At 47.7% G+C, this 60,948-nt stretch overlaps 2 protein-coding genes across 2 annotated transcripts; both read left to right on the top strand.

Annotated features, from left to right (window-relative positions):
* Positions 1-795: 795 nt before the first annotated feature.
* On the top strand, positions 796-32,672 carry mgat5b (alpha-1,6-mannosylglycoprotein 6-beta-N-acetylglucosaminyltransferase B). The gene is made up of 17 exons (XM_078083987.1): positions 796-1,259; positions 2,823-2,935; positions 9,835-9,979; positions 12,279-12,388; positions 13,446-13,519; positions 14,089-14,256; positions 15,201-15,365; positions 17,685-17,854; positions 23,654-23,785; positions 24,976-25,109; positions 25,444-25,580; positions 27,899-28,054; positions 28,154-28,300; positions 28,418-28,534; positions 30,029-30,103; positions 31,043-31,308; positions 32,030-32,672. Exons 1-17 carry the CDS (start codon positions 1,192-1,194, stop codon positions 32,226-32,228), a joined length of 2,376 nt encoding a protein of 791 aa, XP_077940113.1. The 5' UTR covers positions 796-1,191; the 3' UTR covers positions 32,229-32,672.
* Positions 32,673-43,736: 11,064 nt separating this feature from the next.
* On the top strand, positions 43,737-51,042 carry sec14l1 (SEC14-like lipid binding 1). The gene is made up of 15 exons (XM_040191153.2): positions 43,737-44,038; positions 44,259-44,356; positions 46,468-46,617; positions 46,705-46,836; positions 47,070-47,198; positions 47,319-47,532; positions 47,795-47,904; positions 48,028-48,217; positions 48,480-48,568; positions 48,644-48,886; positions 49,161-49,295; positions 49,440-49,574; positions 49,754-50,005; positions 50,125-50,303; positions 50,422-51,042. Exons 2-15 carry the CDS (start codon positions 44,294-44,296, stop codon positions 50,525-50,527), a joined length of 2,127 nt encoding a protein of 708 aa, XP_040047087.2. The 5' UTR covers positions 43,737-44,038; positions 44,259-44,293; the 3' UTR covers positions 50,528-51,042.
* The last annotated feature ends 9,906 nt before the right edge of the window (positions 51,043-60,948 follow it).

The raw sequence follows: 60,948 nt of genomic DNA, 5'->3' as shown, positions 1-60,948 counted from the left end.
CGGTTTCCATGGCAACAGAGGATGCCGTTGTTTTTATAGCCGAGGCTGGCTGTGTCCTTGGACGACTCAATGATGGTCCCTCTTTCCTTGACGGCTTTATGATGGTACTCCGCTCTACTGAGGTTGGGTCAAACTTGGAGTTTGTTTGGTTTCCATCTGTTTTTTTCCTATGCGGACAGGAACAAAACAAACAAAAAGGACAATAGCAACAAAAACAAAACATTATATGTCCCTTTGTGAAAAGCCAACGTTATCGCATTATGAAAAAGGGTATCACAGTCTGTCTTTTCAATTCAAAGACGTTCACCTGGAAATAAAATGTCCACTGTTTTACAAAGTAAGTAGAGCCGTAAGTAAAGACTAAAGAGGAATGGTTTGTTACCTGTAATTCAACACTGCGCTGTCGGTGTGTTCTGTATTCCGCCCGCTGGGTGTCGCTGTCGAGCTGCCTTCTCCCGGAGCTGTCCACGGTGCTGAAACCTGGAAAACGGGTCTCAACACCTTTAACAACGGTGATGTATTATTGTGTATATTATTATTGGGGACAATTGTGTCATCCTTCTGGAAAGGGTTCGGTTTTGCTCACTCAATCCATTAAGTCTGACCAGCATAGAGCTTTATGATTAGCTCTCTTAATTGACCCGCCCTGTTTCCATGTCCCACGTGGCCTGCAGGCTACTAGAAGCGCGCGTAATTAAGCCTATTTAAAAACTAAAACTAAAGCACAGAAAATCAATATTTTGTTTTTCCAGTGTGAGTCGTTAGATGGCGCTGTCGGGGAACGAGCCGCAGCCAGAGAGAGAGCCTCTGGCCCCACGACAAGAGTACGCGGGGGCTCCGTCGACTCCACCGAGGAACTCCACCGCGTTGCTGCACCCGGTGCCGCGCGGTCTGCGGCGCGCTGCTCAATCACAGCGAGATTTACGCAGTTCTGCTCATAGTCACACCCGGAAAGGAGGACCATCGACGCACCGGATTGCCGCTGAAGTTGTTCACGCACACGGACACGCACGCACGCACGCGCGCGCGCACACACATCGGTCAGCTGTCGGAGCGGGGAAGTTGCCCGCGGCGCCGCGCGCTGCGTCGATCGCCGGGACTCTGGTTTTTAAAAGTTATGGTTTCCTCGCCGGTTGTCACGCGGGCTCGGAGAATGTTGAGAGGACCCGCAGCTTTCTACGTGTGTGGGGGATGATCGCGACCTGCAGCGACCTTTTCATTATGGTGAGAAGATGTCTTCTCACTTTCAAACCCTTCAGGTAAGCACGTGTCTCTTTCTACCGTTGATTTGATTTCTATCTGGAATAAAAGCAGTCCACTACACTGGCTGGTTTTATACAGTGGCTGTTGTATATAATCTGCACTGTAACAAAACAAAACATTGTATGATGAAATTGAAATGCTATAATAAGTTGTTATGTAAATACCATTTCATGCATCTTATGTCTGCTGTCTGGTTTTCTGCAGTAGAGCAGATCTTATAAATTCAAACCATTGGCCTTGTTGTTTTTTTGTGGGGAGCCATTGCCATTAATGGGCCCCCGGAATGCCTGCTGTGCCATAATTAACGTTTGCTTACACAGCTAAAACTACCAACAGCAGCAGCGGCAGCTGGAGATGAGTGAAAGCAACTCAAGCAGATATAAACTCATTTAAACGTCCACGTCTGACTGGCTGTGCACAAGCTTCAGGGCTCCAGAGCAGCTTCAGAGCATCAATATGGAAGTGATGGTGTTCCCATCCAGTGTCTGTTTCTCAAGTGAAGTTCCCTGATGTAGTACAGCTGTCTTTGTGTTCACGTTCTACTCTCACACTCACTGCAAAGTCATATTGTTTAGTTTTTTTTTCTTCCACACGCAGCGTGCACGCCTGCCTGAGCATCAAATCCCATTTCTCCACCCGAAACCTCACACACTCTCGCCTCTCTGTTGCTCTCTGCCTCGACGTTCCAGCGAGGCGGCTGAGGTGCGCCGGGTAGAAGTGCGACGATCCGTCCCGCAGTGGCCCAATTTAAAAAAAAAAAGAATAGTTTCCAAACGTTTTTCTCAGCACGACCAGTGGGAGAATGAGACGAGCCAGTTTTCAGTTAATCGCTCCATAGCTTTTTGTTCCAGAGCCAGGGAGACTTCACACACACACACACACACACACACGTTTGATGTGTGTTTGCTGTTTCCTCCCAAATGAGACCATTCGCCCTTAAGTTAATGCTTTTATTTTGGATGTTAGCCCACTGAGCGTAGTGCGATGCCGAAAAAACCATCCGTGCAACGGTTCATTTGAGACGACACACTCGAGCAAGTACACGGCGCTTTACTTTGGGTTGATTGGTGAGAACAGAAATATGTCCACGCTCCATGAAGCCGAACTAAGGGCTTAAAAGGATGTTTTCTCAAAGAGCTCATGTGGATGTGATCTGGACAAAATCCTCTCTCACTATACAGCTCGTTTCATTTCCCCCTGAATACCACGATAAAGCAGGTTTTCTGCTTGTTCAGTAAAAAGATTGCAGAACAAACGGTATTTTCTCATTTACTTAAGAGCGGTATTATGAAATCAGGTGAAATAGAGAAGACATCTACACACTGACCGTATTTGCATGCAAACAAAATCCATAGTATTTAGATCGAGTTTGGCTGCAGTTTTATCAGACTTTCTGAAATGTGAGTTTATGTGCTGGTTGTCTTCCATTTAAATGGCAATTTTTAATCAATAGCTCAAATCTTCTCTTTTCTTGCCACTTTTTGAGATGTAACCATGTCATGTTCTTGTGTCACTGCCCCCCCCCCCACCCCCCACACATCCCTCTGTGTCTCCTGCAGGATCTTCGTGGTGGGGATCGGCTTCTTCAGCCTGTGCTTCCTAATGACGTCCCTCGGGGGCCAGTTCTCGGCCAAGAGGCCCGTGGACTCCCCCTTCACGGTGCGGGCCGAAGGTAAGCCGTCGGTGCTGCTCGGCTGGTAATGAACAGGCTCAAGGCTTCCCAGGCCCGCTCACTTTGCTCATTGTGTATGCGTCAGGGACTGGGGGAGGAGGGCGGGGGTTCTCTTTTTGAACATCTGCTTTCATCTGTGCTCGGTGCCCACATGACCTCGTTCTGACCCACATTTACTCGCTCTAGTGCCACTAGTTGTACAAGCTGAACAGTGTTGGAGGCTGAGGTGGGATTTGTGTTACTCTTTTATGAATCTTTGTGTTATGTTACCTTGGACGTGTTCCCGTAGTACAATAATACACCACGTTTATTATCCTTTTTAGCTTGTAAGCTCACTGAAGCAAAAGAGAATTATTGCAAACATGGATCACTCTCGCAGTGCAGCTTTAAAAGGGAACTGATACGATTTAATAGTATGGAGGTGTTGAATGTGATGTAATCATGAGACAGTGGTGCATCATGCACAACAAACACTAGTCATCATGTTTTGGGTCGTACAACTGTAATTTCAAAAGGACCATGTAAACCCTCTAACGAAACAACATTTACTTTGCAGAACCCAAATACAAATATCACACTTATTTCCTGGTGCCATCCCTGAGGCGCGGCTGCTTGTTGTCGAGAGATTGAAAGGATTTGACAGATTGACTTTAACGAGGGCGCCGCTGAAATAGCGGCTCCTGGTTGGACGGCTTCCTCTGGCTAATCGGCGGGATTCAGAAAGTGGACGGAGGGGAGCATCAGGTGTCACTACCGCGCACGATATCAAGGCAATGAAGCGTTTCAGAAACAACACGAGCCGAGCTGATTTAGGAAAAAGAGAGAGGGGGGGGGGGGGACAACAGAGCTGTCTGATTTACTAACCACTCACGGGCCGCAGGCCTCGACTGCCTCGAAAGCATTCGGCCTCCAACTCATTAAACACAAAGCAGGTGGAGACGAGCTTTGCGGCTCCTCCCCCCTCTGCGTGTTTGTGTACGAGCAAATGTCTTGGGTTTGGGGTTTTGGGTAATGAACGAGCCGGGATGAATTGTTCAGTGGCGCACCAGGCAGCCAATGCTCACAGCCATCCAGTCGCTGCCGCCGAGCACTGTAGAGAGCGACGGGACATAAACACACCTGTGTGTGTGTGTGTGTGTGTGTGAGAGAGACACCACCTGTATTCATGCAAGTGTCATCTCTCCAGCTCAGTCGAGCCCACTAGTTTTTTGTAAAAAAAAATCTTCCCTGTAAGCTGCACAAAGAATCCTACACCTGCACAGACACAAACTTGTGCTACTTCCTTTATTTATATCATTTAATGCATTAAGTAGTGTCTCAATCTCCAGAGACGAGTTTTCCCATTCTAAAAATGCGTGTTTTCCTTCATCGCTTTGCTTTTGAAGGTGCAGAAAACTAATGATGTGGAGAAAATGTAAAAAAAAAAGAAAAAAGGGGGGCAGAGGTGGGTGGTTCTGCGAGGGATTTGTACCGGAGTGGGAAGCATGAAAGTCTGAAGCGTTTGATCCCAGATATCTTAAAGGCTGCAGAGGTCTACCGCAGCGTTCTAATGAGCTCTTTGAAGACCACCTTCACGGTGGGTCCTTTCTTCACGGGGGGCTTTGCCACAAAGGGAGAAATCGGGCGAGGACGCTTTCAGGCGCCCCCCCCCCCCTCCCTCTCTGGTCCAAGCGAGGCTAAATGGTTCAGGTTCTAATGCGTTTTAGTTATTCCTACCCGCATGCTGCATCACCTGAGCCGGCTCCATCCTCGCCCTCTGCAGTGATGAAAACACAAGCTTCATTCAACACGACAGGAGGCCTTGCATTCTTCCCTTTCATTTATTATGCTGTATGGATATTGCCACTCCCCCCCCCCCCAAAAAAAACCCAGATGGGCATATTTTGAATATATTCTGATTCTCCCTTTTCCACGGTGCTTTAATCCATCACCGAGCCGAGCAGCGGAGCATCAGGTGTGGAAGCGGCGTCGTGTTCAGTGTCCTGTTCTCTCTCGCATCCTTTCACACACTGTGACAGGACCCTCTCTTTTTATCTCATGGCTCGGCGGTCCTTCTCCGCGGCGCGTTGGAAACGAGTCCTTCCCGACACGGCACCTTGCGAGGGCGCGGCGTCCGGGTCTAATGAAGCTGCGGGGAGCTTCGACGCCCGATTCGGATGGGAGAACGGGAGAAGTGGCACTGAATATCCTGCTGACAAAGAAGAGGTGTGAATAAAAGATGGCCGCCCGTTGCTCACTGTCAGCAGGTGGAGAGGCCAGTGATTGCCCCTCTGATTGGGAGGAAGGTTCCCCGAATGTCTCTGCCGCGATGGCCGCTTACCAGATTTAGCCTTCTTTATTGTTGCGTGCTGTTCGAAGCGTCATCTCAACTCTTAGTGCCACAATCGGAAACGGACACATTTGAGTCCGATTATTCTAATGTATAGAATGCTCATTAGTTTAAGGTGGAATTGCCTTTTAGGAAGAACAATCCATTTTAATTTGTTTACAGAGGTGTTGGTGATTACCTCATTTAATTACACTGTCTCCTGGGGGAAATGAAGTGCAACAGTTTTGATTGTTTCTGTCAATTAGACGCTGCCACGTTATTACCTTTATCCGAGGGCAGTCACGAAGTGCGTGCACGCCGCGTGGACACGCCGTACACACAGACACACGCGCACAGTCATTGTCAAAGTAATTAATGCGCAAAACAAAAGAGCAACTCATTTAAAACCCCCTGACAAGACCCAGTGCTCCAGTACTGTTTAATATTATCTGGAGTGGAATTTGCTATGCAGGTTCATGTCAGCCTCTTTCGGAGCTTCCCGCATGTGTTGTTGCCTCTGTCAGCCATGTAGCTGGAGATGCAATGTGGGTCAGGAGGTTCGCTCACAGACTGCGACGAGGTGGCGGCGTTCTCTACTCTTCTTTTGCATGCAAGCAAGAATTGTCAGTGTGAAAACAGAAAATATGTTTATGCAAATGTTCATCGTATTTTTACGGCTGCGCGCGACGTGAGCAGCGAGAGCATAAAAGAGAATAAAACCGACCTCTCGTCCCGGGAAAATAATTGCATGCGGTGACACTTGTGTCTTTCTGGGTTGAATCTACGAGTGTGCGTCTCTTAATAAGGGAATATTACATCCTCACAGCTCTGTGTCTGAATCCGCTTGTCCTCGCCCAGGTGTGCTTGTGCCGAACCCTAAATGACAGCTCCAAGCTGTGGAAAATCCATCACTGTGAGGCTGCAGGGGTTTATTAAGACACCACCCGTGCTTCTAGCTGCACTTGTTAGTCCACGGCTGCATACCGGGCCGACTGTGAGGGTCAGGGGACGCAACCGAAGGAAGAGCCGTTTTAATTGAAGCGACGGAGAAGCAGGTTGAAGAAAAAAAAAAAAAGAGGAAAAGTTCAGGTGTTTTTCCTGTTTCCAGGCTGTCGGTTGCAATGAGAGGAGGCTGCAGCTGCCCTGAGGATAAGTGACAGGTTTTTTGCTCCAATAGCGTCTGCGTGTCAGTCGCCCCGATTCCACAAAGAATAGAAAAAACTCAATCTCAATCAGCCCAACCCCCCCCCTGTAATGAATACTTTTATTGGGGGGGGAGATGACATCTGTGCTGGAATGAGGGTGCAGATCAGGAGGGAATAGATGAATCCCCCCTCAGCGGGGATGACAGGATTTATCTATCTGGCTCTCAATTATGCTGACGGGGAGGAGAAATATTCATCTGATATGAATCGAACATGACACATCGCTATAATCAATTGTTGACGGATAAGTTAAGAGCTGCAGAAATGCTTTATTTAAATTTGAATTGGCTCTCGAATTTAAATGATACACGAGATGTTATGAAGCTGTATGTATTTCACTGGCTCCCCTTGATGTCTCTTCTATTCGCCATTACAAAAATAAAATAACGATGGCTTTTTGTTTCTCTTTTCATCTTCCTGCAGAAAACAAGTCACACTTTTTTAATTGCAGCCACTCTCTCGCTCCTTCCTCGCTACGATTTCTGCAGGAGGGAAAGCTTCCAAAACAATCACAACTCTGTGCATGTGTTAGTGTGTGTGTGTGTGTGTGTGTGTGTGTGTGTGCCAACACTTCTGTCCCAATTGACTTATACTTAACATGTAAAGTGAACCACACTCTGCCAGTCTGCAGGTATTTCACCTCCCGTGCAAGTGATCAGACGCCGCGCAGCGCCCGAACCCTCTGGCTGCACAAGGGCCGAGGCCCCCCCCCGAGAGGCTTTTATCCTCTTTCTCGTAATTTCACCCGTTGTTGTCTAGAAATCTATTGAGTGTCGCAGCTGAAATGGCCGCCAGCTATAAGGGCTTCTGGCGTGCGGTTGCAGCGAGGCCGAACCACAGAATCTGAACAACGTGTTTGTTTAAAGAGATCTGTGAATTCTGAATGAACCATAAAGGGCCTGATCAATAAAAGCACTGGCCCCGTCTCCCTGTTCGACCTGGGCCTGAACCACTGCGAGCAGGAGCTTCTCTGGGGAGTTTTTTAAAGCTCCTTTTGAAAAGACTAATCCGTCAGTCTGGTAAAAGGCTTCGGCTGCGATGGCGCAGTAATAAACGCTGAGGACTTCAATGCGTGACCCTCAGACAGAGCGGGTAATTCTCCAGGGTGACGAGAGCCCGAGGAGCATTCCGGCGCTCGAGCGGATCGGACTGATCAGTTATCACTCGATACCACCGACGTTTCATGGTGGAGTGAATCGCCTGCCTGTTCATAGGACAAGAATACACGTCCACCAAAGGTCTGAACAACGAAAAAGGCCACAAACAACTTCCTTTGTGCGTTAGTGAGATTTATCTTTTCGTGATCTGCTATTTTCCCTCAGTGGCTTTTATTACGCAATAATTCTACAATTAAAGTCAGCGAGAGCAGGAGACGCAGCTTCTACATCATTTATCGACATTTCCATTCAGTTGCTTGAGGCGGATGTTTCCGGAGCATCGGGTTGGATGAGAATTTAATCATCCCAGAAACATTTAGCCTAATCAATAGTGTTCAAATAACAACATAATGGCTTTGCGGGTTACTTAATGCGAATTTCATTAAATACATATTGAAATAATGAGTTAAGCGGTTAGAGGAGCGCGCAGGTCCTGACGGCGGTCGTACTCAACATCAACGCACATCCTTGTCAGGTGGTTTTTGTTCGGCCTACGGTACAAACGGCGGTCCAATTGGGATTTGTTCAGGCACTTCCGCCCGGAATTGAGTCGTTAAAGGCGATTAGCCGCCGTTGAAGCGGCCCTTCGTTAAGCAGCCGGCGAGGGAACGAGGCAGAGGAGGCTCTGCGCCGGCGCGTCAGATGCCGTCGCTTCCTCCGACTGCGCGCTGCCAGATAAAACACATTAGCTCGGGTTTCCCAAGAGGCACGAGGTGGGGGGGGGGGGGGAGCCGTCTGATGAACAGTTGATTGCGAACCTATAAAAGGCTTGTTCTAAAAAAGCACTTGCGTAGGGAGGCTGTTGGGCCTCAGTAATGGTGATTTACGGGCGCGCGGCGAGCAGGGAGTATTACTGCGAAAAAAAATTGGAGTTCTTCCCACACTTTTAGCCCGGGGGCTTTGTTTAGATTTAGTGCCGCGGGCGGGTACAGGATCATCTCAAGCCTGAGTACAACTAAACGCACAAGAAGAATGGAAGCGGTGGTTGTCGTGGTGATTTTGGTGCTGGTGGTTCTGTTCCTGCAGCTCTCTGCACCAGATAGTGTCGCCCTGCAGTGCTTTACTGAATCTCATCCCCCCTCCACCTGTCATTCTCCTCTTAAAGTCTATTGTTCTGCCTGTGGAGTGAAAAGAGAAGTTGTCAAACTGCGGAATTATACAAAGCGAGAGACGTCTTTGGGGCAGTTTGTGTGGCGGTGTTCTGGAAATGACTGAAAAGACGAGTTAGACAATAAAGTAAATTCTTGTTTGCGATGCGAGTGCTCCTCTTCCTCGGCAGACCCGCATGCACACACACACACACACACACCAATAAGACGCGGGTGGTTTCCTCTTGCTCCTTTATTATATTTACTGGTGATGGAATACAATTTCTTTTGGGAGAAAGGTGCCTTTGACTCGGCCGGTGATAAATGAACTGTGACAGGAGGAGTGAGTGTGCACACATTGCAGTTTCTGGAGCCTAATGCAATTGATGAGGGAACATTGAGAGGTGAGGCCTTATTTCCACTCGCGGGCCGCGAGAAACAAAAAGAGCCTGTTGTCGGTTGCAAAATACAAATAATTCACACCAGAACAGTGCCAGTATTTATTTTGATTTTCTAAAATAGCTTTGATGCTACCACTAGAGCGCACAGGGGCCCTTCGGTGCTTCTTAAACTGCGATAATAAGCACTCGCTATTGAGCGAGGAGCTTAAATGTGATCACAGCGAACGGTGGAGGAACTGGAGTCAGGAGTCCTGCTTTGACCTCATTGCGAGGGGCTGCAGGCACACTGATCGACCGGGTGTCCGCTAACGCCATCGTTCTCTTTTACCGCCTGTCGGCCTCGCTGCTAATTCCAGGCGAGCAGGAAGACAGAGCGGATTCTGTCGGACTAATCTGCCCGTCGCGTGTGTCTCTGCTGCTTTGGCAAACACGAAGACAAAGGACGGAAGAGACTCCGGGGCGCTTTAAAGTAATCAGGGAGATGGAACATGAAATGGATAGACTTTAGATTCATTTGCGTTGAATTGATGGATGTAAACTTAATCAATTCAGTGAAGATAAATACCTGAAACGTTCAAGCGGTTTGTTTTCTTCCTGTGACCTTTTACTTACTTTACATAGAGACGCGCCGTAGCCTCCCATGACTTCCCTCCATCTTCATCAATCACCATCCCATTTCTCCACGATGCTCTTTCCACGTGTCTCTCGTGACAGCCGTCTCACGCCTGTGTGTGTTCCAGTGCTCAGCGGACACGAGTCTCGTGGGGTTCTGAGGAAGATCAGCGACATGCTGGAGGTCATAATGAAGCGGATGGACGCTCTGTCTAAACTGGGCAACACCACGGAGGCCCACAGGCTGGACGAGCTCAGCTCGGCGCTGGACAGGTACGACGCGGCAACGGGCGACGACTGAGACCTCTGAGAACACATCGAGGGAGAATGCTTGTTTTTCGACGACAACAAACAAATGAATGAATAGGATTTAATGTAATTAGTCACTATCAATGTCATTAGCAATCCATGGTTTAATCCATCTGTTACAAAGGCATCGGCTGATTTATCGCCCCCTCTGAGCAGCGGTGTTGTGCATTAATAATGCAAACCCAACTAAATGATGACCAACCATTATTAGAACCTATTTTAATCAATAACATATTGGAAAACTGGTCTTAAAGAAGATACGTGTAAGAACAAACCTCTTCACCTCCAGCTATATATATATATATTTATATATATATATATATACAGTATATATATGTAGTGCAGAGGTCTTGCTGGTCAAGTTGAAGCTGCCAACGGCGAGTTGCTGCCTCTGCAGTTGCCTTGGCAACTGACCTTTCTTTAGACCCGCACCTGCTCGGAGTTTGAGCGGAGGAAGCTCCGCCCTGTTCTCCGTCTCTCTGCCGTTTGTTTCTCTCCTCCGGATATCAGCTACCTGCGTCTCCACCGCCTCACGCAATAATGAAACCACCCTCTGATGATAAATAGCACGACATTGTAATAAACTCGGAAGTTTCAAAAAAAATAATTCAGGGAGTCACACAAGAAATGATGAGCAATGACACAAGAGGACGCCTCACCGCACCTGCTTTTCAAGCCTAAAGGGAAATGTGCATTGTGCTGCGGCCAAAACGCTGCAGTTATCTTTATTACAGAATGTAATTTTCTCTACCAAATCCTCTGTGGATCAGACGTATAGTTTTTACTATCATTTAATTGGCCTCTCGGGGACTAAAATGAAAATCGTTACAGTGACAAAGGCCAAATAGTTTAAAAACTGCTCATGCGGGTTCTTTGTTTCTATCTCACTGGGTGACTGATTAAAGAACTCCGCATGGCTTGAGGTCAGGGGGGGTCGACCCCGGAGATTAATATGAGAGTTTAAGGCAGAAAAACAATTTGTTCACCTGGTATGTCGTTAAAAAAAGGCATTGGGTTGTCCTCTTGTATTTGCAGGCAATCGGAAATAAGATCAGCTCTGTACTTTCTGTCTAAACATTTAATAACTACCGCAACTGTAAAAAGGTGTTTTTTTAAACCAGTGAACCAAAAGTCTCTTCTTAGTCACTGCTCTGCACTGATTTCACTGAAGACCGAAAACTATGTTGATTAATTCGACTGGCAGAATTTCCAGCAATGGAAACAATAAATCACCAAGAGAAAAATGACAAGCAGTTGCTGATTACCTTCATTTGTAAATTAAAAAAGGGATGAGCTTTAAAAGTATGTCAGACAAAACAAGCAATTTAAAACAATGCACTCTGTGACAGATTATTTTCTCTGTAACAATAAAACAAGCTGATCAATAGATAATCAAAATAATTGGACGTTTTATAGTAGGCTCATCTTTTAATTAATCTTTAAAAGCAAAGCTGACAGAAAATGTTTATTCCAGCTTCTTAAATGGAAACTTTGTCTGCTTTTCTTGTTTTGTGTGATAGTAAACAGGCTTCATATAGCTGACAAGTCTGGACCTCTAAACTAATTCTCATTTACCACTTTTTCATACACTTATAGGAAATAGGTATTATTTCTCTGGGGTTGTTCTCTAGAACATTTAATAATTCATTACATAAATCTATTAACCATGGCTGGAGGTGCTGCAGTGCTGGGCTGAGGTGTCGTAGTGCACATACATTAAATAATATATATTTTGGTGAACTTAAGCTCTGGTGTAAGACTCGCGGTCCTTGGCTGGACAATGTTTCTCTGCTTCTCACAGACATATTTCCAAAAATCCCTCAGAGCTCAAACTATTACAGATTATTGTATAACCATTGTCTTCTCTTAATTATCGTGCGTGTCCTCCTCATTATCTCCTTTTGCATTTTGAACATTGCTCCCTGGTTGTTTTGCCAACAGCTTTTCGGTCACAGAGGTCAAGTGCTGTGAAACCCACTTGCTTAATTGTCTTCTACCGTCATCCCTCCAGGGGCCCGCTTTAATATGCCAAGTTACTTTTTTATCCTAACAAAAGAATGACCTGTCAGTGTTTTTAAACAGCTTCTATTTCAATTTCCTGCCTCAAGTTCTAGAGAATTAGCATCAGCGGGGAAAAGAATGCAGCTGAATGAAAAGGAGCTATGAACTAGAAATGATCTCTTGCCTGCAGGTTGAGGAAAAACCATCCAGGTCATAACAAGATGTTTGTCGTGAAATCCTTTTTGCTGTGTTGTGTGATCAGGATCCAGCCTGTCGGGCTGGTGGAGCGGATTCAGGCCATAGCCCAGAACATGTCCGACATGGCCGTGAGGGTGGAGCAGATCCTCCAGCGCAGCATGGCCGCCAACAGAGGTACGACACCCGGACGCCTCGCGCACCTGGAGAATCCCAAATAGACCCGAACCCCTAACCCGCCTGCCCAATGGGATCTGAGCGCGTCGGCTTCCTTCACCGACCCCCCGATCTCCGTTTCTTCATCGGCCTCCAGAATAGAAATCGGACGATTCAAACCCCCTCATTGCGCTTTACGACTGAAAGCGTGTCATTAAAACACATCCGGCCTGCTGTCAAAAACGTCTGCTGTCGTTCGGACGAGGCTCACGCGGAACCCGGCGACGCCTCGGCAGCAGCGGGTGGCGGGCTTTTTCCAGCCGGTAGGCTTCCGCCGCCATGGCGGCAATCAGACAGGACGGCGGGCAATCGTTTGTCTGTGATCGGCCGCAAGCGCTCCTTTAATTAGGCCCGCTGGTGCCGGGAGGAGAGAGAACACAAAAGAGTGAGATCAGCAGAAAGAGGAAGGAAGGATGGAAGGAGAAGGAGAAGGGAGCAAGGAAGACCTGGTGCGGGGGGGCTGTCTGTGTTCAGCGGGGGGAGGCGAGCTCTTACAGGAGCTCGTTAGCTATCTCTACTCTCTAATTCGTCTGTGTGGGTCCCAGAGGCTGGAGGATGTTTGCCGCGGTACAAAAGACAAACAGACTCCGTGCGCCCGGGGGACACGCTGTTAAGCTCCGTTTGATCACAATGAGCCCGGTTCCGGTCCCGGGAGGTCCAAAGCTACACCGACAAGCGTACATTTCACGGAGCTAGACTTTGTGTCGGAGAATTAAACCTCGCATGAAATCGAATATATCGACAGGATTTCGAGATAACGGATACTTTTATTTGATCAACCAAAGAACAAAAAACACTGAATATTTTAATTATGTATTGCCGGCTGTTTTTTCTCACCTTTCCCTTTGTGTTTGACTCTTGTGTGCACTGGAGGCGGATAATAGCACGTTCTTTTTGTTTCTTTTGCCGGTGTCGGATGTGTGTGGCCTCCTGTCGGAGCTCCTGTGTGTGTGTGTGTGTGTGTGTGTGTGTCTGTGTGTGTTTAGGCTTTGATTTGTTTTTGCTCTTCCCCGTGCAGTCAGGGAAGGCACGTTAGGACAATGTGAGACTCCTAAAGATCCCGGTTACCCAGACTGCCCCAGCAAGATGGATGTGAGTATTCAACTACTACACACACATAATATGACAAGATGATGTATAAAAAGACAAAAACAACAAAAAATGAAGGATATAAATACGAATAAATCAAGATATGGTTTAATAAGCGCAGGGCTTATACTGTGTATATACTGTAGGAAACGGCACCGCGTACAATATAAGCATAAACCACCGTGTGCAAGAAAAAGACAAAATGTGCAAAACATATGGTCCTTCTGTTAAATGGAGCTGAGCTGAAATGTAGCCAGATGACCTCATCGTGTGGTTTTTATCGACAGGGAGCCATGAAAACACACTTCAACACTTTTAAACTTCACATGGAGTACCAGTTACTTGTGGCACTTTACCATCCAACGGTTCCCGCAGTCAGCTTAACCCAGGTGACATCTCATTAACACGGGGCCTCTAGTGCCCCACGATGAAGAACCGCAGGCATCAAATCAAACAGCGGGTCGTCGGGACACGGGGGCTGTGTTTTCAATCGGGCTGCAGCGGTTCGCTGACGTGCTCATCGTGACCCAGCAGGGTTCCACAAGACTTTGTTTTTGTGGTCTGACTTGCAGTGGATGCGCGCCCGTTGGACCTCTGACCCTTGCTACGCCTTCTATGGCGTGGACGGCTCCGACTGCTCCTTCCTGGTCTACCTGAGCGAGGTGGAGTGGTTCTGCCCCCCGCTGGCCTGGAGGAACCAGACCGCCACCCCCACCCTGAAGCCTCCGCCCAAGACACAGGTAACACAACAGCTCCTTACCACAGGAACAGTTTGAACCGAGGTGTGCGCCCTGGAAATACCGCGACTGTAACTTTAGTGGTTCGTCGCTGATGCAGCTGAAAATCCTTATAGCTTCTTCCCCGAGTTGAAGCATTTAATCCTTCATTTTTTGATCAAACGCTCCTGAGAGGATATGAGCGCCATCCCCCACTCCCTCCCCCACACCCCCCCCCCCCCTAGAGTGACGCACAGCCGTCAGGTCGGGGGCCCCCTGGTGTGAATTCACTCCGCGGCTCTACCTTCTGCTCTAATTAACGCCTGCGTTCGCTCACACTAATCCCGAGACTTCCTCTCGGCGCTCCGCGGGCCTGCCGCGCCGCACACGCCGTGCTCTGGAGAGCGACGATTGGGAGGGCGCAGCGCGGCTCTGAATATTGATATTTGATATTTAACGTGCGTGTTTGACAGAGGCAGATGGTCCGTGTTGGGGGGGGGCGGCGTTTTTTCCCTTCTCTGCACTGGCGTATTGGATGTGGTGCACTGGTTGTATGTGAGCAGGAGAGGAGATGTAAAAGGAGGTATGAGGATGATCCAGGGTTAGGGTTAGGGTTGGGTTGGGTTAGGGTTAGGTTGGGTTGGGTTTAGGGGTTAGGGTTAGGCTTGGGTTGGGGTTAGGGTTAGGGTTGGGTCGGGTTGGGTTGCGGTTAGGGGTTAAGTTGTGTGGTGAACGCGGTCCTCCGAAGAGGGCCACGGGGGTACTGGCACAAGGGGGTTGGGGTTAGGGTTGGGGTTAGGGGTTAGGGGTTAGGGTTGGGTTGGGGTTGAATCCCTCTGACAGGCCCCGCTCCGGGGCTCCGGCAGAAAGCAGCTGTATAGTCTCCTCCATGAAATGCTCTTTCGCATTTACACTGTAAATACCGTCGGTTCTACACTTCTTTTTCTTTACCTCCTCCCATCATCCAGGCTGCTTTCCGGTCCGACATCGGGGCCCTGCTGGAGCAGGTGGGCGCCGGGAAGGAGTCGCTGAGCTTCATGAAGCAGCGCATACGCAGGATGGCGGCGCAGTGGGCCTCGGCGGCTCGGCGGCTGGATGACAAGCTGCGCGACCACCGGCGGGAGCAGAAGAGGGTGAGTATGCGAGCGTTGGTATCGAAGAACGAGTTTGAGTTGCGGTTTCATCCTTTGAAGCCAGACAAGACGAGCCAGTGAAAAATGCTCTTTTGTCTCGGTTTTCGAGAGTTTTCTTTCTTGTCTTGTTGTGAAACTGTGCTCCAGCTCAGCTCCAAATTTAGGCATCAAAGAGGCAAATAAACCCTGTTAGCTCGGGATGTTTTGGATCAAACGTGAGAAAGCCAGACAGCCCTTTAATGGCCACATGCTAGGCCGCTAAATGATCAGAGCACCAGTGAGTTTGTTGGATTTTAAACGGACATGATAGATGATGCGGATCTGCTCTTTGCAGGCGTTTCATGCCGTGTCATCGCTGACATTTCCACAAAGCATCCGAGAGCGCTGACTGCAGTCGCTCGGTGAAGTGGCATCAGACTCCTCCTGGCGTCTATGTAACAGCCTTCACCTCGTACTGCGAGGAAAGGAAATGACTGATAACGTTTCTGAGAAGGAGCTTCCTTCTATCATCCTGTGACAAGCAGCAACTTCACAGTCACTGATCCAAACCGCTACCCTTTCATCCCTCCATCGGCAAGTTATTTTTGCCCGTTTGTGGCTGTTTGATGTGTTGGGAGACACGTGGCGATTTCTTTGTCTTGAAATGCTGCCAGGCATTTGTTTTTCCTCCATAATATCATGAACTGGTTATTAAACTCCAGACAAACCACTCGATGATTCCTGTTTAGGGGGATGAATTTTTTAAAGGAGCGCCACCAAAATGTGAACAGCTGTGAGCTGCGTTCACTATTCTACACAACCGGGTTCCACTGCTTAACATACAGCTAAGCCATATGACACACGCAGCAACATTGTCGTTACCCTGTTTCTATGCCTACCTGATTCAAGATGTGCACAGTACCTTCTGTCTATTAGAGAGAGACTCCGCCCTTTGCTTTGCTTACTGGAGATATGAGGCGATTGTTTCAGACTTTTTCATTTCATAAAAACCAGAAGTACCTGGAAAGGCACCTCTGAAAAGCTTTGAAAAAACGAGAGGAATGAAAGACAATCATTTGTAGTGTTTCTTTATTATTTTTTTAAAAGCTTAAAAAGTGTGTGGGAGATCCAGTCTTCCATTTAGATGCTGGCGCTGTCTCTACTGCCCGAGGCTTTTAAGATAGAGCCAAAGTTTAATTACTTTGTCTCTGGTTCTCCCGCTGGTGCCTGTGTGGAAAAACCTTAACGAGAGAGAGAAACTGAATTTCTGAGCAAAACCGACTTTTGGCGACCTGCCAGCCGCTGTCAAACTCAGACTCCCCCCCTTTAGACCCTTTGGACTTTATTTCATTTTGAGTGACGAGAGTGACTAGATTTCCTTCCAGTTGCCCCTTCGGGGATCATCTAACAGTATCCGTTCAGTATGTGAGCACTGCATATTTTCTATTTATATAAAATGGAGAAATCTGCCTGATCCCATTTGGCATTTCACTCACCATCATAGCAGCAGTGTAGAACACAACATGTTTTTGGATTGGTAATTGTTTCAAAATTGAAAAGAAATTGCAATAAAACGTTTCTAGTTAATGGATTTAATTGTCAAAAGTGCCAATTTGAAAACCAATTTATCCGCGTGGGATGTATGCTAGACCGGCCAGGGAAACATGGGAAAGTCTTTTTTAGAAAACTGTTCTGTCAACACAAAACACAACATGAATCTGTATTTGATTCAGAAACATGTTCATATCTACAGTATGAGTTGGAGAGTTTTCTTGAAAAAAATCCTCCCATTCTATTCATTACTAAACTTATCTACTAGACCTTAATAATGAATAGAATAGAACGTTTTTTCAAGAAGAAAATTATTGAGGAAAAAAAAAAATCTAATTTCATTTCATATTCACCAGCCCGGAAATTCCACCCTCCCCCCATCAGCAATTAAAGCGCCCGTGCATCGTACTGCATATCAATTAGCCTTCCGCAGGTCAATTTTCATTTCAACTCCATGCGCCGCTGATTGTATTTCTTAGGAGTGTGACTTTGCTGTCAATCTGCTTTATCGCATTCATTAGACACCCAATTATATTTCAAATTTGACATCATCGATCCATGCCAAATATCTGAAATGAATCACATGGAAATCATTTTATAGCAGTCAGTTATTCACCCGGCACAACTGGAGATTGTCTGAAAATAAAAATGTAAAAGAATTATGGAAACAATGTCCTTTTCTCTGCAGTGAGTGCAAAAAGGTTTGAACAACGAAGCGTTAGTGAGACACAACAATGCCGCGCGCTGCGTCTCTTTCCTCCACTTCATTCCATTTCATTCTGCACCCAGATTCTAGTTCACGTGGGCTTTCTGACCGAGGAGTCCGGGGATGTTTTCAGTCCCAAAGTGCTGAAGGGGGGTCCGCTGGGTGAGATGGTGCAGTGGGCCGACATCCTCACAGCCCTCTACGTGCTGGGACACGACCTCAAGATCTCCGTGTCCCTCAAGGAGCTGCACGGGTGAGTTTGATTTCATCTTTTCCCGTCCGGCTACCATGCAGTCAGTGTGCAACACCGAGCTTTGTGTGCTACTGTGTCGCCCATGCATATTTACCGGGGTATTGAGGGCGTCGGTGCATTGGTGCAGAAATCATCCGCTGTTTTTGTGATTTATCCTTATTAGCAATTGTCGAATGAAAATGCTTTGTTGTCTATTCTACAAACCGGCAGCCCAACCGCTGCTCCCTCACTGCACGCCACCCCCCTCCGGCCACACGGATAATCCGGGGGAAGCTGCCCGGAGGGCGCGGGCGGGCCTGTCGCTCGCCATCCCAAACGGCAGGCCTTACGCCGGTTGACACACGGACGTCTAAGAATACAACGACTCCTGGCGAGGCGTGACCAGAGGTCAGACGGGGGGGCCGGCAGCTCGGTCTGGTTTTCTCGCTGCCGTGAGGTTTCACAGCGGCTCCGGCTTCACGCCGGCTGGTCGGATGACATTTTTCATGTCGACTCTTTTCTGCCGGTGGAGGAACGAGAAGCCGAAGCCGACGGGCTGATGACGCCGCGCGCTCCGCGTTGAGTAGCGTGTCCGGAGCTGCAGGCGGCATCGACCGGCTCGAGCCGCCTTTTGATCCTCGACCGTGGTGGAGAAAAGCCGCCTTGATAGTTATAGACCCAGGGGGGGGGGGGGGGCAAGATGCCGCAGTGGGGATGCTTCAGCTAACCGTGCTTTTGTTTGCCCCACTAATTGGTGTCATGGTGAATACCTGCAGACGGTTCCCTGTGGGAATAACCACGGGGAGGTTTCGGAAATGGCTGAATGTTATGGCTAATGCCTTCCAACAGATGAATATGGTACCTTTGTGTGTCTGCATTTAAGTCGTCATGCAGCAGAGAGAGAGAGAGAGAGATGCTTTATTCAGGGATTTGTATGGACTTTGTACATTTATATAAGTGTGCTGTGGTGTTCCATTAGTGCTGATTTCAGCCTCTATTCATCAGAAAACGAAATGTTCAGCCTCAGAGAAAATATAATGGGAAGCCGAAATGGAAGGCAAGTAGATTTATGATCCGGCTCAGACCACATTCACTCTCCCCACGAAAACACAACCCAGTGTACATATCCCACCATTTTTATGGCCATCTTGAATTGGCCAGTTAATGGCAGAAGCTGAACATCCATAAATCCCCCTCCCTGTGACTATTGGCGAACATAAAAAGGGAAGATTTCTCTCCATCCCTCCCTCTACCACACGCTCTCAAATTGACGGATCATTATGTGGGTTGTGCTCCTTCAGATTCCCTCAGGCTTGTATCTATTTACATGTCCTGCTCTTCACTTTCCTGCCCAGGCTTTGGGGGGAAAAAAAACAGTTTAATATCACTAAACCGCCTGCTGTGGTCCTTGCGTGGACAGGATAGTTGATATGTATCGAGTTTTTCGCCGGCAGACAGATTAGTCACAGCGGGCGCTCCGCTGCGGTGGGAGTCAAGCTGTTGCTTTGCGGCGCATAATTGCCTCTAATTGGCAACCTTCATTTTCTCTCGGTGGCTTCAGTGAGTAGTCACTTTGCCTGCCGTCTACTTCAACCCGTTATGCTCGCACGTCCCGCCTCCTTCTTGTCCGTTGAAGATGCTGCAGATGCCCCCCCCCCGATGTCAAAAAACAATCCCGGCTCTGCATTCGCTGAAGTAGCAGCCGTTGCCCCATAAAAAGCCTTGACCGGTTCCAACTATGCAGCGAATCGTAAATTTAACGTCGGGATGATGTCCATGTTGGCCTCCTTATAGCGGCATCAGATACTGGCCACCGGTTGGCAAACTGGTAGACTGGAAATAGATGAAGAGAAAAAGAAAGATGCAGGTAACGGACGATGATCAGAAGATGAAGCACATTCCTGGTTTACTGTAATTAAAGTGGCCGTGACATCACCGGCGCACCGGGGGAAAAGACGCCTCCGAGGCAGTTTGCAGGCCGCCGAGGACGGCTGCCACTTCCGCTCGGGCATCTCATCCCCTCCCAGAGGGACGTGGGTGATCAGCAAGGGGAAAAACAGGGGAGGGCGGAGGCAGCTTGCAGCCTGTCAGGTGGAGCGACGGAGTGGAGAGGCAAAGCGCTGTGATCCCGAGCCGCTCGCGCTCATCTGACCCCACTGTTTTTACTCGCTATTGGATCTGCGGCTCCGGTGAAACCCCATTTGGCTGAGAGCGGTTCCATTCCAATTAGGTCGAGCGGGCTTCACTCGACGGAGCATATTAACACCGGGACATTTCTTTGCCCTCGTACTCTCCCTGAAAACACACAGACGTGCTGGAGCCGTGTGATCAGTGTTCCTAAGGAATCGTTTAACAAATGTCAAATTGGGGGGGGGGGGGGTGGGGGGTCAATTGTATCTGTAATCCTGCAGCCGGAGCGCTGGAAGTGATGAGAGGCTTGTGCAGGGCTCTGTGAAGTGGTAAAAAGAAAGAAAAAAAAAACGTGAAATAAAGCTGTCGTTTCTCTGGAAGCTCCAACAAAGAGCCGTATTGTTCTGCCAGCCGCGGCTTATTCCTCTCTGTGAGTGCTGATGCGCTCTCACCCTGCAGCCTTGTGATTGATGTGCCTTTGTTTCTCCGCTGTTAGACTAAATGCAAAAAAATGCTGCATTGATAAAAATAGCCGGGGTGGGCCATGAGCTAGGTAGCATCTTCAGGGCTTCCCTCCAGCTCAGTGTTGCAGGGTGACTAATTGAGGTTAACTGTGCTGGTCCTTAATGTCACAACTGTAGTGCCCTAAAAAGTTCAGTGTCTCTAAATATATGTTGCCCTTAAGCCTCCGTGTTGTTGTTTTTTAATGGACAGGTTGAAACCAATTTACCCAGTAGGTTCCCTGCTCACCCCGAATTGTTTTTCTTCTGCAGACACTTTAATAAAATGAGGCCCTCTTGTGGAGATGACTGAAGGAGAAAAGACAAACGAGTGGCTGACAACACAAAAGACGTCTGAAATATAAATTCACCCCGGACCTTTTCTTTTCCTCATGCATGCAGATATATTTCCCGCAGCAAGAAGATGGAGCACAATGGACTTTCTTTATCAAAATACAGTCGTCGTGGCGATACTGCACATGGGCTGTATCTCATCACAACCGCTTCCACATCTGGATTTTCCTCTCCTCTTATCCTGCCGTCTCGAGTGGTCGATTAGCATTCCGGAGGCCGCCCTCAATAACACCCCCGTTGCCCCGCCCCCCCCCCCCCCCCAAACTCGGGCCTTCCAATGCACCTGTAAATCTGCCTCAGGCGATTCCCCTCGCCGTTGGACATATGCACCCTGTGATGTAGTGTGACAGTGAGGTCTGTAACTCTCTTTGGTTCGATTCTCTCCCATTGCCCCGAAAAACCTTGAGTTGCCATGGCGCCGGTGTCCCACTGTGAAACAGAGAGCGCTTGTGCCCGATGGTTGTCAAAAGGGTTTTGGGAAATTCATGCAACTTTTGCACCTTTTTTGTTCTTCGTTTTGCAGTCTTTCTCTTTTTCGTGAAGCGGATGTTTTCCTTCTGCAGAGCCTACATGCTCTTAAAATACAAATAAAAGCTGAATTCATCCTTCTCACGATTGCTGCATGTGCAGCCAGAGCCTGATGAGGTTTATGTTTAAGAGCCGAATCCAATCCGAATGGTCTGAAATCTGTTAAAGACACAATTAGAAACTGTACACAGGGACATAATCCTTCATTCCGAAGGACGCAGCCAGTGTGATCCCTCCTGAAACGACTCTGTAATTGCATTTTTAATATTTGAAGAGCAACTCTCAATATCGCCGCGCGTGCTTCCTGGTCGTGTTTACGCTGCTGAGAGGGAAGCAAAACAACTGCGATACAACTCGTATGAAAACCCCGTTGTGTGCGTCTTCAGAGTACAGTGTAAATCAGGGTTCTACAGTTCTTGTTAATGGGATGCATTCGTTACTCGCTGTGGTGTCTTAGTGGGATTTGTTGATCATGATAAAAAGATTAAATAACGCCAGCCTGCGTCTGTGAAGAAGAAAACAACAACAACAACATCGAGAGATGGGATTATTTGTGCCCGCTTGTGTACGTGTGCTCCTAATGAATGTGTGCTTGTGTGTTAGACTCCTTACTCCTAAATGCACTTTAACAGACTCTCGCCTTAAAGTTGTCTGAGATTTGCATATAACCAATTAAACCTCTGAGCAGCAGCAGCTTCAGTGGATCTGTGAGGAGCCGAGTCACGTACACTCACTGTTGTGTATCTCTGATTCAACCTTAAACACACACACACACACACTAGTGAGGCACACATTATTTAAGCAGCACAGACACACCACTCATCAGTGAAACTATGTGATTGAGAGATATACGTAATGCCTTTTTATTTATCCTTAAAGAGATCTTTGGCGTGTGTGTGTGTGTGTGTGTCGGTGTGTGTGTGTGCTGCTTTTAGTGTGTTGTGTGAAAGTCAATGTCAGCGTTCTTCAGCAAAGTCAAGTCAGTTGTCCCTCCACTTTGTTCTCAGACTGAAATGTCTCCACGGTGTAGGAAAGGATTTGACAAATGTCAGACTGGCACTCCATCATGTCTTTAATCCTGCAGCCGGAAACGTGGAAGTGAAGAGAAGCACGTGCAGCGAAATCATCTCACTTTGGTGAATATTACTTTACTTTGGTAAAGTATTAGGAAACCCGCCTGCACCCGTTGCATAAAACCCAAACACGGCGTGAAGGAGTGAGAAGCGCTTCTGTTTGAGTGACCGTTGAGCTGCTCGGGTCCTTTGACGGACGGGGCCGCGGTTTGAAGCTCCGTCGGCCGACACGCTCTCGCTCATGATACCTTCTGCTGTGTCTGCTTCCAAACGATGTTCACGGTCCACGCAAAGCTCCACACAGGCTCTTGTTTGGCAGGTATTTGTGTGTGTGTGTGTGCGCGCTGTATTATCCTATTCAAAGGGTTTACAAACGGCCCCGTGTTGCATTATCTTAACATCCAGTAAACTATGTTTAGCACCACAGAGTATCTCACTGATCCGCACGCCCGCTTCCTCTTCTCCTGCTGCTCTGTTGTTGTCTCGAAAGGGCCGCTGGAGTTTGACAAAGCGTCACCATCACCTGCCATAAGAAGAGACACACTAGATTGTGTTTTTTTTCCCACCTTGGTCCCAGCTGAAAGCAGTGCGCTCTGAGGCTGCACAACACTTTGTCGCACGTTTATATCTGCTGTCTTTCCTGGTTTTGTAAGTGCTCTCGTCTGGGTTTTACTCTTCAGGCAACAGGTGCTTCATCGCGCCTGATCAAACACGTCTTGGCCACTGCACGTAACGGAGAACTAACCAGGACAAATTTTATCAGTGACTCATATACCTGTTGTGTTATTAGGTGGTTTTGTGTAACCGATGCTGGTGCACAACGGAGTCCCAGGGAGGACAGGGAGTCCGTTCTCTTGGGAGCATGAATGCCTGCACCTAATTTGGTGGAAGTCACGTAGTTGCGGAGATATTTCAGTCTGAAAGTGGCGAAACAAAACTACCAACGCGAGAGAGAAGGAACAGAAAGGCCCCGCTGTGGCTGCCAACGTTTGTGCAGTAAATTGCTTGGAAGGCATCGTGACAAAAGGCAGCGCAGCATAAAAAAATATCTCTCAGCATGAGGCAGAGGGACGGCGAGGACACTGACGTCCTCCCCCGCCATCCGTCTCTACACCCGACCCAACCCGAGTCCTACGAGCACCCACGCACGTGCAGAGAAAGGGGAGAAACGGTGACGTGTCGTTGGCTTCTTTGGGCTCGGTCCAACAGTAAAATCCCCTCTGACCTGTCTGCAGGTTTTTGGGCGTCCCTCCGGGAAGAGGAAACTGCCCTCTGACAGGACCTCTGCCCTTTGACCTCATCTACACCGACTACCACGGCCTGCAGCAGATGAAGCACCACATGGGCCTGTCGCTGAGGAAGCACAAGTGAGTACCGTGCTCCCTCTGTCCCTCCATCTACGTGCAGTGTGTGTTTGTTGCAGTCATTTCTTTCTTACTGCTGCAACGCTTCGCCATCGGCTTATTGAGTGGCCGCTGTTACACGCTGGTGGACTCCGGGCCGGAAACTGCACCGTGCATCAGCGAAATTCGCCCTTGCAGATTCAATTTGGCCTCTTTACGCGGCGATCAATCAAGCAGGTGCAGGTTTCGACACAAACTCTGCCCTTTATATGCAACCCCAGGTTGCTTGAAATGAATGAAAAGCCTGTGCACACACGTACATAGAAACGCATCACATTTAGTTCATGTTTCGTGTACTCAAACGAACTGCCCACAACCCCCGAGTGGTTCCACGTCGGTTCCTTTCTGAAGAGGCAGTTGTTGTCCAGCTGAGCGGCACCGAAGCAGCTAAAAGCAAAAGCAAATGCAAACGTTTTTACCCAAACACAGAAAAACAAATGTGCAAATTACAACTCTAGGAAGGCAAATGCATTTAGGGCGAAGGGAAGAAGCCCAGCAGTGTGTAAATGGTGATAACCGTGTTGGCTGTAATGTTGTTATGTTGTTTTATGGAGCCGAACTGCGGCTGCGTTTTATTCCACATTTTACTCACGAGCGGAGAAGATTATATTCCTACGAAACGACTCGCGTTGCACAGTAATTCACGTTGACTCCTCCGCGTTCGGGGGAAACCTCCGCTCCCTCCAATCAGCAGCCCAACGTCAGCTGATCGACCGGCGCCGCTCAGCTGTCACCGAGCAACAGACCGGGATTTTAAACACCCCCCCCCCACCCCCATCCCCACCCTGACATTGATTACAGCGGCGGGGCATTGATCCGTCTCCGACGACATTACAGCAATTGATTTTTGACTTCTCGGTGTGAATATTTACCGCTGATAAAGCGCTAATGTAATTCTCTGCCACGCTCGTTTTACACTAACGGAATCATTTGATTTTGATTTCCTGTGTCGGTGCTGCCTTCACCTTATCACAGCGAATATTAAACCCGCTGCAGTCCATCCAAAGAGAGTCCAGTGACTCTTTTCCCCTCAGACCTGCGGCTTGCGTCGTGTTGTGTCCCAGCTGAGGGCCTCAGGGTGGCCCCAATTTAAGCCCCGCGCGACTTGACTTGGGTCTAATTTCAGCTGCCCTTGATTCTTACTTCGCCCCCAGGTGCCACATCCGAGTGATCGACACCTTCGGCACGGAGCCGGCTTACAACCACGAGGAGTACGCCACCCTGCACGGCTACAGGACCAACTGGGGCTACTGGAACCTGCGCGGCCAGCAGTACATGACCATGTTCCGTACGTGGGCTCCAGTTTCTCTCTCAGCTCAAGTACAACCGCCCGCGTAATTGTCAGGGATGCTCTCAGGCCGAGCGCCACCTGCCTGCAATTCATTTTTTTGAGTTTTCACCTCATTCCGGGTACGCAACAAAAGTCAACCAGCTAATTGATGTGAATATCAGCGGCATTGTTTCACCACACAAATCGATGGCGTCTCCACAGTCTTCCTTTCGTTTCGTATTCTCCGAATGCGCAGCGGCCCGGATCTCCTCTCCAGCTCCTTTCACTTCAGTCTTATTTGTCCGAGACATGAAATTGGACTTGTTACAGTGGCTTTGTTCATCCCCGGCAGCCCACACTCCAGATAACTCCTTCATGGGTTTTGTGGCGGAGGAGCTGAACGAGACGGAGCGGCTGAACATCCAGCGGAACAAGGTCAACAACATGGCTGTTGTGTACGGCAAAGACGCCAGCATGTGGAAGGTCAGTGTCCCTAGACGGCTCCCGCAGATCCCCCTGCTTTTGATTTGTGTGGGACGTACTCGCAGAACCTCTAATCCACGGTGCTTTGGTTCAATCCGCTAACTTTAAAAGCTTTCAATGAAAGATGATGAAATGGCTTTGGAGAGCACACAAAGTGCTACACAACCGTCCCCCCGCGTGAAGCCGAGTGTGGCGCCGTGTCGTGTAACTGTGGTTTCACTCAGGGAAATGGCAGCTCTTTCAAGAGGCTCCCAGCGAGCCCCTGCGGGGTTTCGTTAAGGGGACCTTTTATCAGCCGTGGAGGCCTTTCGCTCATCGTGCGTCTTTTCAAATCCGTCGTCCCACAGAAAACTGATGTGTTTGTTAGGGAGGTTTAGGGAGACCAAATTGAATGTTTTGCAAGGGTGCAATGGAGAGTGGTATTCCCAAACAGGGCTTATTAATTAATGACATCAGGCAGAAGCTTTCGTTGTGCCTGCAGCACAAGCCCCCCGGTAGCATCTGTGCCGGTGTTTTCGTTACATCCTCGTTAGAAATCAAATCCCACAGCTTCACATACAGTACTTTGTTATTTTTAGGATAAACCTGAAGTTTAAGTGTTCAGTAGGACACAATATTGGACGCTCATTGAGGTACGACGCTGGAGCATTAATAGACCCACGACGGGAAAAATCTAGTCCCCTGTTGATTTTTCCCCGAGCTGCGCTGGTGTCTCCGGGGGGGGACGGTGCCGTGCATCTAACGCATGTTTGCAGTCGTTGCGTTCACGAGGGTTCTGTGGATCTGAACCTAAAGTTTGAGGAACTTTTGCATTCCGCACGCATCATCAAACACGCACAACACGTTTCATCTCCTCCAAACAAGTCCGTCCTCCAGGAATCCGGCCTGAAGTGAGATGGTAGAGGAACAATTGTTTTTGTTTAGTAAAAAAATTTCCCTCCGAGCTGCTGGCACGATTCCTCCTTCTCGCTGTAACTTTGAAGCGCGCCGCAGCCCCCCCCCCCCCCCCCGCCCTCCCCGAGGTTCGCTGGCTGCAGCTTTGTTCCTACACCAACACAACATTCCCCGGCTCTCTGCTGAGGAGCAGCGTCTTCCTCCAGCTTTTGAGGTTATGAGTTTCAGAAAAGGTCCCATGAGAGGAAGAAGGACTAATACTTGATGTCATATTCTTTTCCTGCCTCTCACCACTCCGCTGCTGTTCTATCCTGCATTCATCCTCCCATGATGCATCACTGACGGTGTCCCTCAGCTTCAAGTAAGTACACCTGCTTTTCGCTGGTATTATTGATCGAATAGCAAAATAAGACTTGTTTTTTAGTTAGTTTAGCCCAAAAAATTATATTTCACTTCAGCTGTGAATTTATTTATTTACTTAAGGTAACTTTTCAATGACAGTTCATTCAAAAGTGTTTCAAATATATGAAATAACTTCTGAGTTACAGACTTTCTACTGAAACACGACCTTGTAATGTAGCATAGAGGAGCTTATTAAGATAAGATAAATGAAAGTTGAGGTTTGTCATCTTACCGAATCCCCATAAAGTTGATCATCAATCAATTATTTGCAACTCGCATAAACACAAGAGAGAAAAGCAAAAGTAGAAGAAAGTATGAGTTCATCTCCATGTTGCTCGAAAACTCAAATTAAAATAGCCCGAGATAAAAAACGAGGAAAAACACAGATGACATTTCTAAATGATTTATGCCTTGAAGACACATCATTAGTGAATAATTAATATCGTTCCGCCAGAAACACTTTTTTGAGATAAAATAATTAATTTTCACTTTAGTGAAATAATTCAAACAAATAGTTTCCACGGGGCGACGCCGAAGATACACATTGATTTTAGGTCTTTGGTCCTCCGCAGGTACCGAATGAAGGCTGTTAGCGCTAACAAGAGCAGAGTCAGGTCTTTTCATCTGCTCGCCTCATTTCCATTAAGCACATTTTCATCAGGCCGAGGTCATACTGCTGCCCTCCCAAAAACCTTTTGGGGCTTTCCTCCTCTTGCGCTTTCAAGAGCAGTTGTGTTCCACTCGGATTAATCTATTCAATTAGTCAAAGCGCAGCCGGCGCTGCAGGAAACGCAAATAAAAAGAACTGGCAGCAGTTAGTCCAACGAGACAATTATTCAGAAGACACGAGAAAACGAGAAATCTACAAAGTTGCCAAATATTCTGCTCGAACTGCAAGTGAACTTATCATTTCAGAGAAAAGCACGAGGCGTTCAAAGACTAAAACCAGCCAATAGGGATACAATGAAGCAATGTAACTCTACAGTGTTTACGTTTCAAGTTCCTTTTTTCTTTTGTTTGTTACAAAGGGGAAAGAAAAGTTCCTGGCCATTCTGCATCGCTACATGGAGATCCACGGCACGGTCTACTACGAGGCGCAGCGTCCTCCAGAGGTGCCCGCCTTTGTAAAGAACCACGGCCTGCTGCCTCAGCAGGAGCTGCAGCAGCTGCTCAGAAAGGCCAAGGTGAGGCTTCCGTGATTTGAATGTGGTTTTGTTAAACCTGGATATGAGCTTCATCATCCCCCCCTCCCCCTTTTTCTTTTTTTGATTTTCCTGCCGAAGCTGTTCATCGGGTTTGGCTTTCCCTACGAAGGTCCCGCCCCTCTGGAGGCCATAGCCAATGGTTGCATCTTCCTGCAACCCAAGTTTAATCCCTCTCACAGCTCTCTCAACCATGACTTCTTCAGAGGGAAGCCCACCTCCAGGAAGGTGGGTTGCTATTATTGTTGTCTCAGCCACCAGCATCGAGGCGTCCTAACAAAAGTACACAGATCTTGACTTGACCCGCATCGTTGTGAATGTTATATCCCATCTATTCCTCCCCAGGTGTCCTCTCAGCATCCGTATGCAGAGCAGTACATTGGCCGGCCGCACGTCATCACCATCGACTTCAACAACTCTGAAGAGTTTGAATCGACCGTCCGTGAGATCATGAGGATGAATGTATGTTAATTTATTGGCGTTTTCCCCCCTGCCTCAGCATTATAATGCCGCCGCATAATATGACGGTCTTTCAGCACACCGCCGCATAATGTTTGCAATACTTTAAAGTCTGACTTGACCCACTTCTGAAGCCGTGAGCCTTCAGCAGACCTCTTCATTATGGCATCCCACGTTACAGAAAAGCGCTGAGCTGGCCCGCGCCGCGCGCGCTGCTAATTGCTTGAGATATTCCGCGCCTCAGGAGGTAAATTGTGCCCACACCTGAGTATACACACAGCGTCCTGCAGCAGATCACATTAATCAATCACGCTGTGCTCAATCTGTCGCCAGAACCACAGCGGGGCCGCGCGCGGCGCCAAAGGTGCAGGTGTACCTGCAGCTTTTCTTGAACGGGCCCCGTGTGTGAGGCAGGATGAAGTGGAGAAAAGCAAACGTATTTGCGTAGCACATTCTCACCACGCGGCAATTCACATAAAAACCAACAAAACGTCAGGCGAAAAAAAAGGAAAGTAGGGGAGGAAGAAACAACACTAATCACACAGGCTGACCGGGGGAAGCTTCCCGTTCATTTAAAGGAATTAATTGGAAGTAACGGCAGCTTAATTTGACTTGATATTGACGAGCATACCGCCGCGCTTCAACGTCAAATTGATGATACCGATGAACGTTTTGTATTAGAAAAAGGGATGTTTTTGGGAGAGACCCCCCACCCCCCCACACCCTTCCCCTCGCTCTGAATCCATTACATAAATATGCCCAAAAGGAAAATTGCATTGCGGAATATCTGATGAAGTGCCAGATACATTTCATTAAACTCAGATGATATAAAGTAATAACAGAGCGCTGAAAGCATCACAAGACTAAAAAGAACTATTTATCAGTTTACAGCCCGAGTGCTTGTGGCCTGATAGTAAACAATGAGATCTCACTCAAGGGTCCATGAGAGACATTCATTTCCTCAGCGAGACTCCCGACACAACGTATCATGAGGCGTCCATGATAATTGAAATCATCAAAATGATATAGGTTTTAAATTGTAGCAATAAGACCAAAGACATTAAACTGTAGTCGTTTGTCTTCCGCTTCCCCTCAACACTAAAAAGCCATTGATCAGCGTCTCAGTGGATCAGAATCTATTTCCTGTCATCAAAGAGACGGGCGATGAGTGACGGCCCTTAACATCGACGCTGATAACGGCACCCGAAGGACAGAGAACGCACAACCCCCCCCCAGTGCTCGATGACCTGTAGCCTGCTTTCAGTTTAATCCAACGTATTGATGAAGTCATCGCTAAACATAATTAAATCACTTTTCAAAGCTGTCAGCGGTGATGTATTAGGTCATTGATTTGAATGTATGGCATGATATAAGCCACTCGCGCTAATGAATGTGTCAGCTTTGATTAACTATCAGATGCTCTGTTCCTGTAATTATAACACACACACACACACACACACACACAGTTTCCTCATCCTGTGACATCCGTGTTTGCAGGTGAAGCCCTTCTTGCCGTATGAGTACACCTGTGAGGGGATGCTTGAAAGAGTCCACGCCTACATTCAGAACCAGGTGGGTCTCAGAACTCAACCGAGTCAGAAGGCATGCTGGGTAAAGTCGTAGTGACGCTATGGAACATATTCCCAAGGGGCATTTGTTGTGTCATAGCAGATCGGGTCTTCACAAGAAGAGAAAGGAGATGAACTGCTCGGCCGTTTGTTATTATCGCTCAATACGATGCGAGACAAGAAGTGCAGCGCAATTATGTGTTGCTGAAACTGTAACGGCTTCGTTAATAAATAACTGTAAATAGTCTCTAAATCACCATGGCGATCGTTGCTACAGAGGGAGTTTAGGTGTGACCCAGAGCGGCAGTATTGATCAAATATAATTCTAAAATCAACATAATTATGTACACATGTACCACATGTAAATTTAGCTGAAAGAATTTCTGAGAATTTTCTCAAAAGCTTTGCATTCAAAACCAAAATGGGTTTACACAATGAAAAATATTCTAAATACAAATAGTGGCATACGGCCCTTATACCCGCTACATTCCTGCCGAGCTGTGCGTGTGTGTGTGTCACAGATGCTATCTGTGTTTAGGAGTGGGAGATCGGAATCCCAGTTATTGCCTGCGTGTACTCTGAGCCCGTTTTAATAAACGGGTGTGAAGGCCAATGGGACGTGTCAGAGAAATGTTATTACCTGGTTCTTATGAATAGCCCCAGCCGGAGGGGGAACGTAATCAGGCCTCTCACCGGAGCCTAATTCTGCCTCCAAACACCGTTTCTCATTGGCTGCCATAACTGCATCGGCATCCTTTCCTGGAGGATTGACGAGGACTTTGTCAGCTCTGATAAGCGCCTCTGGATCATAACGGTTCCTTTTTATTATTGCCTCCTATCAGCTGTCCGGACCAGAGCTGCATGCGTAATTCGTCAGGAGCGAGTTCGTTAAGTGTTTGCGACACAACAACCAACGTGTTTCTCTCTTTCGCCCCCCCGGCAGGACTTTTGTCGCCCCGAAGCTCCGTTTCCTCCGGTCAACTCGTCGTGGCTCGGCGACGCTCCCGGTCCTTTCGTCCTCCCGCCCGACTCCAGCATCCTCGCCTGGGGCGCCAACGCCAGCTCCTACGCGCCGTGGCCCCCCCTCAGCGCGCTGCGCCTCCTGGCCTCGCCGGAGGGCCAGTCGTGCGTGAGGGCGTGCCGGAGGGCGGGACTCGTCTGCGAACCCGCTCTGTACCGTTTCATCAACATCAGGGAGGCCTTCAGCGCGTAAGAGGAGGGGATTTCTTCTGTTAAACGCCGAATGTGAAGTAATCATCGCGTATCGGAGTTTTTAAAACAAATGCGCTTTTGGGCAAAAAAAAGGGCAATTCATGTCATTTTAATTTCCATTTCTTTGGGTGGTCATGTTGTTTCTCAGGAGGGCGAGCGGGAAGCCCGCTAATTGATCCATGTGCAAGTTTATTCCGCCCGTATGAAAAGATCCTGGACACCAAATCGCTGCTGAAGACCCCACGCGTGTGCATGTGTGTATATGTGTGAATTTAGCATATAGATTAGCTCCTTTGTAGCAGCCTGTGCCGTCGGTGGATGAATGGGTGAGAGGTTGAAAGGGGTATTTTCCAGTCTACTCTATACCCATTATTGTGATATACAAATTCATCTTGCATTGTGTCCCAGCACAATGCCGCATCCGCACGATTGATTACTTCTTGATTCATCGTGGACTTTGTGAGTTGCTCATTCTGCAAAATAATAAATTGGTATAAGTTCCTTTCCCTCTTCGCAGGGTCAAGGCTCATTAGCACTCGTCGTTACACAATTATGCAGCAGCACAAACTACAAAGGGAGACACCAGGGCATTCTTTACCTGTCATACCTCCCTTAATGGGGCAGAACTGTAACATTAATATGAATTCTATTTCCGTGACAATGATCATTGAGTCTCAAGTCTTCACCGTTCATTCTAACCTTCGTCCTTCGTTTCCAGACTGGACCTCCAGTGTGACGGGTTGGAGTCGGAGATGAACCACCTCTTCCCCGCCTTCTCAGCGGAGCACGCGGAATGCGGCCTGCAGCGGGACCCGCTGCTGTTCAGCTGCGCCGGCTCCAGTGGCCGATACCGCCGCCTGTGCCCCTGCAGAGACTATCGCGTGGGCCAGGTGGCGCTGTGCAGAGACTGCCTATGACTGGAGGAGGACGCTTTGTAGTCGGCGTCGTAGAGACGGCGTGGCACATAGACTCTACTCCGACGGTGTAACCTCTCAGGGAGCTGCATGATTGTACTTTGAATGTGGTGGGTTTGAAGCTTCAGTTTAAAGGTTTCACGTGGCGGCAGTCTTCACTAAAGCGGCGATGCAACGTCTCATCGACGCATCGGTTCGATTAGTAGGGGAAACCACGCGCATACAACTTTGATTTAGAAAAGAAAAAAGAAATATTGCAAATGCTTGAAATTCACAAGTGTGTTTTCTCGGTGTTGTGTGAATACCTACAGTCATAGTGGAGTTTGGATATTTGTACTAGATGCACCCAAAGCCATGTGCGCCATGTTGAGATGTACTATTTTACATGTCCTGTAACGAATATATTTGTACATACGTGTTGTTTAATAAAATACAGGCAAAGAGTAATCGATGCCCTGTTGTTTGTGTGAATTAATCTCTGATTAACTATCATTTCATCATTTAGTCTAAGTTTGAGCTGTTGAACAGGAGCCTCTGGTTTGCATCCTGCCATGTTTATCCTCAAGAGAAGTGCACGGAGAGAAGGCAACAGAAGAATATTCCTTTGCAGGTTCACATCTCCTTGGCCCGGGGGGGGGGGGTCCCAGAACATCATTGGGACCCATCTACCAAGCATCTGTGATATTGGAGGAGCACAGAGCATCGCAAAAGACAATCTGCCGCCCATCTGGAGCCCTTTATCAGCTGCAGTACCACCGGGCTCCTCGGTCCCTGAGACCTCGTCCTGCATTCTCCACCGTTTATTTGTCCCTCGGTTATTGCTCCTGCCGTCCGCATCGAATCGGAACATCAATATATTTCATCCTCTCGACACCAGTATGGAGGAGTGCTGAGAGAGAAGCAGCTGTTCCACTTTTAGGAGCAGTGGAGTTTGTTTAATCGTGTGTAATAATAATCAGGATATTCCTCATGAACTTAACGAGGATTAAGTGCACGTCCACGTAAACACCAAAATCCTAATTCTGTGCAGATTGGACTTTGTTACCGATCTCTCACTGAAGAATGGTTTTAGTGAGGAAAGCACACATGTGAACGTTCCGATGGACATGATAAAAGAAATGGACGAGTCCTTTCAGGACTTTAGTTGGATTCAGCACCAGAGAACAACAGGACTCATTTCAAGCCTCGCGCTTGGTGTCCAGTTACTACGTGTGCGAAAGGCCAACGCTCTGTCCTAGAGGAAGATATGCAGACGGCCAATGAGACAATGTTGGACACTCATTTTAATGTCGCTCCAGTCGCCCACTAACAAATAACAATCTGAGCTTCAATTCCTCGTGTTTCTGTTTCTTGCCACAGTGTGAAATATGGTCAACATTAATTAATTAAATCTCCAAACATGAACTTATTGTCAGACAATTTCCTTCAAAAATGTATTAAATACATGAGTAACGATTACCCTTTTTTATATATTAACCCAATCATATTTCTTTGAGCCGTCGCAGTGAACACATGCATTTTAAGATAAAATAAAGCTTTCCGGTTTCCTTTCCATTGTAATTTCTCTCTCTCTTTATCAGTGTTGGCCTCGTGAATGAAACCCGTTAGGTGCAGTTGAATATCCAGGGCTATTTTCACAAACCCCTTTACAGGTGAACCTTTTAACACGCAGAGAAGCGAAGCAGTGGGGCTCAAGTCATCAACGTGCGAGCTGCTGCTCTGCTGGAGCTGAAGCCCTCCTTTTGGATTAGACGATTTTAATGAGACGGCCTCAAAAGACTCTGCAATCTCATTTACTGATGGTGCCAGTGACTCTTGGATTGATCTTAAGGACCATTTCACAATAGGCCCGATTTTCGCCCGTGCACTTCATAATCGCTGCACTCGTTTTGAACTTTCTCTCAAGATCCGCCGAAGCGAGGATAATGTTTGTGTGGTAGCTGCGGGGAGGCGTCGGCTCTTTCACAGCTTTCATGGTGTGATTGCAGGTGTTTAACAGAGAACGTTTGTTAAAAAAAAGGGTATAAATACACCACTTGAGAGTTTTCTGAGAGGGGTATTTTTTTACTGTGGGTCAAACCTACAATTCTGCACCCACATTTAAGTGGGGACCACTTTCTGTGTTTTTCACCTCTTCAAAAATTCTATCAATTTTCCTGCAAGAACACGGGGAGGCGAAGAGGAACAGAAGCTTCAAATGGAAGAAGCCTTCTCGTCCCCACAGCTGTGGAAAATCGTTGGTAGCCAGAAGAGAACAATATTACTTGCAATCAGAATGAGTCATAAGAAGGTCTCTCTGGTTGAACGACACAAAGTGACAAAGCGTCTTGAAGTGAAGTAGGACTTTAAAAATATTTTATACCATCCACCAAAAACACAAGCATAAAAAATTGTTTTTAGTCTGATATCGCTGCACAAGAAAGGAGTTTTAATGGCAGGGGCCATCGTTTTTGTGCTCAGGGATTACTCTGAATTCTATTGAAAGCGAATAAAAATATCCTATAATGGAAAAGGACAAATATCAATGTTGCCATGGCAATGGTGAAAACAATAAACTCAAGGTTTCATAACGACAGCACAAACCAACGGGTGACATCGCTGTGCCTGCGAAAAAGTTGTTTTTTCCGATCGTTGTTCCCTTTAATTGGTTGTAAGACTTTGTTGCAGTAAGTTCTCATGTGTAGAGACGATGGTACAAATCGAGCTGCGGGCTGAAAAGCAGAGAAGATGCACCCTTGGACATAAGGTTGAATGATAAACAGCATGGGTCCTGTAGTGTTTACGCATTACACGGCATTGTGTATGTTGTCTGTAATATCCTGACGAGGCACGTGTGGCTTGTTTCACAGCTACAACGTGACAAGTCCTTTCTTCTCCTGTGAATTAGCCGCAGTCCGATTCAAGACGTCACAGGGCACCTTTTCTAAAACAAGACCTCAGGATTATGGTCACTATTATTAAGTCATTTTAGAGAATTTCCCACTCTTTACCTTATTATTATATTTCTCGCTCATCCTTTCTCTCCCGCTCTTCAGTATGAGGGACGGCCTCCCGAAAACATAAATGCATGACATAGAATGGCTCTTTGATCTCCTCGTGTGTGTGTGTGTGTGTGTTTGTGTGTGTGTGTGCGTGTGTGTGTGCGCACACACCTTGTACGCGGATGCCTTTCTCCATAATGCAGTGCACCTGTTGTATGAATAAAGACCTTTTAACATAATGAATATGTGTTGCAGCAGGTCAGTGGTGTGCACACACACAGTCGTGTTGCCTATAAAGGTATTATAGGAGTTAATTAAGCTTTTTTTTTTTCCTTCCTCCACCTTCACCTCTCTCCGCCCTGAGCTTCTCCATCACGTGTGAATGAAAACCAGATGAGATGAATCGGCCGGTTTGAAAAGGGGATTTGTTTCACTCTTTGTTCTTTTGTGATTTCCCCAGGTTAGAATGCGGAGAGTCAATATTTCTTTTGCGCTTGACAACATGAATAAGTGAAATGGAATCGTGCTGGAGGTCCGTGTGTGTGTGTCTGCAGGATTGGGTGTAGTTCCTCCCTCGCGGAGAGCCCTGATGCTGATGCTGCTGCACAGTGAGGACTGCTGCATTGCCTCGGGTAGATGTGAGGACAAAAGGACCGCGCCGATTCTTCCGCTTCACGTCCTCTCATGAAAACCAATATACAATCAAACTATACTTGTTTCACTACTGCATGCACTGAAACACGACGCCAAATGATCATGACCATGTGACTCTGAACTGCTGGATGTGTTTCAAATAACGTTCTTGAGAAAGTGTTTCCAAGCTGTTGACTGGTACTCTTTACATGTTCCTGTTTCCAACGGGTATAATAGCTGGAATAACAAGCCGGCCATCTGTGTGTTCCAATACCCATAATAACATGTTTAGTTTGCCAGAAAAAATATTTTGTACCGAATGCAGAATGCCAAAAACACCTGGGTGTCCTACTGCATCATTTGCGGTATGCGAGCCAGCGTGCCGTCCTCCCCATGCTGACCCACCAAGCTGCCGTAGCAGATAAATGAGCAAAAGGAGGATCAAAGGTGCCGTAATGAATGCACGGAGTTTTACCCTAAATGTTTAAACTGTTACTTTAAACATCAGCAGCGATGTAAAGCAAGCGACGGTGCCTTGTCCAATTACATCACATCCGTCTTCCAGGAGGAGAGTCTTTTTTTGTCCTCAGCTCCATATCATACATCCTGCTGACAGATGGCTGTCCTCCAGGCAGTGTCTCACCCTGCTGGACATGCCGTCCTCTTCCGTTAAATGGACGCACTGCACATTACACACATCTGTGGGCATTTCCTCAGTAACGCATGGCCTGAGTAGCGGTGTAGAAGCACAAAGTGAAGTCGAGGGGCTCCTCCACAGTCGTTCGCCGCTCACTGAGCCATGGATCGCTCTGCCAGCTGGCAGCTACGAATACTCAGACTGCGTCGGTCACAGCTGTCAGCCTCTGTGCGAATGCAAAGGCCACTCCATTAATGAATCCATTGAGCAGAGTGAGCAGCACAGCAGATGTAGGAGAGGTGATGCTGCACGGTATAGTGTGGCAGCTTCTCACATAAGAGGAGGGAGGGGGGGGGGGGGGGGGGGGGTTGGCTCAACTTCCCGGTAGATCTGAGAGGCTTGGAGTCCACATGCCTTCAGTCCTGACTGCTTGAAGGGCAGGTAGAGATCCTCCTCCCCTATAGACGGTCCGTCCGCCCAGCGACGCAGCTGTCTGAGTGGACTGTCAAGCTGTAACAGGGGTGATTGAGACAGTGGGGGGGGGGGCACAGGAGAGAAGTGGAAAAGGTCTCCCTGCAGAGAAAAAGACTAATGATTGAAAAGACGGGAGAAGGAATTGAGGCAGACGGTTAAGTGGCTCACGACTTGTTCTTATAAAAGTCTGAAAAGAGATGGAGAGAGAGGAGAAAGCAGCCTGTGTACATGACAGCTTTTATTAGTGTGCCTTCAAAGGGATATTTTACCAACGTCAAAGGAAGTAAATACAGTAAAAGGCAAGAGGTCTCAAATGGGAATCATAGAACATGTTGGCCTTGAATCAAGTTGTTAGGACCTTGATGTAAAAGTTTTTGGGGAGATCAAAAGTATCACACAGCTTCTCCAGAGTTCTCCAGAGTTATGGAGGGAACTATGGATTAATGGAGGAGGTGAAAAGGCTGCAGAGACAGTTCAGAGTGAGATGTAGAGATAAGAAACTGCGCTACCACGATTCAAAAAGTAAAGTTCTTCCCTGAAGTTAGACGAGGATTGTGTGAATGCTTCTACTAAAAGGGTCACAGTGGGCAAAGAAAAAGTGCAGGTGTAAGTCGAAAGGTGCAACTGGTTGAAGTTGAATTAAGGTCCAGTGCAGGACGCGAAGGCGGTTACAGGCTTCAGTTCCATCTGCGTTTCTGGAGGAAAGACTGGCATGTGAGTGCCGTGCATGTTTGATGAATGATTCAATGCTTGGCTGATCAATTCTCCTGACTTTGTGATTGTTCATCCATGACTCTTACTTCCCTTTTATAATACTAAGGGGCGTTTTGTCGGTATGTAGTTGAGCTGATTGATTGATCTCTCCAAACGAATGAGTGGCAACAGAGAGAACTCATGGGTCTTCCTCTTTGTTTCCAAAGACAGTTACTCTGTTTTCTGTCAGCAGTTATTTAAGAGGGACATAATTGCCTCGCTTGTTATCTCTGCATGCAGCAATCTGCACGCTATATCGGCTATTTTGAGAAACCTAACAAATGGAGCTGCAGGAGGTAGTTATTCTAATCACTTAAGCATGCCCACGAGATCCTGAGGTGTCGGATCTTTGCAACGACACCAACATGCGTGTGGGATCTCCACGCTGTAACCTCCCACTTTGATGTGCTTAATTGATCTAAATGAGCTGTTCAAGACAGACACAACCAGCAGAATTCACTAATTACATTTCTGTCATGTAACGCACAAAAAATCCCTCCTTGACTTGGCTCTCCTAACATCATCTGTGCAGCGCGACGTGATGCTGAGGTAGTCGGCAGCCGAAAAGCAGAACACGGCATTGTATTCTATCCCACACACTCTGCTCTCTGCTCGCACGGAGGAAAACATGTTGTTACAGAAAATATCTCGGTGTCTTATGCAATGTTCTGCATGGTGATATCTTTGCTTAAAACTACAGGGTGTGAAAAGAGAATAAGATATTTCGGGAGAAGATGCCCTACAGTTAATCACTTAGTTCTTCCCCCCTGGAGAGTCAATAAAAATTCATTTGGTTTGTTTGACTGATATATTTGTTTATTTGCCTCCATGCGGCTTTATTAGACGATCTACATCACTCTAGAGTTGAAAAAGGTTTTAGGGGAGTTTATGTGGTGGACTATTACATGACTTGGCACAGGGATTTTCTGCTGGTTGCCTGGCAACTTAAAGTCACGACAAGACTCTAGGAAGTTCCAACAAGAAGCCAAGAAACAGTCTGCGGCATGAAGGCATGGGAGCGAGTGAGCTTCAGAAGGGCCGATTTTGTTACCGTCGCACGGTATAAGGCCTGCGGTTTGGCCAAGCAGCCTTTATGCTAAGCTAAGCTATCTGTCTGCTGTTACTTCACACTGAGCCCACAGACACATGAGAAGAGAACAGTTCTTCTATTCTATTCTCTCCACAAGATATTAAATAAGTAAGATTCTTCCTGTGGTGTTGTTCTAGGTTAATGGTGAATCTATACACATCTGCATTTCTCTGTACTGTACTGTTAGCATGCATTCATGCACAGCTTTATTTATTCATACCATGTGACCAGGAACACTTGAGTCAACACGGTAATACAACAAATACGAACAAAAGATACCTGGAACTGGACGATGCCCCCTCTTTCAAATCTCCTCATTGCGTTCTTCGTTCCAGGAGCCTGTGTGCGCTCCAACGTCTTTCTCATTTGGATATAAAAAAGCACTGAAGAAAATGCGTCATGGTGATCGATTCTGAGCCGTTTGTCACATAGAGACCAATGTGTTCCAATCTGTCTTTATATCAGAAGACCAATATAGAGATCTACTAATTAAGCAGAAATTCAGACACATCTGCAACTGGTTGACAGCTGCAGCCACCAACTGTATCGATAACTGACGTATTTTGGCAACCGAAGCAGTCTGAATGCATGTACCCGTCAGCAGTGCTCTGCAGGCTGCCTGCACAGTGTTGCCCAGATCACATTAATTTGTCGGCCCAACTCAATAACAAACTGCCCAAACCATTGACTAACCGGGAACCTGAGGAAACAAAACACTGCATGTGTAGCACACCCTGCTGTGTGTGTGTGTGGACGAAGCTTGACCGTTTCGGCACGCTCTCAAAGCTGCAGCTTTTCTCCAAAAAAGAATGTCACGCGCTCTGAAAGCGAGGTACACACGCTACCTGGGCTGACATGGCCGTTAAGCTGGAAGAGGCACGGAAGTGGAGTCTGTTGTGCTTTCTGGGAGTCAGCGGATGGGTGGCGTTGCTTCTCCTTTCTCTGACTGCTGGCTCCGTTTACTCCGGGTCCTTTTATATTATAAATGGCTGTCAGACGTAATTATTTGAACCCGGGGAGTATCGTGATTTTCTGTCTCACACTGACTTTAGCTCATTTTAAGCTGTTCTGCTTTTCTTGACGTTTCATTGAAGAAGTAGCACTTGAAGAATCTCCTTTTCCTCTTGGGTGAGAGGAATGGGATTCCATGAAGCACACCTCATTTCTCTTGTTCCAAATGTAATCCTTGAGGTGAGCTGGAGGCCGGCACAGTTTGATGTGGCTTTCACGGGGGATCGATGGGATGTACGTTGAATTAGTCCTTGCATGGGCGCTGCATGTAGCACCACTTTCTGCAGACACACGTACAGTATAACTCCTGACATACTTTCAATTTTAGCAAAATATTGATGTAAATAAAAATGTTATCTTGAAAATTGATTCTTTCTGTTAGTCTAACCAAAATATCTGTGCATTAATGAATCTAGACCACGTCTTAAAACAATAATCTATTTTTATCTTTCAAGCCCAGAAAGTCACCTCTTGTTGATTTGTTTTTCCTCAACAGGCTGCTTTAAGATTAGATGCTGACGGCGTGTACACACAGGGTTGGTGTACGAGAGACTAAGCAGGGAAATTATTCTACTCTCAATAAAAGAGAAAACAGCAGCCATTGCATTTCGATTTCACCGGTCAAAATAGATGGCTAAATGATTTATTTTCACTGCCATAAGATGCACCATAATATAAAACATCCCTGGGGTTCAGACGGCTCATGCATAAAAATACCTTCATGTAAAACGAACACAGGGGTAAGCATGCAGCATCCAGACTATCCAGATAACTGTTTGTATTATTATCAATATGTGCTTTATTCTGACCTTCAATCTACCTGCTGGGAGCCAGAATAAGAACATTTGGTGACACAAACCCAGGATATTACACATTGGAGGGACTTGCAGTGCGCTGGAGCCGCTGGCGGTTCTTTTAGAGGAACATTTACAGTTGATGCTTTGATCCGCTGCTTCAGCCCATTAACGCAGATTCCCACCTTAAAGACACGAGCTGCAAAGAGTCCCCTCGTGTATTCATTCTCTCACATGCCATCATCACATCTCCTGTTCATTTCTGTGAGTTTTCTCAATCGTTGGTAATTAACTGAGGACCTCAAGTGGACGGTTGATGAACAACAGGCTCCGTGGGAGGAAACCCCCCCTCTGGACGTGGCGGCTTCCCACGCTGGCTCTCTGTTTGACCTTTACACTGTGGCAGTGTGTTGGTTTCACATCTGACGAGTTTGTTGCAGCAGGTTAAAGTATTTCTACTGTTGAAATGTAGGTTTACATCGTCGTGGATGTTTTTAAATTAGAATTGGCTTTTTTTTTTTTACGAGCAAACATAACATTCTTAAAGCAATTTCATTTGAAGAGAAGATCTCATTGAAAGCTGATGAAGCTGTGAGGTCGTGCAGCACATCTGATCACAAGGTGGTGCAAACTCATTCTTTAAATAACTTCTCCAGACAAACAGAATGTGATTTGCTTTTCTTTTTTCTTTTGTATTATCAAATCCCTTTTCTTCTACATGCCAACTGTTAAGTGTAGTTTATTATATTTAAACTGTGTCTTTCAGATGACTTACTGGTTATAGTTATGTACTTAGTATCACAAGCATTTCTAATGGTTTCTTCCTTGACAGAAATTAGTGAACGTTTCTCTTTTTCAACTGAAAATTCCTATTCAATCAATTAATCAAGATTTTCCTTCCGGCTAATAGCACAAAGACAAGTAGACTATTTCCTCTGATTAGGGTTGGTCCAAGAATAATTATTCTTCTCCAAATAAATGGATACACACACACACACACATACACACACACACACACACACACACACACTTCATCTCATCAGGGAGGAAGGTACTTTAAATGATCTAATTCACAGCGGCAAACAGCTTCTGGATCAATTCTCTCCTCGTCGTGTTAAATTCCTCAAAGCCTGCTCTATTTCCGTCTGAGTCTCCATCGTAGTTCAAAAGGACTTTTTCTCCAGCGCAACAGAGGAGGAAAAAAAAACCCCAAAACGCCTGGAGTGAGACTCCTCAGCAACACTACCTCTCACCTCACGCATCCAGAGCTTCAGTTGCATTCAGCCAGGAACAGAAACTACGATATTTCAGTCCAACGTGCTCATTACTTCAAAAGAATGTTGCCGTTTAGAGTCCGACCACGTCCCCGGCAGATACACGAGATACTAGGGATGGATGATGAAACGCGTTGCCCCCCCCCCCCCCCCCCGTGGCGGCCTGGAGGTGGATGCTGTAGCAGGTAGCACAATGCTGGTGCAAGGCGGCAGTACAGGGGGGGGGGGGGGGGTGAAACCATGCAGCTCCAAAAGACTGCAGCCAGACCGAGGCTGTGTTAGATGTAGAGAGCTGGAACAGCTGGGTTAATATCTGTATCTGTCTGCTGCGTAATGATGACTGAGTCCCATCTGTAATTGCCCGTTGTGTGCAATGTGTTTTAACAGATCCTTCTTCCTGCACAGGCTATTCGTTCTCTATCTGAGCAGCTGAAATTAGGTTCCTTCACAGTCTGGATGAAAATATTTGCAATGATCACACACATCTCCTGGAAGGTCATCACCTGAGGTTGCAGCTGAGGTGTGTTCAGGTACCGGGAAGTCTGAGAAAAGCAAAAATGACACTTTGGTCATTAGAGTCAATTAAACGAGAGCGCTAAGAGGATAATGATACGGGTGATGAGCTCTGAGAGCTGGTGGGCAGCTTTTGACTATGAGGGACTATAATTACCACAAATAATTCATACGTGAATAATCACACCAGGGATGAATCATTATGTTTGTGGTATGCTTCGCCTGGGCGGTGGGTCCATGGTCCCTATTGTAACAATATCCAGGATTAGATTTTGTTTGCAGCATTTAAACTACTGCTCCATTGGGCCGAACGGAGAAATATCTCCTCCAAATGGTGCTATTTCCCATATCTGTCCTCCAGTTATTGTTTTTGTTGAGAAGAATTCATGACTAAACTCTAAAGAAACAAATTAAAGGAATCATCATCCTCTACTTGCTTGTTACTTTTTTAAAGTAGTACTGCTTATGTGACAATGAATCACAAGCGACACAGATGAAGGTCTCCTGAAGATCGGCTCCCGTTTGACTTATCCACCTCTTTCCCTGATTTTATACCTTCTGCTTCCTGCTTACGTGCACATCTACAAATTCCAGAATCATTGGTTAAGGTCCTAACGCTGTATGAGAACCGTCTGTAATAATTTCATGGGTTTGTGTTTGCGCCCCGGGGCCCGTTGTGAATCACTTACACCACTGGTGGTGTTGCACCACAGTGGCTCAATTATTTATCCCGAATAAAGCGAAGACGATTGCTGATGACATTTCTCTTTGTGCCGGAGGTTGATTTGGAATAAGAGCTTACTCCACTTCCCCCTCTCGAGAGATGTCCCCTGCTGGACTCCAGCACTTTTTGTGGGCTGCCAGAGCTTTAAATCCCACCCGCAGCAGATGCTGCTGGAGTGTCAATGTGGGACCAGCTGCATCTCCCTGCAACAGCCGATGTGAGACAGCTAAGCTATATTTATATATAGATGTGTGTGTATGTGTGTGTTGAATATCACATTTACAACTTATTGTTTAAATTGTGTGGGTCTATCAGTCATATAAGTCAGGGGTCTTCAACGCTTTTCAGGCCCCCCAAAGTGATTGCAGGGACCCTCTGTCCTCCGGAGTTTGATCCGGCATCTTTTATTTATGAGCTTTAACCAAAAATGGCGCCCCACTCCCGCCCCCCCCGTTGAAGACCTCTCCTCTACGTCGTTAAATTCTTCATTTCCATCATATTATGAAGGGTCCTGGACGGCAGTTAAACGTCCTGATTAAATAAAGTAATTATTTAAACAAACTCTGCGCCTTTAAACGAAAGAAGGTGCGTCTTATTATATAAATCGTAAGCGCCGCATTTTACTTCGCGCAGGCGCCCGGATATAAAAGTAAAACGCGTTCGTGGGCCTTTCACAATAAAACGGCCTGACGTCACACAGAGAAGCGTCGGGCGGACTTCCGGTTTGAGCGGAAGAGGAGGAGCCAACAGCCGCTCCAGGCTAACAGACGAACCTCAGCGACACTTTGTACCTTTTTCAGGGGGGTTTCGATGCAGGGAACTACTTTTTCTTCCGTTATCTGACAACATGGATAACACGCAGACGGCGGAGAGCTGACAGCCGCAGTGACGCGTCACAAATTCGCGGGGCCGCGGGCTTCGAAACAGCGGTGAGTAAAGTTCGTCCGGCGGTTCGTTTCCGCCGCTCGGGCCGTTTCGTCCCCCGGCAGGCGCAGCGATCTGCGTGTTTATAGTTCTGTTTCGCGCTGATTGAGTCCTCGGTGTGACGTAACGATGCCAACTCGCATGTGAAAGTCTGCTTTGCACGCTGATCAGCTGATCTGTTCACGTGGATCAATAAACCCGATTTTGTTCTGTGTCGTTACCCAGTGTTTGCGGTTATTTAGAGGCGTCCCAGTGCCGCCATGGTGCAGGAATACCAGTCCCCCGTCCGGGTCTACAAGCATCCGTTTGAGCTGATAATGGCGGTGAGTAGCGTGACGTGAAAGACTCGTATGATGTCAGAACCGGTGGCCGGGGAGGCTTTCACGCTTTCCCCACACCCATCAACTTCTGTTTCTGGTCGAAAACTCCGTGGGCCGAATAATCTGGTGGTCCAGGTTGCTGTCAGAGAAAGTAGACCCTTTCAGAAGAAGTCTCCCCCCCCCTCCGGATGCAAGGAATGCTTCGTTTTAAGCCCTCTTTCCTCCCAAGGATGTATTTGCAATGCAAAACTAATTGGAAAAAATATGAATATAAGTATTTTGTATGACTGCTATCGTTAACTTGATAAACCTTGAATCACCTGAGAAATCGATATCCCATTTTTTTTCGCCCCCCCCCCCCCCCCCCCCACCCACTTCAAAACGAATTTGTGCATTTCCAAGATTCCACATCAAGCCGAAGACTCTGATCAGAATAAAGACGCTGAGCTCTGCACGCTTTCCTCCTGCGCAGGCCTCGTTCCCAAAGACACGTCCCTCTCAAAAAGCCCACAATCATCAGCATTCATCACGCGTCACCGCACGTCATCAAAAAGGATCTCATAATGGGCCCTTTGTGAACAGTAAATAACTGCTCATGTGAAAAGATGGACCGGGTCCAGAGGACGGAAGCCAGTACAGTCTGTCATTCATCTCTGGACGCCGTCCTCAGTCCCGATGTCGCAACCTGCGTCCGGGGCAGCGCTCGGTGTTTAACCGGTTACGCCACCGTTGTCTCTTTCGTCACGCGGCTCGATGTTCCCGGGTTTCCTGGACCGATCTGTGAGTGCAGAAATGCATGAGGACGCGAAGGGACATCGGAGACAAAGTGTTCCAATTATGCTTAGTTCTGATGGGAAGGTGAAACATGTCTAAGTTTGCTTTGAAACACGTCATTCCAGAAAATAAGTCAATGCTGCTTATTTACCAGGCCAACGTTTCCCCGTCATGAGTTCTTCTTGATTAGAAGCTCAATGCCACATGTATGTGTTTGTGTGTCGCTGAAACGCGACCACGTAAAACGTCACACATCGGCCCCCTTCGCTGTAGAGCCTCTACATTGTCTTCGTTTAACGCACAGAATAGGGACCACAGTGTAACCCTGTTGTACTGTGACAAATAAGACCTTGTGACCTTGTTGTGAGCTGTCTTTACTGTGGGGGGGGGGGACTTCCTTCCTTCCTTCTCCTGCCTTCTGTAAGTCTTAAAAGGTTTTCTCAGTATAAATCTCTCGCTCCCGGCTACTGAATCAATATTGACAGGTGGCTCGGAGAGACGCTCACGCAGTGTTTACGTCAACTGTCGAAGCCACGGACGAGTAAACGCGTCCCGAGCGGCAGACTGAGCCGCCACTGCTGGACACGCGCCGGCGGCTCAGCGGGTCGCTCCTCTGGCAGGACGAGTGACCACACAAGCGGGTTCTTTTCGGAAGCAACTCCCCCCCCCGACCAATCGGAGAGCGGCCTCGGGGTGGGCGGGACGAAAAACCTGAACCCTCGCTGGGAACGGAATGTACAAGAGACCGGTGCTCGTCCAAAAACAAACCCCACTCACAGGGGTTGGCGGCGTGTGGATTTGAAAGCCTGGGACATATCGTCTTAAAGGGAAATTGTGTCGTCGTTCACTTATTTCTTTGCTTCGCTGATGTTGCGTTGATTTCATGGCGGTTGAAGTATTTTTCTTATGAGAAGGGTCTCTGTGGGCTGAAACCAGGCACCGAGATGCTGCAGCGGCGCTTGTTCCCCCGCAGGCTACAAAAAAATGACGCAAAAGGAATGTGCACAGGGAGCACCTAAAAGAAGTCTCCATTTCAGTTTAGCAAGGATGTACATATAAGTAACTGCAGACAAAGCTAGAATACCTGAACTAATGGCAGGATAAGGAGACTCACCTCTATCCATCCTAATAAAATGAAATCAGTATTTTATGCTTTAAAGACGGACGATCTGTCTTTCTGCCCAGCAATGAATCTCTGCAGTCCAAAACGGGAAAACCTGCTTCAACGATTCCGTCCTGTTGAACGATGCAGAGCGAGTTTCCTTCCTCAGAAGGAACGACTGAAAGAGGCTCGAGGTCTCTGCTGCTCGACTTGCTAAATCTTTTTATATATTCCCCAGGCCTACGTGAGGAGGTTCCCGAGGTCCCACCTGATCCCGGTGTTTGTGGACAGCGAGGTCCTCAAGGAGACACAAAGCCAGGACGGCGCCACGCTGGTCACAGAGAGGCGCTGCGTGATCGACATCGAGGCCCCGCGCCTTCTCAAGCGGGTCCGCCCCACAGGAGGAACCTTTTTTTTAGTCCAGGCGTTTGACCGCGCGATGCTGAGAGATGGTGCTTGTCCTTTCCCCGCTCAGATTGCCGGAGTGGACTACCTGTACTTCCTGCAGAAGAACACCCTGAATCGCAGAGAGCGGACGCTGCGCATCGAGGTCCACAACGAGACCTTCTCCAACCGCGTCGTCGTCCGCGAGTGCTGCAACTACACGGTGAGCGCCGCGGTTTTTCCACTTCCTTCTATTCAGCGCTTGTGTCCTCGATGTAAATGATCCTCTGGCAGTGACCCGCGTGCACTGAACCCTGGTGTCAACAGAGTCTTTAAAAGTCAATGTAGCGTGACTTCCTCAGTGTCACGCTGTTTTTTAATTTTTTTTTTAATCGTTTGCTGCGACACACAACTGTACTATAATATGTTTGGTAACATCGTTGTCCCCTCCCACAGGTCCATCCGGAGAACGAGGACTGGACGTGCTTCGAACAGACGGCCAGTCTGGACATGAAGTCCTTTTTCGGCTTTGAGAGCACGGCGGAGAAGCTGGCTATGAAACAGTACGCCAGCAGCATTAAAAAGGTTCCGATCTTTGACCCTCAAAGGAAATGATCCCCGAGTTGTGGAAGGTTTAAATCGGCTTGTGCCCGCGGTATCGTGAGCCCTGGGGTCCACTGAGCGTCTGCTCTTCACCTCCCGTAGGGTAAAGAGATGATCGAGTACTACCTCAAAGAGCTGGAAGAAGAAGGAGTAACCTACATACCTCGGTGGACCCCTCCCGTTGACCCCGGCGCCGCCAGGCTTCTGCCACCGCCCTGCTCCGCTGCCAAAGCCGCCCCGCTCAGCGCCGCCGAGGCCGGACAGGACGGCAAAGAGGCGGCCGGCCCCTCGGAGCCCGCGGCCGGTTCTCCTGACGGTCAGTGTCTATGGGGGTTAATTAAAAGATAAAAGAAGTAATGCTTTAAAGATATCATTTGTAAATTGGAAGTTCCTAGTCACTATTTCTAAGAATAATGTAAAAAAAAAAAAAAAAAGCAGGGCAAAGCCTTCGGGAATCCAACTTTCCCTGTTATCTATTTCTATTCGTCGTACCATAATGACCGAGTAGGTTGTTTGTAAAGCTCCTGTCTGAGATTCCTGCGACGTGCGCTAACCTTTACACGTGTTGTGGCCCGCAGACAAGCTGGATGCTGATTACATCCGACGTTACCTTGGTGATTTGACGCCTCTGCAGGAGAGCTGTCTCATCCGACTGCGCCAGTGGCTGCAGGAAACCCACAAGGGCAAGGTCACCTAGACACCAATATCCCACCGTGGCTCAGCGCATGCGCGTCCTGCATCCTGGCCTCCACTGGCTAAAGGATCACGAAATGCTTTTTAACCCGATTTTTAAGTCTTGTTGCCTCTTCAGATTCCGAAGGATCAGCACGTCCTGCGCTTCCTGAGAGCCAGAGATTTCAACCTGGACAAGGCCCGCGAGTTCTTGTGCCAGTCGCTCACCTGGAGGAAGCAACACCAGGTGGATTTCCTACTGGACACGTGGCAGCGCCCACAACTGCTGCAGGATCATTACACGGGAGGCTGGCACCACCACGACAAAGGTACCGCCAGAATTCCTCCTTGTTTCCATCGCGACTGAACACTTATCCGTGAATGTATTTATCCTCACGGGTTGAATTGGCCTGTTAATTATTGACTGACGCGGCTGAGCACCATCTGTTGGAGCCCCCGTCTTCGGGAAATGAGTCATTGCTTCCTAACAGCTCAGGTAGAACAGCGGAAGTACCCTCGCCACTCATCCTGACTATTGATCTGTGTGTGTGTGTGTGTGTGTGTGTGTGTGTGTGTGTGTGTGTGGTTCAGACGGCCGTCCCCTGTACATCCTGCGCCTGGGACAGATGGACACTAAGGGCCTGGTGCGAGCCTCCGGAGAGGAGGGACTGCTGCGACAGGTGACTTGAGAACCTTTTTTGTTTTTTTGTTTTTTTTAAACCGGTCGGTGACGCGGCAACTTGCATGTGACGCAGGTCCTGTCCATCAACGAGGAGGGGCTGCGGCAATGTGAGGAGAACACCAGGGTCTTCGGGCGACCCATCAGCTGCTGGACCTGCCTGGTGGACCTGGAGGGGCTCAACATGCGCCACCTGTGGAGGCCAGGCGTCAAGGCTCTGCTGAGAATCATCGAGGTGGTGGAGGCCAACTACCCCGAGACGCTGGGCCGCCTGCTCATCCTGCGGGCGCCCCGAGTGTTCCCGGTGCTCTGGACCCTGGTGAGAATGATGTCCGTTGGTTAGTTTGTTTGACCCAGTTTGTTAAGAATCGATTTAAGCTGCACGGTGCAGATGAAGACGCATCAATGTGAGCAAATGATGAACAAATAATGGAGAGGAAACCGTGCAAGAAAAGGAGTGATACGCAAACATTTGGTAATAAATCACAACAGAATAACTTCAACCCCACAAAGTGCACATGCAGAAGCCATCCTGTTCATTGCTTAAACGTGAATAGTTCAAATGTTCTTCTCTGTTGGTGTCCTGTTTCCAGGTCAGCCCCCTGATTGATGAGAACACCCGCAAGAAGTTCCTAGTTTATGCCGGAAACGACTACCAAGGTCCAGGAGGATTAGTGGACTATATTGACAAGGAAATCATCCCTGACTTCCTGGGAGGCGACTGCATGGTGAGTTTTCAGCCTTTTTAATAAAGCGATAATGGGAACCGAGACTTTTGCTCCTGATTTGAGATGTTGGTCATTTAACTTTCAACTCTATTCACAAACAAGCCAAGAAATCCGTGGGGTTTACCTGCTTCTTTCTCTCCGCAGTGTGACATCCCTGAAGGGGGGTTGGTTCCCAAATCTCTGTACAGGACAGCAGAGGAGCTGGAGAGTGAGGAAAACCGCCTGCTGACAGACTCCATCTATAAGAGTGCCAGTATCTTCAAGGGCGCCCCGTATGAGGTACAACCGCAGCTTTTTATAAAATCTGCTCCCACATGCACACGCAGCAAAAGCTGGTTCTGCCTTAATAGTTAAAGTTAAAGGGCGCGTGCACCGTGTGTTGATCAAGATGCCACCTGCCGCTCTCGCTCCGTATCTCCGTAAAACAAGAACTTTTTCCCCCATTTCCCAACAACCAGATGCTGATCGAGATCAACGAGGCCTCCTCCGTCATCACCTGGGACTTCGATGTGTCCAAAGGAGATGTGATCTTCCACCTGTACCATTCTAGAAGGGCCCCACAGCCCCCTAAGAAAGACACCCTCGGGGCCCACGGCCTCGCGTCCCCGGGGGCCGCCAACGCCCAGGTGATCGACAGGAACTGGGTGCTGGGCCAGGACTACAGCATGGTGGAGAAAGCCCTCACCTGCAGGGAGGGAGAGAGCGTGCAGGTCAGAGGTCATTCTGCCTCCATCTACTCTCTCTCGACTGCGACATCAAAGGAAGCGAGAGCCTCCCCGTCGGCGCCGAGTGAAATTGACCCGCGCGGCTTCTCCTCCTGTTCAAACAGGGCTCCCACGTAACGCGCTGGCCCGGCTTCTACATCCTCCAGTGGCGCTTCCACAGCTCCCCGGCGTGCTCCGCCTCCAGCCTGCCCGGGGTGGATGATGTGCTGGCCTCGCTGCAGGTCTCCTCCCACAAGTGTAAGATGATGTACTACACCGAGGTGCTGGCCTCCCATGACTTCAGGTCCGTTCAGCTCTTTTCTCTCGTCTTGTCCGGGGTTCTTGCTGTAATACAATTACTGTGAAATATTGCGTATAATCACGCCTGAATGTTCCTTTTTTTTTTTTTTTTTTTATTCCAGGGGATCCATGACCAGTCTGGGGTCGAGTCACAGCGGCTTCTCCCAGCTCAGTGCCGCCACCACGTCCTCCAGCCAATCACACGCCAGCTCCACCGTCTCAAGGTAGCATCTGCCCGCCAGATGTTTGAAACGACAGTCCTCTGACCGTGCCTTACGGAGCTTTCCACGGATGGAGGCGAGGAGGCTTTTGTGGAAATGTTTATATATTTACAGAGTTTTGTGTTATTAATATTTGAAAATAAACTGTACACTTTGATCTCTAGGGGATTATGTATTTTAGGTGTCCTGTCCGTCGAATGACTGACTCGTCTTTTTGTTTGTTTTTATTAATGTTAGTGAACATAACGACCGTGTTGCAGTAGATGCGTGTCCGCAGCATTTGCTGTGCATCTGCTGGATTGATGAACGCAAAGCCCGGTGCCTCACAAACCTCATTTTCTAAATATTCAAAGTATCTCTGCCAAATGCAGCTGCTTTTATCCTCCACCAGATGTCAGTGTCCTCTGTGACTCCACTGCTCTCCCATCCGCATTGTTCACACTTCCACACGTTGCCTGGACTTTTAAGAGAAAGAGAGAGAGATAATTGTTTTGAATAAAGAATTTATCCCAAGCATTACAATTGATTGTAACATGATTGTGTTTGTGGCGTTGCACTGGATTTTCTGCAGAAGCAGTAGTTGGGTTGTATTTCTAAAGCTTGGTTATTAATCACTTTACTGCGATAGTTTAGAGCGAGTAGGTGATGTGAAATCTCTGTTAATGTTCCCTGAGTTTTTTTTTTGTTTTTTTTTGGACTCTTGGTTGCTGCTTTAAATGCAGTACAGTGCGGCCCCTTGCGATCTGGCACGGCGCCCGGCCGGCAACTGATTTACATAAAACTTTAATTTCCATAAACTTATCAGAAGCTTTCAGCTCAATCTTAATTCAATTTCCCAGTGTTGTTTTTTCCCCGTACTGTTGTTTTTCAGACTTATGTGGTGTTGATGCTTAACCCGACCAGTCAGGTGGATTTAGTTTTCTTTGGGATTGATTGAACTGGCGCGCGGCCTCCTGCTGGTGACGTCGGGGGTCGTTAGAATGAAGAAGCGCAGTGACTTGGCCAGAAGTTTATTTACTGTGTCACCCATCTGGCTCTAATGGCCTCCCAAGACGCACATTATCCAGATAAATAGCAGCACCTCTTTCCCCCGATACACAGAATCTACTTTAAAACGCCTTGTTCCCTGAGCACTGATGTGATTTAAGGCTGAATTCTTTTACTGCCTTTCACAGGGTTGAAAAAAAAGATACATTACACGGGTAACTTTAGGCAAGTCAATCAAATCCTACTTAAAGCATCAGCTTTCATGGATTGACCTGATTCAACCTTGAGAAGGAGGGACGGGTGTTTGGATGATTCATGGTTACATTATGTATCCTTGACCCAACAGAAACTGCTGATCTTCTCCGAACTTCTTTGTGGCGTCTGTGCAGAAATGTCACATTGGAGTTATTGCGATGTGGCCCAATGCCTAAACATCGTGCTTTGAAATTTTAATATTTTGTATTTACAAGTTATTACAACTGAGGTCATCGTGAATGTGTGTGTGTGTGTGTGTGTGTTCTGACATTCCTTCAAATGAACCTCGTGGTGGCGCTAGAAGTGAAGCAGCAGATTACATGAATTCAATCCAACACGTATCCGCTCAGACAGCACGGGTACCGCGCTCCTCCCCCCCTCCCTGTTATGAAAAATGTATTCTGCACCTCTTTAATGAGATGAATTTTACCTCACGTTTGTGTTACAAGTCGTGCAGAAAACCGCTTTGTTGTGCGGACGCTCAGTTCTGTGGCTTTAAAGCATTTCTGTCCTTTGAACGTAACATTTGTCTCCAAAAGGAACCAGCTAAAGATTTACTCCCCCACCCAAAACCGCTCGCTCTCTAATCTGCCTCAATCTGGTGGTGTTGGGAGTTTGGAGAAGCAGTCAATTTAAAATGTTGAACAGACACTAGATGTCTTAATTCTTTGCAGACGTGCTGCTGAAATAGTCTGGGAGTTGTTGTTACGGATATAAACACCCGGCCTTCCCTGGGAATAGACACATGGTAATGAATAATCCTTCAGAAACACCAGAGGCGGGCGTGCAGATTGTCAACAGGGGGGCTGCTTTTTTCAGGGGGGTTGTTTTTATTTCAGCTTTTCTCAAAATAATTACCCAGTCTCAGCATTCCAGCATTCTTAAAGGGCCGTGGGTAGAAACATCACAGCACCTGAGACACATCGTGTGCTGATCAAATCCCACCAAACCGTTTGGCCTTTGCTCAGATCTTATTTTATATTCCCGCTCACTGTGTTTGCTTCCTTGTTACATTCCCGCTAATTCACAAGGAGAGCACTGGACTATTTTAAGAGACACTTTGTCCCTGGTTGTGGCTGAAAGTGGCGTTTGAATCGAGCCCTGTTGTATCACCGGGAGAAGAAGTGCGTGTTTTTTATGCCGCCTCCACCCGAGTCGTGGACCCGTCTGTTTAACTAATCTCACGTGGAAGAGACGTGATGCAGGTCTACGAGTGTGCGGGGCCTGATTAATATGTCCGCTTACAAATAGGTACAGTCACATCTATTTATCTGTGATGCTTCATAGCTCTCATGTCTTCTAACATTGATTTTCTCCGCTGCAGAGACCATCAATCTATCTCGCTTCAATTTAGGCCAATTTCTGAGCATTGTCCTCATTTGCAAAGAACTCAAAGAAGCTCTACTGAAATCATCTCTTATTTATCAGACCGCTACTACTGTACATCTCTGGTGGTATCTTTGCCCCCCTGACGTTCTCAGGTTCTCAAATATTCAATCCGGGCATGAAACCCAGAACGCGCAAAAAGCCGCTAATTAATGACATTCTTTAGAGTCTTGTGCAAACTACACGTTTCCAAGGAAACGGAACTAACCGCCATGAATCATAACATGATTGTGTTTGCTTTTCTTCAGCAGAGTGGTAAGTGTTGTCAAAACTTTAACCGCGGATCATTATTTTAGTGCGTCGCAGACTCTGTTACAAGTCGTTCATCAATTAGCAAGCAACGAAATTCATTTGTTGCAAACCCGAACCCCGTGATGGCAGATATTTTAACACGGAAGGGAAACCACGAGTGTAATTAATGAAGTTGACGAGGGCTGCAATCCATTTGGCTTCCGTTTGGTGGACTTTGGCTGACTGACGGGTGAACGGAGCAGAGGCTCCGATGATGCAGTCCGTGGTTTTCCTGCTGCAATGAGCGCTTAGCGTATCTGCCACGAAAAGGGCCAATTCACTAACACACACTGCCGTGAAAATGACAAGCACCACCTTCCTCCTGCCTGTGGTCCGTCCCGCTCAGCACCGGCTCTGGTAAGGTGCCTCTTAAGGCGTCCGTCTTTGCTCGCATCCCTTTGCCGAGGCCTCACCTTTGCGTTTTTGTCTCATTTGGCAGGCAGAGGGGCTGAAAAGAAATCCTCCCCACTTAGGGTAGCGAACAGGGAAAACATTCAAGGCCGATGTGGGTTTTGTGGAGCTCCCGGGCTCCTCTGGGGACCGGCTGCTCTCTCGTCTGCTGGTCCCTTTTCATCCGTTCACGCTGTGTAGAGGAGTATGTGGTGTCTGGTCGTCTCCACACCACATCACCACCATATGCAGACTTTTTGCCAGTTCATCAGAGCTGAAAAAAAATAGCTGATTAATCAGTTGGGCCTAGTTAATTAATGCTTATTATTCATTTTCACACAAAAGTGCAAAGCATCCTATTTTTCCAGTTTCTAAAGTGTGAATATTTGCAGCCGTTCTTGTCTTATGTTGCAACAAAAGGGCCGCATCTAATGTTATTATTAATCTGCAAATGATTGTCTCAATTAGTCATTTAGCCCGTGAAATATCACAAAACACAAGGGGAGGTCTCAAACTCGCATCTTTTTCCCTAAGCGTCCATCAGCTTATTAATAGATCACACGAAGAAAAGATCAAATTAAAAGCAGATCTGTGGAACTGAAGCTAGAACCAAACAACGTTTGGCATTTTTGCATAACCGCGTCCTTTTGAATAACTGTCTTAAAGAGTCAAAAGGTTATATTTCTGCCTCTAGACGCAGACTTGGTGTGTGCAAATCTCTATTTACTGCCCCGTTCTCTTCTTCCAACATCAGGTTTTCATTTTAGACGGAAAGGCTGGTTTCTCTCGCTGTTTCAGACGATCCTCTTACAGATGTAGCGAAGCAGAGAACAAGAGCAGGTGAAGCGCAGCCAAAACGCTGTGGTTGAAAAATGTGTTTCTTGGCACCGGCATCCGCTGCTCTCCCTCGTCCGTCCAACATCACGAGGTGGTTGCAGTGAGCCGGGCCCACGAGCGATCCCTCCGCGCACGCTGGCACCGCACCGCTCCGTCGGTCGTATATAACCCATACTTTTGCTCGTGCATGTGACCTTTGCCCTCGTGCACGCTGGCACCGCACCACTCGGTCTGCCCGGGACTTCTGTCTTCCTTCAACTACCTGCTTCTATGCACTGTGTAAATTAAAATAAACTATTCTCAGCATTAAGGGACGCTTATTCTCTGCCGACAGCGAGTTAATTATTATTTTGGGCCGGATTGCAGCACATTAAAGCCGTTGGCGGATGCAGATCAGCGGATTGGTCCAAACTGGCACTCGTTGCTGTGACTCCCTTTGGCTCGAGCTGTGAAGCCCTGCGGCTGTTCACGTCGATAACGACCACGCGAGGCCTCAACGTGTGCTATTTAAAGACCCGGCTTGGCTACGAGATGGTTCAGGTGCGGCCGGTGTTATTAAAAATTGAATCATAAGTTAAAGCAGCAATTGGAGTTTTAGAGGAATGCGCTTTCTTGCCTACTGTTACATCTGCTTGGTAAATGTAAACGGCTAGCAGCTGGTTAGCTTAGCTTAGCCCGGCGACAGGTGATAGCTCGGCTGCGTTGCTCTGCCCAAAGGTAACAACATCCACCTACTATTGTTAGCCCTAATTAGCATCTTGTTTGTTTAACACAGAGAAGTAAAGCGTAGAAAGATCATTTTCATCTCTCTACTGGGACGTACGCAGCCACCGAACTTATTTCTTGACCTAGAACAGTAACTGCCTGGACCCTCAGCTGGTTGCCTGGCAACTACTCAGAGCCGGGCATCTCTTACGCTAAGCTAAGCTAAGCGAACAGCCTTCTGCCTCCAGCTACAAACCTTCTCCCGTTATTCTGTGTGGCAGCCGGTTTAAACGTCAGTTTTACATTCATAACCTGCAGGGACAGGTTCCGCGGCTGTGGTGAACGTTTCTTTATTCTGGAGGGGGGCAGCGGAGATGAAATATGGACCGTGACAGGTCCGCCTATTGTATATGTGCCCGAGGGAAAGTCATCACCTGTCAGCGGCGCCGCGGCTATCGGCCGGTACGCTCGACACGTTTTGTTGCTCCTTCTTTGAATATTGAAATGAACAATCCTCCCCTCATAGGAGTCGCATGGAGCCGACACCGTCAGAGTGACAGCGACGGAGGCTTTTTCACCATCACCCCCCCCCTCCTGACCTCCACCTCCTGTGTGGTGTGAAGGCATTGTGGTTGTAATTGCCTTCAGGACTGGCTTACAGTCTCAGGACCGGGGGATCTCTCAGCTGTGATCGGATAAGCCTATTACATACTAGTGGCGTGAAGACGCACGATCCCGTGTGGATGAAAAGCCCGAGTGTCGGAGCCAATTTGTGCCAGTTGCTTTGGCGTTGCCGCATCCAGTCTTCAGCTGAAATAAAGTGTCTTTTGTTCTGTGGATCATTAACACAGTAGACAATTCAACAGAGGCTTTTTAGAAACGCCGTTGTGTTACCTCGTTATGTGATGGTTGGATGTATTTATTTAAATAAAGTTCTCTTATGATCCATAGTGATGCAATCTGGTGATGGATGTGTTGCACTCTGTTTTGAACAGAAACCTCAGACAGCCTATACAACAAAACCTGCAATACCTGTTCAGCGAGATGTTACAATACCCTCCCCCCGATGTTCATTAACGGAAGCGGAACCCGTTATTTTGTGGTACAGCACACGGGCTCTTGTGTGAGCCGATGCACAGTTAAGTGCGGAGGCCACATCCAGAGCCTATTAAAGAAGCTGCCGATTTAACTACTTCTCCCAGCGATGTTAGGGAGAGCTAGCAAGGTTACAAGTTCATTAAATACATTAAATCTGGATTTTAAACATCCCATAATCCAAAGAGCTGTGAGGGGTGACCTTGTTAATGAAAAGTATCTTGACACACGTACACTTTAGTCCAGTGGTAGAAAATGAGTTTGTTCCTCTCAACCTGACTCTTTTCTTCTATTTCTATAGCTGATTTTTTATTTTTCTACAACAGATGAAGGCTCTTTGGGGACCTAATGTATCCTTCTATTGGAACGCAGGAGGATGTGCTTCCTTCTGCCTTGTGGAACCACGTCGAGGTAGTTTAAGTAGCCCGATGGTCGTATCCACTTAAGATGCTTGAATGCTCTATCAAAACATTTTGTTCTGTTGCCACAACAACACCGACGTGAACAAGCAGCAAGAAAATGAATGAATGGATGACAAAATACCTTGTGTGTGTGTGTGTGTGTGTGTGTGTGTGTGTGTGTGTGTGTGTGTGTGTGTGTGTGGGGGGGGGTGGGGGAGGGCGCAGTCACCATATGTGGAGGAGGTGCATATGTTTCTATTGTTAGATGTCATATGATTAAACAAGGCATCCTGCCGGGTTTTGCATCTGTTGTTGTTTGTGTCTTACTCGGTATGTGCAGCCTGAACCGGGAGACGTCACGATGAAGTGGAAAATTCATCGGATTCATCATGGAGGACGACAACAAGTGCAATAAGTGACATCACAATTCCCTCAATCCCTTTCCCGTGAACATTATTTCCTTAATGCAACGTGTAAACCAGCCACGACCTTGAACATAAACATTTAATCCGGGACCACGAAGCCGTTTGTTAATGAGCATTTCCCACCATGCAGCAGGGAAACATTTAAACATGAGTATCCACCTGCATAATCATAAAACATCTTAAAAGTATTTACAACCGGCCATTCAACCCTTTAATTTAGTAATTTAATAAGATAGCATTTGCTTAAAACATTTCCTTGATTTAGGGCAGTCTAAGTTGATACTGGAACTAATCCTTTATGCTTTGTCAGATTATTTAAAGTACATGCAAGAGGCAGAAAGAGGAGGATGCCCTTTAGACCAAATTAGAGCCCGACGAGTCCTTCCTCAACTCCTGTGAACTCCCGTCGCACTAAAATGGTCATTTTATTTAGGATCGGGCTCTCCTGAGTAACGCGTGACGACGTGCGATGCTTTGAACAGGAGTCTGATTCCTAACAGCGTGACGTGTTGACAGCCCTTTGTGATGTCAGCTGCAATCCAGAAGCCACTCAGTCGGGATCAAATGCTTCCTCTCATCCGGATCTGCATTCCCTCGGCCTGAGCATCAAAGGTTCGCCGCGATGAGTCGGGATTATTCAGCAGGGAAAGGTGTGACTGGAGAAGCCGAGAAAGGGCTTTTCTGTCTCACGCTGATTGGAGTCACGGAGGGCGACGTTGTGGTGTTAATTGCGATTACTCGTCAAATGAATCCCTGTCATAACACGTCTGCTTGCCGCTCGTACGTTTGCAAAGTTACATCAGCCGACTCGGCCTGTGATCTTGGAGCCGTGATCTTTTGATCCCCCCCGTCCTGTGATCACTGACAGCCCCCCACCCCTCCTCCTCCTTCACCGTTGCCAATTTAATGGCACATTTTGAAAATGATCCCCGGTTAGGTTTCTTTTCCCATCCTTTTTTCTTCTACCTGCTCGCGTCCCTCAACTCGGTGTTCATTGCCAGGGCCGCAATGAAAATTCATTACAGTCTTTTGCCTGAGGTGAGGGACTGGATGTGTGCAGGATTTCATTCTCGCGCTCCCGGGGGCGGCGCCGCCGAAACATAATTTCAGCTAGATGCAGTTTTCCAGAGGCCCGTGAAGTCCCGCCTGATGCTGGGAGATGTGACTCGCAGGTGACTCGTGGCGTTTTGCAATTACCTCTTGGTTGGGTGGGTTGTACTGTGCGGGCGTTGGTGTTTACCTGCCGTGTTTGAGGAGCGCGAGGCTGAATATTGCAGTGACACTTAACCGGTCCGGATCCGCTGCAGTCGGGCGTCCAAACCGTCCCCGTCGTAACGGCGGTTTGCACCTGAATCCACCGCAGCCCACGCCGCTGCCGCCATGTTGGGTTGGGAATGGGACGTCATGCGGTGTGGTTCTAACGCGTTCTCGAACGTTTGGGTGGAAAGAAAGGAGGGAAAGCATTTTCTTTCCTTAGACTTTTCGCTCTGAAGCAATTATAGCGACGGATTGCAATTTGCTACATCAAAGTGGACAAAATGTTGCTTTTGATTTGACTGTTCGTGGCTCTAATAGATCGTTAAGTTTCCAGCGTTGCCCGCTTCTAATTTAAACCAGAAGCTGATTTTGTGTTTCTCTAATGTAAATTGTTTGCTCAGGGATTATTTGTCTGTGCTTTTCGCGTCCCGCGTGTCTCACAAAACGGTGAGTCAGCAGTATGAAATGTACTGTGATGAGTTCACCGTAATCAAACACTCAGGATCAATATGTTTTTGTGTTAGAGAGGACGAAAGCAGGGCCTCGTGTCAGGGTCTTTAATAATTTCTGTAAATACTTCTAGGTTTATTTCCCAGAATTGTACCCTGGAGGCACCGAGTACTAAAGCATCCACTAAAAAGCCCCGGCGTTCCCCACAGTCCTGTTTTTGTTCCTGTATCCTTTTCCAGTAGGAACCGGTAAGTATTCCATCGACACTCGGAACGCCGTATTACATCCTTGTCATGCTTTTCATCCCTTTCAACCTCCCTCTGCAGTCCGAGGTTTGCCTCTGAGCCGCTGGGTCGAAGCCATCCCAGACCGACAGCGGAGCAAAGGTGGGTCACGCTACTTCCACCCGGCCGGGGTTCAGTTGTGCGCAGCGGCGGTCCCCCCCCCCCCCCCCGGGTTCCCGTCATCACGCGGGGTCAGGAGCACGAAGCCTGAGTGACGGACGATGATGCTGCTCGGCTGAACACGAGTCGGTGCAACGCCGATTGGCACCTCGCACCTGTTGGGTTCAAAATGAAGGGACGGCGGACGGACAAAGGACATTGCAGATCGAAAGGTTGAAATCAAATGTATTTAATAAAAGAAAGGGTGTTGTGGTATAAAGGACATCTCAGCTGAGGAGCCGCCGGCCCATTGACTCCCCATAGTGACGGAACTCCAGAACAATGGTCCCTACAGGTATTTATACCGATCCGTGAAGGTGTGAAAGTTCGTGTCCACACCTCTGGGAGTGGTCTTCTGGTGGGTTCAATGTAACTCAGATTTCGAATGACCCTCAGTCAATATCAGTTGTGGTGTGGTCAAGTATTGCATGCATGCATTCCAGCTGATTACATTACATTAAATACAATCAGAACTGTGCATTGATATTATTCTATTGATTACTTTCAATATTACAGTGGTTTTACAATATTGTCATTACTTTATTGATTACACAGTTTCAGAGTCATTGCTGTATTCTGTTGTACACTCAATGTATTTTATTAATTTTAGTTTATTTCTAATATCCTACACACCCAACAGGTCCGGATGGCATCGGTTCAGACCCGTCAGCAGAGGTGTCCTTCACCGTGGTCGCCGTGTGTCTCAGCTCTGTCCGCTGTGCTCTATCGTCTGTCCGGCCCGTTAATTGCGCCGCTTAGTTTGACCCCCGTGTTCATTACTCTACCGATCGCCCGCAAAGCCGTTAATCGCCACGTGAGCTGTGGCTCCGTTAACCTCCGACACCCTGTGCCGAAACAAAACATCCATACCACTGAGCAGCAAACATTGAGTGTGATCTCGATGTCTTTATTGAGTTGGTGGGCCCCTCTCATGCCCCCCCCCACTGTTCCTAATCTGTGTGCTAATCAATAGCGCGGCTAACGGGTCAGTGTGTGTGGAGAATAGCCGGCTCTGTGTCTTCCTCCCGCCTGTGTCAGATAATTGGTCCCGATAGAACATCTCTATACATTGTTGGGGGTGAGTCACGTGTGCAGCAGGGACAGACATAAAGAGGTCGTTTATTAAAAGCGGCTCCGGTGGAAGGAGGAGAAAGAGGAAGAGGAGGAGGAGGAGGAGGAGGAGGAGGAGGAAGAGGAAGAGGAGGAGGAGGAGGAGTGGATGGTGGAAGATTGGAAGCAGCGAGTTCGTGTTGAATCACAGATCGTGAATTAAAATGCCATGTGGCCAAAACATTAGAAATCCAGAAACCGCAGCAATAATGTCTTTGAATACATTCAACATGTACAAATGCTCAGTGGTTGATTTACCCTGTTATATGTAGGTGTGTGTGTGTGTGTGTGTTTGTCCACATATGACGCTACAGCATCAGAAAGAGACTAAAGCCTCTTGCTCCTGATCAAAGCCCAAATAAGATGGGGATGTTGTTAGTAATATTTTTTTTCCCC

This window comes from Gasterosteus aculeatus, chromosome 11 (genome assembly GCF_964276395.1).
Source record: "Gasterosteus aculeatus chromosome 11, fGasAcu3.hap1.1, whole genome shotgun sequence".
In the NCBI taxonomy this organism is placed as follows: Eukaryota; Metazoa; Chordata; class Actinopteri; order Perciformes; family Gasterosteidae; genus Gasterosteus; species Gasterosteus aculeatus.
This window is presented reverse-complemented; position numbering and strand designations above follow the sequence as displayed.

Excerpts from the sequence above, each read along its gene's own strand:
- sec14l1 (XM_040191153.2), top strand. The coding sequence starts at position 44,294 with ATGGTGCAGGAATACCAGTCCCCCGTCCGGGTCTACAAGCATCCGTTT. Across the intron at positions 46,618-46,704 it reads CCCCGCGCCTTCTCAAGCGG|ATTGCCGGAGTGGACTACCT; the intron begins GTCCGCCCCACA and ends TTCCCCGCTCAG. Across the intron at positions 46,837-47,069 it reads GCGAGTGCTGCAACTACACG|GTCCATCCGGAGAACGAGGA; the intron begins GTGAGCGCCGCG and ends CCCCTCCCACAG.
- mgat5b (XM_078083987.1), top strand. The coding sequence starts at position 1,192 with ATGATCGCGACCTGCAGCGACCTTTTCATTATGGTGAGAAGATGTCTT. Across the intron at positions 25,110-25,443 it reads GCAGTACATGACCATGTTCC|CCCACACTCCAGATAACTCC; the intron begins GTACGTGGGCTC and ends CATCCCCGGCAG. Across the intron at positions 28,535-30,028 it reads GTGAGATCATGAGGATGAAT|GTGAAGCCCTTCTTGCCGTA; the intron begins GTATGTTAATTT and ends CCGTGTTTGCAG.